Source organism: Amia ocellicauda, chromosome 12, assembly GCF_036373705.1.
Source record: "Amia ocellicauda isolate fAmiCal2 chromosome 12, fAmiCal2.hap1, whole genome shotgun sequence".
NCBI lineage: Eukaryota > Metazoa > Chordata > Actinopteri > Amiiformes > Amiidae > Amia > Amia ocellicauda.
This window is the reverse complement of record NC_089861.1, coordinates 40,770,118-40,842,206: the sequence shown is the minus strand read 5'-3', so window position 1 is coordinate 40,842,206 and position 72,089 is coordinate 40,770,118. Positions and strand designations below refer to the sequence as shown.

At 42.0% G+C, this 72,089-nt stretch overlaps 4 non-coding genes across 4 annotated transcripts; 2 read left to right on the top strand and 2 right to left on the bottom strand.

Moving 5' to 3' along the window:
* Positions 1-2,224: 2,224 nt before the first annotated feature.
* On the bottom strand, positions 2,225-2,315 carry trnar-ucu (transfer RNA arginine (anticodon UCU)). Its single transcript is given in 2 exon segments — positions 2,225-2,260; positions 2,279-2,315. It is a non-coding gene; the product is annotated as a tRNA-Arg (tRNA).
* Positions 2,316-25,466: 23,151 nt separating this feature from the next.
* On the top strand, positions 25,467-25,540 carry trnai-aau (transfer RNA isoleucine (anticodon AAU)). The gene has a single exon. It is a non-coding gene; the product is annotated as a tRNA-Ile (tRNA).
* A 14,390-nt stretch (positions 25,541-39,930) lies between these two features.
* trnar-ucu (transfer RNA arginine (anticodon UCU)) lies at positions 39,931-40,021 on the bottom strand. Its single transcript is given in 2 exon segments — positions 39,931-39,966; positions 39,985-40,021. It is a non-coding gene; the product is annotated as a tRNA-Arg (tRNA).
* A 23,185-nt stretch (positions 40,022-63,206) lies between these two features.
* Positions 63,207-63,280, top strand: trnai-aau (transfer RNA isoleucine (anticodon AAU)). The gene has a single exon. It is a non-coding gene; the product is annotated as a tRNA-Ile (tRNA).
* The last annotated feature ends 8,809 nt before the right edge of the window (positions 63,281-72,089 follow it).

The window sequence follows — 72,089 nt, the reverse complement described above, 5'->3', positions numbered from 1 at the left end:
ATATATATATATATATATATATGTATGTATTTAAAACTTCTATTTTCTTATTCTCTATATAAACTTATATATATATATATATATATATATATATATATATATATATATATATATATATTTAAAATGTTTCTTATTTTTTAATTTACCAAAACAGTTTCATAAAACAATATAACCTATATATATATATATAACTTTTCTTATTCTTTTTATTTACTTAAACAGTATCATAAAACATTATAACCTAAAATATATAAAACTTTTATTTTCTTATTTCTTAATTTTCCAACACAGTATCATGAAAACAATATAACCTTAAAAACACAGTTTACGCTATTAAACGTTACATCTCCACACCAGCAGGGTGAGGTGCACTTGGACACTCACCATGATGGATGTCACCCTAACAAAATGGCTACCATCTTACCAGATGACCTATGACCTTACAAATGGCCGATATCAGCCAAGATGGCTGACATCCAAAATAGCCGATATCATCCAAGATGGCTGACAAGGGAGGGTCAAATGGTAACCCAAGGGGGGTGCTGGGAAGGAGAGAGGAGTTCCCGTTCAAAGGTTCATAGGGAGGGCGGGACTTCCAGCTGTCAAAATAAGTGATGCCGCCATCTATACTACTTCTGTGGCTGTCTGTGGCTGGACCGGAGGGTTGGACCTGGGTTTCTCTTCATTACGAATACATCTTTCGCTGCCCAGGTGCCCACATGCCTGACCTGCTTTTCAGCTGGATCACAGCTCCGCCCCAGCAGGGTAGAGCATCCAAAAATGGTACAAACTCATCCACGTATTGCAGTGTTTCCGGGAGAGCTGGCATACTGAGCGAGAAAGTCAACACTGACAGTGTGGCGAGAGACATAATGTATGTGCTCTGTAATGTCATTGCTGTCAGGTGAGAGATTTCTATGATGTCATCGCTGATATAGCAGTGAAGTGAGAGGAAGAGGAAGGGATAGCACGTGTGTGGGCTCACTGGCTGCCTCAGCTAGAATGGGTGAATGAGAGAGTGCAGGAACGGAACGCAGGAAATATACAATTGTATGTGACAGGCCGCTGTCTGTCACGGCACGGCTGCTGCTGACGTCTGCTGATGAGGTGCTCATGTGCCACAGCTGTGTTGTCGCTCCCTCGCTAACAGGCTGTGGACTCACGGTTGCGGGCAATGAGCACCGAGGCGATTGTGATGTCAGTGGCAGCTGTGCCTTCTCTATTTAATCCCTCTCCTTCCCAGATGGAGGCAGCTAACCCGCTGAGAAGGAGGACTGACACTCCCAACCCTGACTGCCCGGAGCACCCTGTTTTGTGTGGATGTTTCGTTTTGGTTGTTTTTACCCCTTGTATTTTGTCCCGTTTACCCTGTGAACCACAATAAAGCCCGGACACCAACGGAACCAGAGATTCTCTCCATCCCTGTGTCTGGCTTTTACATTGTATTATGCATATTCTGAATCGATTTGTAATGTATATTCATGATTTATTGATTGAAAGAGTTCTGTTTCTTCTGGCTAAACTTGTTTGCACATTGAATATTGAATTGTAGTGTCTGTGTGTGTGTGTGTGTGTGTGTGTGTGTGTCACTAGAAGTCCAGCACACTATCCATTGTGGCACAGAACCACAAAACTGTATGACGAAGATACTCTTCTGCATGCCTGCAGATGACCGGGCGTCTCAGCGTGATTTGACAAGTAGCATTTACAGTTGTGTTTTTTAAATCCCTGTCTCGCTGATTTTGAGACGGATGGAAATGATGGGTTCTTCTATTTGGTAAAATGGCTTTGCTCACTCGAGAGGCAGCCAGGTTAAGCGGGCAATAATGCACAAGTAGCTCTGTCTTGCGAATCTTGGAACTGTCCATTGGACGTACACGGCGTCAGTCGTCAAGAAATGTCAAACAAGGAATGCCCACAACGATGGTGGGATAGAAAGCCACGGGTGCAAAATACAACGGCTTAGTAGTCCATGGCCTTAAGTACAAGGCCACCTGATCCAGCTGTTCCCGGAGATGCAACTGACACGGAGGGGGACTGGTACAGTGACAGTGGCTAGGAAAAGAAGCAGCGTATGAGGTCTTGATAGTCAAGCAAGGATTTGGGACAAAGTTGGCATTCCAGAAAAGTAAGAAGTGAAGGCATCAGCGAGGCACTTGACTGCAAGATACCTCTGGCTGTCACGAGGAAGCCCAGCAAGCTCTAAGTTTCATGAAGTGAGCACTGACTCTGGTGGGACTCGAACCCACAACCTTTGAATGACCACTGCCCTTTTCACTAGAAGTCCAACGCGCTATCCATTGCGCCACAGAGCCACTTGTCACCATACTGTTCTGCACGCCTACTGATGACGGGGCATCTCAGCGTGCTTGTAGAAGTAGCATTTTCAGATGTGTTTTTTAATCCCTGTCTCGCTGATATTGACACAAAAGGAAATGATGGGTTCTTCTTTTAGATAATGCGGCTCATGTTGACTTGACTGTGAGGGGAAGTATTTGTCAAGCACACTGTCTGTGTCTGTCTGGCTGTCTGTGTGTGTCTGTGCTTGTGTGTGTGTGTCTCTGTGTGTGATGTGGGACAGTGCCCTGTCTGAGTGCCAAATATATTATATTCCCACCATTGTTGCAGCAAGATTGTGTAACCCATATATGAATTTAAGCTTTGTGTATGGCTCCGGAGAGGACAGGTACAGTAGTTCTGTGCAGGTGATTTTTAGAAAAACATTTTCATCCAAGGACATAGAAAGAACATAATGTAAGACACAGGAGACGTGTGTGTTAAAGTTTGAGGTACCTCATTACCATCATCTAGTTGCCCAGAAACCAAAGGGAGTCCTCTTGTATATGATAGCAAGTTCTTTAGAAAAACTTTAGATGTGTCTTGCCCAGTGACCATCTCCGGAGCGCTTCGTTGTAGCTCAATAAACTTTTTTGGTATTATTTCAGTTAAATCAGGTCCTGATTATTCCTTGTCCGCCTGTTTATTGAGGGAGTAAAATTTGTCCCTATTAGTGCGTCTGTGTCTGTGTCTCTGTGTGTGTGTGTCTGTGGAGGGTTGACATTTTTGATATCCATAACATCAGAGCAGATGAGCTGAACATGTTTCTCATTATGCACACTGGGCACACTATATTGAATAGCGATAACACTACACACATATGAACACCAAATTATTGCTGAATCTATAGTTATGTTAACTCTGAAAATGATAAAATGATCATCTGAAACACACAACAATAAAGCAACGAACATCATTCCACAAAGCAAAGCGAGCACATACAAGGATACTGTAAATTGTAACTGTACGCATACACTAATGTACAAGCACAATGACCATGAACTCAGACCCAATTCTTGGTGGGGGGGGTTTAAGACTAGAAAAGTCACTGGTGCCATCACTGGTATACATTGATTACAGATCGGGCCCTGTGTTCAGTGTGGCCACTGCTACCTACCTACATACCAGAGGAGGCTGGTGCATAGAGGTGCGAGAGAGCAGTTCTGGATCAAACACACCTGCTGCTGCGCTCTGCTCTCCAATGCGCACTGCAGGTCAGTCTCAGGACCAGACAGTGCGCAGTAAGTTGACCATTGAAATACTCTTGCTGTGCTGGATTTTATTTCTGCTATGACACTGACAATTTGATGAATGGTGATAGCTAGTTTAGGGTTACCATACATCAGAGGAGGCTGGTCCACAGAGGCAGAGGAGGTTGCTCCTCCTCTATCTTTGAGTGTTTAGCTGTTACTGTTTCTTCAGTTATATTTGTACTATATTACCTTGTTATAGTGTTAAAATGTATTTTCATTTAATAGTGTGGTTTTTCAAAGTAAATACTTTTTATATACATTAATCATATTAACTAAAACAAATATGATTTTCTTTTTAGTAAAAATAATACTAATCGTTAATGTTATTTATTGTTTGTTATTGATTGTTAAAAAAATATGTTTTAGCTCACAAGTTTTTGTGTTCTTTTCTTGGTAAATCATTTTAGCACCTTTTTGCCATGTATTGAACAAATAAGTGCTGTTTTTTATTTGACCTATTTGTATATATTTGCACAGTATATAATGTTACATAAGGGTCCAGGGATTGAATGTTACACTCATAACTTATTGTTCAGACATTAATACATAGATTTTGTTTTGCATGTAAATACTTGTTTGACGTCATAACACTTTGTTGTAAAAGGTACTTCTTAACATACAGTGTTAAAGATGCATTCTAGTGATGTTGGGGGGAGTTGTGTACCCATTCTCTCCAGTCAGGCATTTTCTTTATTTTTGCATATTAAGGGGAACCTATTTTGTTCACTAATACCATTCCCTCTTGCACTGAACACATGCTCAAGGAATGTGTCCATATTGAAGCACTTTTGGGGGTGAGGCGGGTGGAAAAGTTGTCTGTATTGTCTTGTGTTCATGGCAAGAAGGCATCACCGTTGTCTATTGTGTTCATTTTAAAATACATTTGTCACTAGCAAATGGTAGCAAATATGGTGGTACATTAATGCTGGATTGTTATGAATAGCCCAGCTTATCCTTGTAATTTGCTTCAATCTTGACTTACAAACTGAGTTTTTAAAACCAATTTTAAAAGCATGCCCCCAGACCCCCCTAGCAGACCTCTCTGTAATAATCATGGCCTCCTTATGGCCCCCGCCCCATTTTCAAAATCCTAGAATCAGTGAAATGATTTTTGTCCTGTTTTTCATGTTGTACAGAATTGATTTCTTATTATCATGGTTGTACAGTAAACTGTCCAATTTATTAATTCGGGACCGTTTAGCCTGGAGCTTAGGCTCACTCATATCTTCCTCTTGAAAGTGGCGACTGCAGACGATAGTATGAGGGGTTATGCTGAACTGCTCACACCAAATATTTTGTATCCACTTTTTGAGAGTATCTTCCATGGTAGGGAAAGTATGAAAAGAAAGCTCAACACGCAGTTGAACTAGAGGAAGCCTCACGCAGCGGGACATCTGATACCCCACTCCCCCGCTGTTATTGTGAAAATGGTGCGGTCGAAACACTTGGCCAGTCAGATGTGCGGAACACACTGATGTGCATTTTGCAGCTCAGCAAAGCGGAAACTGACTAGCGAGTCAAAATGCCTCACCAAAGGCAAAAATCAGGGGACAGAGAGGAAAAGGAATCGAAAGAAGCAGAGAGGCAATGGCCACATTTCTTGCAAGGCATGAACACCAGGTATGATAGGCGAAGCTGAACATGGCAAAAGTGAGGAGCTGGTAGACTCGCAAATAAAACGTCAGCTAGAAAGCTTAACCTTTAAGTAACGTTAGCACATTCACTTCACTAGATAAGAAAAAAAAACACTGCTTCACTGGCCATGAGAAGGGCTGTGTACCAACCCGGTATTAAACGGGCCCCGGTGCTAAATGATTAAAGACTGTAGTATTGATGAGCTCCGACGTTACGGTTCTTTTGAACGTGTCGGTGTCATTGGAAATCACGCAGCTGCAGCCGCTGCTCTGCTCTGTCGGACTGACACACACACACACACACACACACACACACACACACACTATGGCAGGGATGGCGAACCCGTAATGCAACGTCTGAATTTCAGTGTGAATACATACACAATAAAATAGCACCCTTCCCAGTAGCTAGAAATACCACGCATTAGGCTGCTATGGGTTAGATCATGGGTTTTCAAACCGGTCCTGGAGTACCCCCTGCCCTGCTGGTTTTTGTTCCAATTTAGGTTGTAATTACTTAATTGAATGGTATATTGCTTTGTTAGGTCAATTAAGGATTCAATTAAGCAATTTAAGACCTCAGTTGCAGTGAACATTTTGTCAGGGTTCACATCGCAAAATGTGAGACAAATTCACCTCCATTTGCGATGTATTTTCTTCATCGATTCGCTGATTCTGCGATGCATTAAAATACGTTTTTCCGTCCCAAATCAAGCATCGAAAATGCGTATAAGCAATGCTGAGGTACCTCCCCTTTAAGATACGCGTATTTTTTTTATTTTATTGTGACGCCCGAGAGGCGGCCCGCACTCCGTGCCCTGTTACCCGAATCCCGTCCCTCATTGGCCAGCGGGTCTGTCACTCATACAGGGCAGGGCTGTAGCTTTCCAATTACACCAGACACGCCCATATCCGAGTACTTGGCTGCGCTGCGGGTTTGTGTGAGAACAAATAATCACCACTTTTGATAATTGGTAGACCAATTTAAGTTGCTAATCAAGCAACTCGTGTTGCTAAGCAAAATTATATTTGATTAGCATAACTACTATGCAAATTTGAGACAACAAAATGTACGCTGCAGTTGGAACAAAAACCAGCAGGGCAGGGGGTACTCCAGGACCGGTTTGAAAACCACTGGGTTAGACGATTGCACTGACTCCTTTTTTCACACGCAAAATTACATCGAGAGCAACAGACATGGACGGTCACTACTACTGAGTTCAGGCAATAATTATTATGCATGCTATTTAAAGTCGTTCACATTGTCTGGCAAACCCAGCGGATTGTACATCACGCATCACACTCCCCTCACACAGACGCACACAAAGAAAGATATAGAGAGACACAGAGATAGACAGATAGAGAGAGAGAGAGCGCTACAGTAATTAACGGAGCACAAGAGGTGGCCGCCGAGGCCACACAAAACACGACAAAGTCAGCACAGTTTCCAAATCGACCCTATTATTTAAAATATATTCAAACTCGGCATTTACGTTTTCAAAGGAGCACAATCTGCCGGTTGTCGTGGTTGGATCGATCCATAATAATGCTAACAATGTTCCAATTTACCAACTTACATAGCTAGCTAGCGTTAACTAATTTTACTCAGATCAGTGTAATGTGTGATGCGCTGCATCACTACACTGCATGCTAACGCCCGCAGTTTCACGCAGCAATGACGCAGTGACACAAATGGAACTGGCTGGCACTTATTCTGCTCGGTGATATTCTTGGTTGTTCCATGGTGGTGCTAAAGTGGGGCTGTAGCCTAACCAAGCCATACCCCGCCGCCACCCCTGACGCTGTGCAAGATTTCTATGAGGGCAATTATTGCTGTGAGTGACCTAGACAGATGTCATCATGGGCAGACTCTCTCTATATATATTTTTTTTCACAATAATTCATATTGTCTTGTGCATCATAATAATTGTAACCAGGTGGCTGATGTGTACACTCTACCCTTGGCTAAATTACTGACCATGCCACTCGTTTCGCCCAAATAGTTTTAGATATAATGCGCACAACTCAGGTTTCCCCCTACAAGATCTTTTTAATCAAATAAAAGTAAGCAGAGACCGGAATAAATTGTACAAAATGTTTAACAGTTTATTACAAGCAAAAATCCAAGAATAAAAGCAGGATATGCAATAAACGATTCAATAATTATTCATCTTAAATGCCACAGGCGAACTGGGGTTAGTGAAGTAAAATAAACAAATAAACCACACTACAAACCAAACTCTAAATGTGAAAACAAATCGTGATCATTGTAACAACTCAACTCCAAAAAAGAAACCATTCAAATAAGAAACCCCAACTACCCGTTCACCAAGTGGCAATTAGACAGATGACTTTTAAAACTATTGTACGTTACAAATCATAATATAACAATAGTTTAAAGATGGATAAAAACAAAGAAAAAAATACATAAAATCCATTGTCAGCATGATTAAACAAAAGTTACCTAAAATGCAGTTTAAATCCAGTTACCTCGGGGAGGACAGGTATGCAGAGCAGCTTCCTTCATCCAAATCCTGTCACAGAGTTAGATGAGTTGGGAGCTGTGAACACAGGTGGGACTTGATAGGGGTGGGACACTTTCCTGGTTTTCTTCTATTTTTACCCCTGTCAGAGATCCCAGTTTAATACTAATGTCTAATCAGATTAATCTGTGTCCCAGTCTCCCTCTTTCATATGATATGCAAGTATTACTGATGTAACAAATATCATTTTATTTTCTAGAAAGGGGTGAGGTGACACATTAGCTGACTAAAGTAGGTAGAAACTTTTTTTTTTTAATCTATGTACTATTTGTCAATAGTGAAGTCATGCTGGATTCCAAGACGTGTCTCAGGCTGCCCTCTGACAGAGAAGGAGCTTATTAAGGGCATGTGTTGTGTGCAGGGTATTGTTATTGTTGTATTGCTATGACCAGCAGTACATATTGTGATATTGTGGAGCAGTGTAGCACAGTCACTCAGAGATGGCTCACACTCTGGGCCCTCATTCACCACAGCCCAACACTATAATGGGGATCCCAGACTGATGGGTAGTGGCAAAATAAATCAGTTTTCTGTTGGTCTCAGTGTAGGATGTTGTTAATATACACTGCACTGCTGGGTTTACAGGTCACAGTGAGTGTCTCTCCTGGCTGAACAGATTTCACTGATGGAGTCTGAGTCACAGTATACTGTCCGCTGGATTCTGGAAACGAAGAATAAAAATAATGCTTACATATATATGTAATATACATGAAAACAATCTGATTTGGTCTATGAGTTTGATGTGTGCCTGTTTAGATATTACAAAGAAATACATACAAAATGGAAATAATAAAATCAAAATAATTCCCACCCTGAGTGCATAGTGTCCAGATGAACATGGTGATGAAAGTCATTGTTGATGTGTATTGTGTTGGCATGAAGGGCAGCTGTCGGTCATGAAGTGTTAAACTCACAGGCTGTAAACACTCCCAGAGCACTGAAGCATGTGCTGCCGGTGCCAAGTGTCTCGTTGTCGGACCTGCTGCATGGATTCCCCAGATCACCGCTACCTGTCACCCCTGTCTCAAGTTTTGTGGTTTCCCTTCTAATAATTTCATTCTTTTCTTTCTTCAAATGTACTTAAACCAAGGAGTACAGTTTTTGAACCATTCAAGACGATTTTATTAATTTTCCTTTTTAAAAAAAAAACTGGTGGTTCAGTTAATTTGCTACAGAAATTCGATACCCTCTCAGTAATGTTGTGTAGATTGCTAAATGGAGAGTCTTTGACAGCATAAACATATTAACTGTGTAGTGGTGCACCTCAACAGCTTAACAAGCTTTCCATTTCCATTTTCAATATAAGAAGCAGAATGTGCTCACAGGGCTCCCCAATTATTGACATTTGAGGCCAGAGGAGTAAATTGATGCACATTGAATGTCATATTTTTTTCTCCATAAAGGATCTGAACACGAATTACAAATTCTACAAGGATAAGGGCAGCAAAATGAGTATCCCGCGTATCAATTTCACTTTCTAACAATATATGCATTGGTTGCACAAGCAGAGCAAATTGAGCATTATTTAAGAAGCATCTTTCAATCACAAAGGCAACATGTTCCCTATGACCCACTGGGCTTTGGAAAGCTGTTCCTCTGCTCTATATCGGACCTCCGGATCATTTGTTTGTTGCTAATTGATTGGTATAAGCCCCAGGTGTGTACAATCCCCCAGGAAATTATATACTAGGCTGCAATTTAGTGCGTATCCTGCACTTGTGTTGCAATCTGACCCAAAGGGCAACACCTTTGAGTTACTAACTTAATCCTGTACCAATGTTTACATATTAGATAACTTTCACCATCTGCTGTCAGAGAAACAATGCACTATGTTTGGCAAAGCACTACGCTATGTACAGAACACACTTATTCCTGGGTAGCTGCTGCCATGCTGGAACAGGCTGGCACACAAAATCAGGCGCCTGCAAAACAGTTTATATGTTATTGCTCAACTGTCATAAATTGTAGAATACATGATCTCGATAAAAGCTCAGACATTTATCACACAGGGCAAGCCAGCTAAGCGATGAAAGGAACCATAACCATTTAATGTGCCTTTTCACAATTGCTGGCGCTCTGTGCCACGATCAGCCGTGTTCAGCCAGCATTAATGACACAGGCCGCTTGTCTAGAACGGCAACATGAATTGAGCACCATCAGAGTAAACAGACAGTCGCAGTGCGGGGGCTTCTGTAGACTTTCACAATTATCCGAATTTACTTTTCTCACTTGAATTCTGTGCTCTCTATATTATCGCTGGATCCAGGGGACTGGGGACAGTGCTGGCTCAGTACCGGTACACTGTGTGTGTGTGTGTGTGTGTGTGTGTATGTGTGTGTGTGGGGTGGCGGGGGGGGTGTGCTGGGCATCCCAGGTGCTGCTGTCTTAGACCGAGGTGGAGCCCGAGTGGTAGTCTGACGTCACCTTCTCTGTGGCACTCGTCACTTCCTTAGTTATTGTCATCATCGCCGCTGCTGGGGAAACTCTCCACTTTAAAAGTGTCATTGTCCTCACCATACCTGGAGAAATAAAATAAAACGGTTCAGAATGGTTACTGGAAATCAGGGTGTGTGCCCTGCGCTGAAACCAAACACAAGAAAGGACGAGAGTGAAAAGGAAGAAAGGGAAATAAGGAGAGAGAAACGCTCACCTGCACCACAGCTCTCCAGGGTCGACCCATAGTGAGCGCCCAACAAACCAAATGGCCCATCCCTAGCTCCATAATATCACTATCTATATCATATATGTTTGCTTATATATTGACTTAAATACGGTGTTGCTTATTTATGGTGTATGCAACTGTGTTAAAGGATTTATGTACAAGGTTTCTTCAGTTTAATCCAGTACCCCCCCCCCAATACCAAATGGCCCATCCCTAACTGCACAATATCACTCTATACGTTTACTTGTATTTTAACGTAGCTTATTTATGGTCTATGCAACTGTATTTAAGGATTGATACACACGTTTTCTTGTCTTTTGGCTTTGTTTTAGGATTATACTCACGTTTAATGATGCTCTGGTCACTCCACAGACTGCCTCTGTTGTCTGCTGCAAGTGGTACATTCGATTACATCTTGACGTGCGCTAGTAGCGATCGTTTCCAGTACATTTCTATATAAAATACTACCGGAGTTAGGCTGGAGGACACAAACCGAACGCAACCGCTGGCACATTGTCAGTTGCACGCATTCGTGAAACTAGCGCACCGAATAGCGCACCAAGGAAAAATCTGAGGATTTAAATCGTAACAGCTGTAAAACGTAAGATAATATGCACTAGCCACACGGACTAGTTCTAGAGAATCTGTACTGGTCCGCAGCGAGCTGCACTAGCCATTGGCAAGCGGGCTCGCGTTAAGATCGACCCCTGTAGTAGAACAGTGTGTCTCTATGGTTACCTATGTAGAAGCCCCAGTATAGACCAGTGTGTCTCTGGTCTATTAGATGGACTGTATTATAGAGTTAGACTTATAATTGTCACATTGTGCCAAATGTTGTGTCAAACGTAGTGAGAAGTCTGTTAATTATACAGTAGTCAAGCTGGCTTGCATTAGTCAGTCACTAGTCAGTGGGAACTGTTTCTCTTTGGGTCTAGTCCAGTATGGTCCTGCCTATGACTAGTCTATTGTTGAATGGATTGTTGTTTTAATGAGGGCTCAGATTCTAGTCCAGTTGATGTTCTACTCTCAGACTTTTGATTTTAAAATGTACTTTTCACGTTGTGCCTCAGAATGCTCAGGAGTATATGAATCAGATGTGAATTGATAATGAAACAATGATTGGTAAAAATCGATGAAGATCGATGGTTCCATGTTTATGAAATGTTTTGATTCTTGAAGGCAATGTCACTCAATGTGTGTGACTTCTTAATAATGAGTATTACAGTTCAGGCCAAATGGCAGCTGGAATTTGAATACTCTGTATTTCATGTGTTTTAAGTGGTATTGTTCAAATACAGCACATTTAGAAGCCTGAATGATGCAGCAAATTGACAAAACATTGAGTGACAGTGAGTGCAAATTAAATAAGAAATAACAAAGTTTGTTACAGTTTTAAATAATACAAATTGACAATATTTTCAACAATTTTCTTTTCCTGACACACTGGTCTATACTGGGTCTACTACATAGGTAACCATGGAGACACACTGGTCTATACTGGGGCTACTACATAGGTAAACATAGAGACACACTGGTCTATACTGGGGCTACTACATAGGTAACTATAGAGACACACTAGTCTATACTGGGGCTACTACATAGGTAACCATGGAGACACACTGGTCTATACTGGGGCCACTACATAGGTAACCATAGAGACACACTGGTCTATATGGGGCTACTACATAGGTAACCCAGGGCTCTACAGTGTGAGCGTTATGCTCGAATTTGTGAGTGAAAATAATGTTGTGCGAGTGTGAAATACAATTTGGGCGCACAGTGCATATACAATATTTGAACTCTATAAGTAAATACTACATTGACAGGATTTTGATAATAATTATATTTTACACTAATCATTATTACGTTAGAAAATGTGGGAAATGTAGTTCGGTTGTGGATTGTCGCAATTAACGGAGAAGGCAATGAAAACTACAAGAACCGTGAATGACGTTCATGACCCAGTGCTGCAGCGGTACATTTGGTACGACATCCAATCACCTACCATCTGGCGTTAGCCGCCTCGTCATTAAAACACACTTACAGATACAGTAGTACTCAGCGACAGCGGGGCTGCCAACGACTTAGCGATAAAGTTGATTAAAATCGAATAAAATCTTAAAATGTAATTAATCGTCGATTACTTGGGTCTACCTGGGGCGCAGCTACTAGAAAAAACCACCTTGAGAGAGGCAACAGCTTCACCCGTGGAAAGTAAAGGAGCACTTTACATTGAATTTACACTGGAGAGTTTGCTGCAACATGTGCACGGGTGAACTCACACGGTGCGGGCACAATGACACAGAAAACTGAAGAGACGCATTGGAGCCGATGGCAGGATGGAGACATTCAGCTGGTACATTTCTGGACCGAAAACTTGTCCATTAAGGATGGCACAGTGGACCCGTTTAAACCATACAAGTACTCAACCTTTCTGTTACTTGAGTTACACCTAGTTTCTTTCTTACGGTGGCCCTGAAGTGCAACTGCTGAAAAAATAAAACAGCAGCTGCGAGATTTGCAGTGGCTGTGAGATTTGGAAGTGCTGAAAAATTTATTTTGTAATAATTATCTGAATCTCAGCCAATGAGTTCCTCATCCACCTAACAGACACTCATACAAGACAGTGTCCTAGTCCTGCGCTCTTGTTGGGAAGGATATATCACAAGAACCATCTTAAATTACCCACTGTTCTAAAACTTACTATATAAGGACCTACCTCGCTCTCCTTGTTTGTTGGGTAGAAAGATTGTGGTGGTTTTGACTGTGTTAATATATATATATATATATTTTAAGGATTGCTTGCGTTTTTGATTTGGACTCTTACTGAGAACCCTAATTTTGTGATTGAACCTGGACTGGCTGAGGACCCACTGCCTACTGATTTGGACAAACACTTTCACAATGTCAGAGAAGCCTTTGTGTTTGATCACTTTGTAAACTTAAGTGATGGTAAACCTGGACCCCACCGGACCTCACTTTCGCAGCCCCCCAGCTCCCCCGGACCTCACTTCATCAGCATCAGGTCTATACTGGGGCTTCTACATAGGTAACCATATGTAACGAGGAGTTAATAAATGTCCTGCTGTTGTAGGGGTTCTAAGCTAGATATCTTGGATGGATGAGAAACTAAAGGATCTAAGTCCGCGCCCCCAACACAGTTTGTCCCTATACCCCCCAAATTTGAGGTATGTGCCCATCCTGCGTTATATATTTTTTTACATACCGAAGTATAGCTGTGACCTAATTTGGCAAAGTAGGGTTCAAGATTTAAATTCACAATGGCTACCTGAACTAACAGTAATGGGGCACACAAAAAGTAAACAGAGAGGATAACTAAACTATTCCTACCCTCCCGAATCTTACAGGACAGGCGAGACACCCCTACACCAAGATACTTATACAATAGAAAAACTATGGTCATGCTATGCTTCAAAGAAAGAAAATGCTATTGCTGCTTACTTGCGTTTTTCCCTTTTTACCTTCTCTGATCACAATGCTTTTTGACAAAAACACAGGTGCAGGTGCACCCTGCGCTATCCTTTGCCCGAGCTTTGTCCAGGAAATCTCACTGTAGTCATCTTAGTTCAACGCGGGCTCTCCTTAACTGCGTGTCACACGGGTCCCGTTCACTTTGCACCTAGAACAGTCTCTTCTAAAAAAAAACTTGAAAAGATACACAATTCCAGGCCAGTGTTCAAAAACAAAGTTCATTGTTTTCATATAAAAAACATGTTTATTTCCTCTGCACACTACACAGCTCCAATTTGCACACTCAACTAATCATGGCGACTACTCTTCCCGAACTACAGCCCACCCTTTTTCTCGAGAAAGCTACATTCCGATTGGACAGCAGGTTAGGCGATTCAGTAATTCAGTTGGTTTGCGAAGCCATCCATTACATTAGACCTCTCTGGTGTTCTTAATGTAACAATACCGTATTCTGAACAAAGTAGTATCCCTTACAGTATCCCCCCTGTTGAAAACCTGCTGAATTAATACAGGTTATATATCAAAACATTCAAGGCAATTTCAGGATACCTTTTAAGGGGTCTGTGATCTATAATGACAATACACTGCATATTTTTTGTAAATACCCTTCTATTAAGCTTACTGGAAGTGTACCCTTGTTATATCTCTAGGAGCGTCTCACAACAGGGGAATCCTCCCTCTCTAGCTCTAGATCATCCAAGGGTTCTGGTTCCTGCCCATCTAGAATTCCCTCTGTGTGTTTGTGACTCTACACACAGAGACGCACTGTTCTGTACTGGGGCTTCTATATAGCTAACCATAGAGACACACTGGTCTATACTGGGATTACGTAACCATAGAGACACACTGTTCTATACTGGGGCTTCTACATAGGTAACCATAGAGACACTGTTCTATACTGGGGCTTCTACATAGGTAACCATTAGTAATTTTACGTATTAGTCCTTTTATTCCCTGGAAGATAGCACTTCACAGCATTTGATCATGCTTCTTGTGTTACTAATACTTGTATTATTGATTGATTTCCCCCTTGCTCCCTTTCCCGTAACCCTTGACTGTGACCTTACATCTTGACAGCACTTAGCTTTTACGTTCCAGGATGTATGACCTAACTTACTGTACTTACCTGTGTAAATTGGAAGTTGTAAAATGTATTATATTTTGAATTGCTTTGTACAATGTAAATTTGTATTTGTAATATTTGATGCCTTAACTGTATTCTTGCAATTTGTATAGCACTGGATAAGGGCATCTGCCAAGAAATAATAATAATAATAATAATAATAATAATAATAATAATAATAATAACAATAATAATAATAGCCATAGAGACACACTGGTCTGTACTGGGACAAGGTAACCATAGAGACACTGGTCTATACTGAACTGATGCTGGTCATGAAATGTACCCTGTGATGAGGTGTGCGTGATGGTAAAGCAGTAGCTCTTTTGGAGTATCAGGGCTCATAGTGTTGCATTTTTGCGGAGTTCTTCAACACAGGTTTGTATTTCACTATCATGTTTACTTTAAATAGCTCAGAGAAATGTCCTTTATTTAGAGCTTCTCTGAGACCCCTGATTGGAATTCACTGCTTTGTGCAGTACATCAGAATGTCAGTCACAGCTTTAATCACAATTCCTCTCAAATAAGCCTTCCTGGAATCCCGATTTAACCGATTAAAAATGTTTCTGTGTGGCTTTGTCTGTAACCTTCGGATGGACAGTACCAATTGCTTGCTTCATGTTTTGAACGGCTCTGATTCAAATGCTTAAAATCTTTAAAACCATTTTTAGTGAATGTTTCTTCGGTGTGGGAATCAGAACAAATGCCTGCATATCTACAGATAATTGCATTTCTGGCTATGCTGTATTCCATCCAGCGATACTTCTCATACCACCGCTGTGATGAAAAACTTTGGGATTTAACACAAATTAAAGCAAATGCCTGCAATTTTGGCCGTGTAGGTGACTCATCTATTCCTTATAAATCCGAGGGACAGTAAAATGTTTCCTTACCGAATTCAACACTGGCCTGTGGATGCAAAGCAGTGCTTATATTGGTTTCTTCCGATGCAGTTGGTGATTTATCAGGTTGTGTAATGTGCTGTTCTGATAGTTCTCTTCTCGTCTTTTGAAATAATTCAACAAATAATTTTGTTTCACCATTTGTAGGAACTCCGTTCACAACTACATTTGTTCAGTTGTCATGGTGTGATGCACTATGTAAAAAACCATTTACCACAGCCAGTTATAACCTGCTTGTGCATAACTTAGCCAAAATGTAACCATTAGACTTGAAAAGAACCAGCCCCCATGCTTTGGAATAAAGCCTGTGATTTTCCGAAACACGTTATTGCTTCAGAATCTTGTATTTATAATGTTTTTTTAACACGCGGGAGAAATTTTACACTCTCTGATTGGGTGGACCTGAGAGGTAAGTAGGTGGGCCATGGCCCAACCAGGCCCACCCAGGCCCACCCATGGCTACGCTCCTGTTGTGGCCCAGGTGCTTATTTGACACCCAGACTTACGGCCCACTGATTAATTTAGGTTGCCTTTATTAAAGAGTCTAAAGACGGCTGTCCGGTTCTGAACTTGGACCTGAAGTATTGTGTAGTATAAGTATCGCGTGTCTTCAAAGCATGCAGGGAAAATGTACAATGACTCGAGATCGTCACCCTTGAACTCCCTCACTACTTTTGTTCTCAGAAAGTAGCTGATAGAAACTTGCACACAACTAGTTATTCAGAGATAACATTACCACTTTAAACGATTTTTCAATTGGGCTATAGTGGCTGTTATAATGGGGTTTTAGATTTCCTAACATTGACTGGGAAAGCCCAGTTGAGACTACAGAAGCAGTAGTAGAAATGTTTTAGAGGGCAAACGACTGCTTTCTACCTCAATTAGTCAGGGAACCAACCAGAGAGAGCACATGCTATTTGATATTTTCAAACGACCAATGGTGAACTGCAGTCACAATATGGTTAGCTTTGAGGCATACTTTCACAAAACAAGGACCTACACTCAGTTGAGCCTCTTACTAAAAATGAAGCCACATTTCTTCAAATCATAAATGTAACCGCTACACTGTAAAAATTATTTGTTGACGCAACGTGACTTAGTCAAGTCATCTTGTTGCTTTGACTCAGTTTAGCAAACATGAAGTGATAAGTTCACTCACTGTTGAAATAACATGCAGTAAATTGAGCCAACGTACTCTATCAATTAATAAGCATTTAGAATTTTTAGTTAAGTCAACTGAAAAACATATTAATTGAACTTAATTTTTCAAGTTTTCACAACTATAAACCAAGTCTAATTGACAAAATAGTAATTCTTCCTCAACTTTCATTACTTACAGTGAGGGAAAAAAGTATTTGATCCCCTGCTGATTTTGTACGTTTGCCCACTGACAAAGAAATGATCAGTCTATAATTTTAATGGTAGGTGTATTTTAACAGTGAGAGACAGAATAACAACAAAAAAATCCAGAAAAACTCATTTCAAAAAAGTTATAAATTGATTTGCATGTTAATTAGGGAAAGAAGTATTTGATCTCCTATCAATCAGCAAGATTTCTGGCTCCCAGGTGTCTTTTATACAGGTAATGAGCTGACATTAGGAGCGCTCCTAAATCTCAGCTCGTTACCTGTATAAAAGACACCTGTCCACAGAAGCAATCAATCAATCAGATTCCAAACTCTCCACCATGGCAAAGACCAAAGAGCTGTCCAAGGATGTCAGGGACAAGATTGTAGACCTACACAAGGCTGGAATGGGCTACAAGACCATCGCCAAGCAGCTTGGTGAAAAGGTGACAACAGTTGGTGCGATTATTCGCAAATGGAAGAAACACAAAATAACTGTCAGTCTTCCTCGGTCTGGGGCTCCATGCAAGATCTCACCTCGTGGAGTTTCAATGATCATGAGAACGGTGAGGAATCAGCCCAGAACTACACGGGAGGATCTTGTTAATGATCTCAAGGCAGCTGGGACCATAGTCACCAAGAAAACAATTGGTAACACACTACGCCATGAAGGACTGAAATCCTGCAGCGCCCGCAAGATCCCCCTTCTCAAGAAAGCACATGTACAGGCCCATCTAAAGTTTGCCAATGAACATCTGAATGATTCAGAGGAGAACTGGGTGAAAGTGTTGTGGTCAGATGAGACCAAAATCGAGCTCTTTGGCATCAACTCAACTCGCCGTGTTTGGAGGAGGAGCAATGCTGCCTATGACCTCAAGAACACCATCCCCACCATCAAACATGGAGGTGGAAACATTATGCTTTGGGGGTGTTTTTCTGCTAAGGGGACAGGACAACTGCACCGCATCAAAGGGATAATGGACGGGGCCATGTACCGTCAAATCTTGGGTGAGAACCTCCTTCCCTCAGCCAGGGCATTGAAAATGGGTCGTGGATGGGTATTCCAGCATGACAATGACCCAAAACACACAGGAGTGGCTCAAAAAGAAGCACATTAAGGTCAAGGAGTGGCCTAGCCAGTCTCCAGACCTTAATCCCATAGAAAATCTGTGGAGGGAGCTGAAGGTTCGAGTTGCCAAACGTCAGCCTCGAAACCTTAATGACTTGGAGAGGATCTGCAAAGACGAGTGGACAAAATCCCTCCTGAGATGTGTGCAAACCTGGTGGCCAACTACAAGAAACGTCTGACCTCTGTGATTGCCAACAAGAGTTTTGCCACCAAGTACTAAGTCGAAGGGGTCAAATACTTATTTCCCTCATTAACATGCAAATCAATTTATAACTTTTGAAATGCATTTTTCTGGATTTTTTTGTTGTTATTCTGTCTCTCACTGCTAAAATACACCTACCATTAAAACTATAGACTGATCATTTATTTGTCAGTGGGCAAACGTACAAAATCAGCAGGGGATCAAATACTTTTTTCCCCCACTGTAAGTAATGAAAGTTGAGGAAGAATGACTATTAATTTCATTATTTGCAATCCACAAAGCCCATCTATAATCATTCAAACGCGGGCTACTTCATCTTTTCTTGCATGATCAGCAACTTTATCCCATGCTAATTAATACAAAAAAAATTTCAACTCCGGTAAAGTAGTATGTCATCATGACGTGATGGTTTTGGCACATGCGCATTACACAAAACGTTCATAGAACATATGTTTTGTGGTTACCTGAGCACGTTATTTAAAGTTTTACAATTCTGTTCAAGTTGAGGTTGTTGTAACTCATCTTATTGTGTGGTGAGACACTGCAATTTCACAGAACATGATTTTACTTGTCCAATTTCCAAAACGAGCTCTCTTCAATCTCCGTTTCAAATCCATGTTGATTTGCGGGTAATCACTGTATCCACTCAATCTTACTACAGTTGTAAGAAAACACCTGTAATGCTGTACAAATGCATGTGTTTTTCAAGCACATGAAAGATTGTAGACAGGTAGAGATCGCCACTTGAGTGCCAGACTGACTCTATTGTAAAGGGAAGGCAGGATTATGTGTTATATTTGAGTTATTATGTATTTAAATGACCAGTCAAAATAACCCGATTTTGGCTATTCTAGGTAAATGTGTTTATAACTTATTTATTTTCATGTTTATGCAGCTAAAACGCTGTAGGCATGTTTAATACATATAGTTAGGAATAGTCACGAATGGGTATATGCGCAGTGTATTTTGGAACACAGTATAATTCAAATTTGAATAACCAAAACGGTCAAATTGACCGGCTCTGCGCTTGTAGTGTTAAATGTGGGTGTCATATCGTGGGCCGCACTTCCATGTGTGACGGGCCGCAGGTCGAGAACCACTGCCCTATTCAGAACAGGTTGGTCAGATAGGACCAGAACCAGTGCAGACCCAAAGAACAGAGGACGAGCGTTAGGCAGACAAACCCCAGGGCCCCAGGGCCACAGGTTAGTGCTTTCCTGGAGGTCTTTAGCTCCCCTGTATAATGGACCATTCCAGAGAGATTCCCCTTTGCAGTCAATATCATCAGCTCAGCAGTTTGCCAATACAGATCCCTGGGGAGGTGGGGGCTCAAATCCAGGACCAGGGTTAGCCACCCCTAGCATAAAGCAAAACATTACATGTGTTTAAATGGTTGAAGTCAATACAGTGATTAATGAATTGATGTATTTATTGAGGTGGCTGTGACAGAGTGGCTATAGAGACTATTGCGCTCCTTCACAGCAGCGTCTCTGTTGCTTATATTAAGTTATACTAAGGTATGCTGAGCTGACGATATTGAGGTTTTTACTAAAGAAAAAACAGATAACATGCCACAGGTTAACAACCAGTCCAGTCAAACCCTAAGAGAGATCAGGATAAATGAGGAGGAGGTAGTAAAGGGACTAGCAGAATTAATAACAAACAAATCACCTGGGCCAGATGGTATATTTCCAACAGTACGTAAAGAAATTATGGAAATGATTGTATTAATTATTTCTAAATAGCACTGGTTTCACTGTTTTTGAATGTTTTGATGTTTTTTTTATTTGTCAAATGCATTGACCGTTATTGTTCTCAGATTCATCAGGTTCATCAGATTGTTTTGATAGTTTTTTTTGTTTGTTTGTTTTTTGTTTGTTGTTTTTTACATTTCAGTTAATTTGACAATTTTTTCACCATTGCATAAATTAAATAATCTAAAATGTGCTTTTTATTATTTTGTCTTGCTTTTCAAAGACAAAATCAATTACAAAACTACAATTAAAAAATATGTATTTAAGACTGAACATTAAACACTGTGCCAACAAAGCACAATAAATAAAATAAAATAAAATAGATAAATTTATATCTGGCCATCTTTGAGCCCCCCTTCTTGAATAGCCTACTGTGAAAGCCGGACACAAATAACGGGGAGAGAGAGAGGGAGAGTCTCCGGTTTCGGTTGTGTCCGGGCTTTATTTTGTTCAGGTATGTCAAAAAAGGGCGGAGATACAAAACAAAAACAAAATCAAAAGCAAAAACAAAAAGTGTCCACAATCGGGGTGCTCCGGGCAGACAGGGGTAATAGACTCAGTCCACCTTCTTGTCGGTTAGCTGCTTCCGTCGGGGAGGGAGAGGGATTAAATAAACAGGGCACAGCCCACTTTATAGCGAGACACTCCTTTTCAATGGTGCTATATTTACGCTCCTGGGCGATAATTGTTTGCTTAGATAGAGGACGGGGTGTTCCTGACCCCCAACACTCTGGGACAGGACCGTGCCCACTCCAACTTCTCAGGCGTCGGTCTGTAGAATGAAAGGGAGAGAGAAGTCAAGGCATTTAAAAAAAGGGTGTTGGCAGAGGCGGTCCTTAATCGCCTGGAAAGCCACCTGGCACTGCTCCGTCCACTGGACCGTATCTGGAGCACCTTTTCGCATCAGTTCGGTCAGGGGGTAAGCCAGGGTGGCAAAGTCCGGCAGAAACTGGCGATAATACCCGGAAAACCCCAAAAACTGCCGAACTTCCTTTTTGGACTTAGGAGGCGGACAGGAGGCAATAGCGAACACCTTGTCAACGACTGGCCGTACCTGCCCCCCTCCTAAGAGGTACCCCAGATACTTGGTCTCCCTCCTCCCAACTGTTCACTTGCCCGGGTTTTCCGTGAGCAGCGCCCAGCCGATCCAGCAACTCATCCACACGGGGCATCGGATAGGCATCAAACCTAGACACTGCATTGAGCTCCCTATAATCAACGCAGAATCTAGTGCTGCCGTCAGGCTTTGGCACCAAGACTATAGGGCTACACCATTCCGATTGTGACTTTTCAATGACTCCCAGCTCCAACATCTTCTGCACCTCTTCATTGACAGCCTACTTTTTGTAATAGGGGGTGCGATAGGGTTTGACACGCACGCAGTGGTCCAGTGCTGTGTGGATGTGGTGTTCAATGAGAGGTGTGAGCACGGGTCGGTGAGAAAAGACATGCTGGAAGCAGCACAATAAAGAGCAAACGTGCTGTTTCTGGGCGTTTGTTAAATGGGCGTTTGTTAAATTGAGTTCAGTGCGAACCTCAGAAACAGCGGCTTCAGACTCTTTATTGTGGGGGGAACTAAAAGCACCCAATGCTTCCTGCTCTCGCCACTTCTTCAGCATGTTCAGATGATAGATCTGCTTTTACCTCCGACGATCTGGGCGACACACCTCATAATCAACATCCCCTAAGCGGCGTGTGACCAAAAAGGGTCCCTGCCACTTAGCCAGCAGTTTAGATGTTGAATTTGGGAATAACACCAGTACCTTGTCCTTGGGTGAACGATCGTAACCGGGCTCTCCTGTTGTACATGCGCTGTTGTCGCTCCTGGGCCTGTAAGAGATGCAACTGTGCAAGTTTCCCCAGTGCCGATAGCCGATCTCTCAGGTCCAGGATGTGCTGTACCATAGAGGTCTGGGAGGGGGCGGTCGCCTCCCAGTCCTCCTTTATTAAGTCGAGGATGCCCCTCAGCCGCCTCCCGTACAGCAGCTCGAAGGGAGAGAAGCCAGTGGACGTCTGGGGCACCTCGCGTACAGCGAACAGCAGGGGTGGCAATAACTTGTCCCAGTCCCAAGCGTCTGTGCTCACAAACTTACAGATCATGTTCTTTAGGGTTTTATTAAAGAGCTCCACTAGGGCGTCTGTCTGGGGATGATAGATTGAGGTCCTGATGGACTTTATCCCCAGCAGCCTACAGAGGTCTCGCATCACGCGTGACATGAATGGAGAGCCCTGATCTGTCAGGATTTCCTTTGGGATCCCCACCCGAGTGAAGACCTTAAACAGCTCCTCGGCGATCCTAGTCGCTGACATTGTCCGTAGACGAATTGCCTCCAGGTACCGAGTGGCATAGTCTACTATGACCAGCACAAATTGATACCCCGCGGAGCTTTTCTCCAACGGACCGATCAAATCCATCCCAATGCGCTCAAATGGTATCTCCATGAGAGGCAGCGGTACCAGCGGAGCCCACGGTACTGCACTGGCATTGGTCTTCTGGCACTCCGGACAGGCAGCACACCATCTTTCTACCTCCTTTTTGATGCCTGGCCAGAAGAATCGGTCCATTATCCGGCTTAAGGTCTTGTCACGACACAGGTGACCTGCCCCAGCCAAATCAGATGAGAGCCTATGATCCTTAATATTAGATAGATAGTTTTCACTAGCGAGCACCCGGCCGGGCGATGTCCAGGCTGCCCGCAACGTCACCGTGGTTTTTCCAGGGGACCACACACTGCCGGGGGAGAGAGAAAAAGAAGGAGCTAAGGAGGCAGATTTGTTTTTGGGACAGGCAAGGCGAGAAGGGGAAGTGGGTCGGGGAGAAACATGTTTAGGTGTGGTGTTTGGCAACATGCTGGTATCCAGGACAGTCGGGTCAGAGGGGGTCTTGGGAATGGAAGGGAGGGTGCCCGCCGTCGGGCATCAGAAGGTGGCATCGTCCCGGGCAATGATGGTTCTCTGCCAGCCTGGTGCCAGCCTTCAGGTTGGACGTGGGAGATGGCAGATGAACTGCTCCAAGGCCACCAGGTCGGCAACTTCCGTGGCTTGAGCCAGCGGTGGCAGGCACCGGGAGCCAGGTTCGAACCGGAGGCTTCTGAGCTTTCGGCGCTGGCCGTCCGACGTCAGACCGACCCGGTCCAGGACACTGTCCCTCAGACTTTTGTAGTCTAGGGCATCCTCGGGACGAAGCACTCGGGTGGCAGGGGAGCCAGGCGTACCGCCCACTCCGACTCCGGCCAGTCGCAACACCGGGCAGTGCGCTTGAAGATGGTAAGAAAAGCCTCCGGGTCATGAAGTGAGCACTGACTCCGGTGGTACTCGATCCCACAACCATTGAATGACCACTGCCCTTTTCACTAAAAGTCCAACGCGCTATCCATTGCGCCACAGAGCATGCCTACTGATGATGGGGCATCTCAGCGTGCTTGTACAAGTAGCATTTACAGATGTGTTTTTTTAATCGCTCTCTCTGATATAGAGATGAAAGGAAATGATGGGTTCTTCTTTTAGATAATACGACTCATGTTGACTTGACTGTGAGGGAAAGTTTTTGTCAGGCACACTGTCTGTGTGTTTGTCTGTCTATCTGTGGCTGTCTGTGTGTCTGTGGCAGTCTGTGCTTGTGGCTGTCTGTGTGTGTGTCTGTGGCTGGACCGATGGGGCTGATTGGAAACATCATCGACCTGGGTTTCTCTTCATCACAGATACATCTTTCGCTGCCCACATGCCCGAATTGCTTTTCAGCTGGATCACAGCCTCGCCCCAGGTGGGCAAAACCTCCAAAAGTGGTACAAACTCATCCACGTATTCCAGTGTTTCCGAGAAAGCTTGGCATAGTGAGTGAGAAAGTCAACCCTGACGGTGTGGCGACAGATGAGAAGCCACGGAATTGATGCACTCTGTGATGTCATAGAAGTCAGCTGTGAGAGAGTTCTGAGATGTCATCGCTGAACTGGCAGTGAAGGGAGAGGGAGAGGAAGGCAAAGCATGTACATGGCTTCTCTCGCTGACTGGGCAAGATTGGATTAATGAGAGAGTGCAAGGACGGAAATGCAGTTGTTTTCTCGAAGAGTGTAGAAGAGTTTTCTGGTCTCCTGATGGAGGCGTGGGTTCAAATACCACTTCTGACAGACTGATTTATAGCATGACCAATGCTAGGAATTGCAAAAGTGTTCTTTTATTTTCTGACACTAAGCTGTTGGTCACCTCGACTCGGTTGCATAAGTGTTGAAAGTCACGGATTCCCGCAATTCTGTGGCCGCATTCTCAAGGCTATCTTCTATAATACACCTCTCAAAAAAATAAGGGAACAAGTAATCATCACAGCATAATACCAAGTCAGTTACAGTTCAGGCATATTAATCTGTACAGTTAGGAAGCCTAAGCGGTTGTGAATCACTGTCTCTTGTTTTGGTGCAAATGAAAGTGACAGCAGGTGCACCGGAGATAGGCAACAGCAAGACAACCCCAAAAAGGGAATGGTTTTGCAGGTGGTGGCCACAGACGATTGCTCTCTCCTTATCCTTCCTGACTGATTCTTCTCTAGTTTTGCCTTTTGCTAGTGTCCTTGTCACTACTGGAATTATGAGGTGCTCCCTGCAGCCCATTCAGGTTGCACAGGTAGTCCAGCTCCTCCAGTATGGCACATCCATACGTGCCGTCTGAAGAAAGTTTTCTGTGTCTCCCAGTACAGTCTCAAAAGCATGGAGGTGGGAGAGTTACGAATTATGCAATGTATGGTGAAGATCTTGAGGTTTCCTAGATTTTGATCACGGAGATCCGATGTGTGATTTAAGTGTTCCCGCAGTTTTCTTGATCAGTATATAATCTCGCGGTGGATGTATACATCCTCTCAGAATGGCCGAGTGGTCTAATTTGCCAGACTTAAGGTGTTGTTCCCTTGAAGAGTGTAGAAGGGTTTTCTGGTCTCCTGATGGAGGCGTGGGTTCAAATCCCACTCCTGACAGATTGATTTATAGCATCACCAATGCTAGGAATTGCAAAAGTGTTCTTTTCACACTTGTGTGTAATGCATTTTGCACCCAAATTACATAAACATGAGGAAATGCCTGGCAGAGAGACTCCTTTTGATGGCCGGTTAGCTCAGTTGGTTAGAGCGTGGTGCTAATAACGCCAAGGTCTTGGGTTCGATCCCCACATCGGCCAAGACCGATCGTAGGTGCTCATCCGTCTAGTTCGAGTCCTGTTTTTTGAATGTTTGACATGAAACTCCCTGAAGGCAAGCGTAGTAGTGCACTTAAGCAGTGGTAGGATCCACAAGACTTCATCAAGCCGTGTCAAAGTCGGCCATCTACATGCACACAGGAAAATGTCCTTTCGCCGCTTTGCTTTTCTCAGAACACTTCATTTGCATTCTGTCCTCTGATAGTTTCAACTCGTGGGCTCCTGCCAATTCCTTATTACACAGACTTGGAGAGGGAAGCAATGCCAGTGGCTTCAAGAATCAACGCAAGTTTCATGAATGGCACATCTAAGCCATGGTGCCAACCAGACATTGAGCTGTTGGTCACCTCGACTCGGTTGCATAAGTGTTGAAAGTCACGGATTCCCGCAATTCTGTGGCCGCATTCTCAAGGCTATCTTCTATAATACACCTCTCAAAAAAATAAGGGAACAAGTAATCATCACAGCATAATACCAAGTCAGTTACAGTTCAGGCATATTAATCTGTACAGTTAGGAAGCCTAAGCGGTTGTGAATCACTGTCTCTTGTTTTGGTGCAAATGAAAGTGACAGCAGGTGCACCGGAGATAGGCAACAGCAAGACAACCCCAAAAAGGGAATGGTTTTGCAGGTGGTGGCCACAGACGATTGCTCTCTCCTTATCCTTCCTGACTGATTCTTCTCTAGTTTTGCCTTTTGCTAGTGTCCTTGTCACTACTGGAATTATGAGGTGCTCCCTGCAGCCCATTCAGGTTGCACAGGTAGTCCAGCTCCTTCAGGATGTCACATTCATCCGTGCTATCAGAAGAACCAGAAGGACCAGTATCTGCTTTTTTGTGCGAGGAGGAACAGGAGGAGCATTGCCTGAGCCCTCCAAAATGACCTCCAGCGGTCTACTGGTGTGCATGTTTCTGACTAAACTGTCAGAAACAGACTCTATGAGGGTGGCACGAGGGCCCGTCATCCTCTAGTGGGACCTGTGCTCACAGCCCAGCACCGTGCAGCTCGATTGGTATTCGTGAAAAAGTCTGGAGGCACCGTGGTGAACGTTATTCTGTCTGCAACATCATCCAGCATGATCGGTTTGACTGCTGGTTTGGAGAGAAACACAAAGTGTCCTCTGTGTATTCACTATGCAACCATCAACAACTCTGACCTGGTCATATATATGTCCCAGGGCATCATCCTGTGTCTGGTCCATAGCGAAATCGGATACCCGGTTGAAGGCGGGATCCAGTGTCGGGCCTTCCACTGGAAGAAGGAGAGAGGAGGTGAGTCCCAGAACTCGTTCCTTCCCATGGGTCCAACAGGGTACTGTTGGCTGCTACACGACTGGAGTCAGAGGGAAGGCTGTCCCTGCCCCTCTCATCACCTGCAGTCACTAATGGTGATCGGTCCCCAGAGACATGTCCCAATTGTGCCCCAGCCAAATCAGACAATGAGAGCCTAGGATCTTTAATATTGGACAGAAATTCAGAGCCTCTGGGTTGTCCTCCGGTCCCATCTTTGGAATCTGCAGACCTTCCCAAGCCGGGTTTGCTGCGGCCACAGCAGGGTTAGGTGCAGGAGCTGGTACTTGAAGTTGCTGGACAAGCGTCTCGAGAGTTTGTTGTTTTTGAGCCTGCAGCTTCACCACTGGGGCCAACAACTGTTCCACTGGAGACGCCTCCATAGCTGTCCTTCCGGGTACAGAGTTCAGGGTAAGTATGTCACAAAGCTTCCCCACATTGGCCACCAAATGTAAATGCCGGACACAATAAACGGAGAGAGTCTCGGGTTCCGGCGGTGTCCGAGCTTTATTGGGGTTCACAATAGTCCAACAGAAAAAAACACAAAAAGGGGAAAACAAGGCAAAACCAGCACACAAAACATCCACACAAACAGGGTGCTCCGGGCAGTCACAATAAAGTCTCCCTCGGGGATGGAGAGGGATTAAATAGATGAAGCACACCTGCCAATGACGTCACAGTCGCCTCAGTGATCATTGCCTGCAGCCGTGAGCTCACAAGCTGTCTGCGAAGCAGCGGACAACACGGCTGCAACACATGAGCACCTAATTAGTGTGCGTCAGCAGCAGCCATGCCGTGACAGACAGTGTCCTGCCAAAATCACAATAAGATGTATAAAAGTACAGAAAAACAAAATGTAATAAACTATAAATGATCTTTAATACATAGAACTAAAGAAAATAGGTTTAGTGTTTACAGATTCCTTTTTGGAAATACAATGACATGCATTACAAATGAGTATTTACATTTTATTTACAGCTGGTGCTCATGTGTCACTGTGCCCCTCAGGCTGTGGCAGGCGGTGACATATTGGGCAGCCAGGGAGGCTGTGTGTCCCTCCTCCAGGAGGACTGACCATTTTTATTTTTTCTCAGTTTTGTCAAAGGTAGGGTGGCATTCATTATTTTGTTAAGGAATGTGTCCCTTATTTTGGGCATATTTATTGCATTGCAGGAGGAAGTGCAACTCTCTCTCTCTGTCTCTTTCTCTCTCTGTGTGCGTCCGTCTGTCACTGGAGGCGTTTGTCGTCCCCGTCCAGTGACACCCTCTTAACTCCCCCGGCCCCCTGGAGCGTGACCTACAGCCGAAGGGAGCGCCTGAGGGCTGGTTGGAAGCATCTTGGACTCGGGTTCCTCTTCATCACCAGAAGGGGGAGCCGGAGTAGATTCCTGCAGAGATTGACACTTGTTTTTTTGTTTCAGCAGAAACAGTGCGGAGGCGACCCAAATCCTGCTGGGGGGAGGTGTTTAAAAAAAAAAAGTTTTATCTTCTTCATAATGACATTATCCTTCAAGAAAAGACAAAGGGCATCAGATGATCAATACGTTAATACATCTCTTATAATCTCTCTTTAAAATACCAACTATTACAATGTTAACCATACATAAACAAAACAACTTATGCTTTTGTTTTTAATGTTGCTAGATCTCACAGTGATAAAATAAGGAAGATATGGTTTAACCAAAAAAGTTGATAAAACATTTCTTGGCAGAGCGCAAACAGAGGACATGTAAATAGGCTGACATTAAATTAAAGATAAGATTCTAAATAAGCTATCTTTTCTCTTCAGTCATGATGAGGAAAAATTGATAACTTGAATAATTTCATTCAGAATGACAAAGTTGCTCAATGTAAGCGCATTTTTCAGAGTAACGTTAGCACAGCTTCCTACAAATTGTCTGATAGATAAGATTAAAAAAGAAATCAGCTATCGGCTATGTTACAAATGAGAATTATACTATTAATATTGTACATTTATGATCATTATGTTTGTAGTTTGGATATGTCGATAATATATTTGACAGTAAATGGGTTTTATACGGTGTGTCCAAAAAAACTAAACAAAAACCCATCCCAATTTGCGTTACGTGATCGGGACCACTCCGTGGACCACAGTGCCGAGGTCCGGACCACTCAGTCGCTGTGGTCCAGACCTTGGACCAAAAAATGTTACAACCCCTACTGCTCCGCTGTGTCAGTTGTTTCTGTAACTGAATCACAAAACTGGGTTTTGATGTGCTCCCCACGTGCGTGTTTACAACGTCACTGAAGAAAAAAAACATCGAATCTGGAACACTGACAAGAATTGGAAGAAGCCGTGGCTGTGGCTAACTGTGTCTGTGAGTAGTATAGATGGCAGCATCACTTATTTTGACAGCCGGAAGTCCCGCCCTCCCTATGTACCTTTGAACTGGAACTCCTCTCTCCTTCCCAGCACCCCCCTGGGTTACTCTTTGACCCTGCCTCCTTATGTACCATTGAACCGGAACTCCTCTCTCCTTCCCAGCACCCCCCTGGGTTACCATTTGACCCTCCCTTGTCAGCCATCTTGGATGATATCGGCCATTTTGACTGATATCGGCCATTTGTAAGGTCATAGGTCATCTGGTAAGATGGTAGCCATTTTGTTAGGGTGACATCCATCATGGTGAATGTCCAAGGGCACCTCACACTGCTGGTGTGGAGGTGTAATGTTTAATAGCATAAACTGTGTTTTTAAGGTTATATTGTTTTATGATACTGTTTAAGTAAATAAAAAGAGAATAAAAGTTTTAAATACAGATATATATATATATAATCAATAGGTTATATTGTTTTATGATACTGTTTTAGTAAATAAAAAGAGTATAAGAAAAGAAAAGTTTTATATTTTATTTTAGGTTATAATGTTTTATGATTTGTTTTAGTAAATTAAAAAATAAGAAAAATAAAAGTTGTATATACACATATATATTTTATTTTAGATTATGTTTGATTATACTGTTTTAGTAAATTAAAAAATAAGAAAAATAAACGTTTTATATATATTTAAGGTTACACTGTTTTATGATACTGTTTTAGTAAATTAAAAAGAAAAATTAATATTTACCCAGAGTGGGATTTGAACCCACATGTGTTTTTAGTTTATATGTTTTATGATTAGGGTTAGGATGATACTGTGTTTGCAAAATAAAAAGGTAAGAAAAAATCGATTAAGAAATGTATAGACTTACATATATTGCATGTCATTACATATATATTTAAGCAAACACAGATAAACACACATACCTATATCTCTTTAGTTTATATTTATCAATAGACAATAGAGAACAACAGTGAAATATATAGAATTATATCTGTTCATTTTGACCAGCACTGTACTTATTATATTTGTTACATTAGTGAATGCTCAAACGTAGCCTTAACATGTATCATATTTAAGAATATACTGCATTTCATTCCATTACACACACACACACAAACATATATATATCTTGTTAGGTTTTATTTATCAATAGACACTAAAGACATGCACACCACTTTTCTTAGAGAGACACAGTGAAGCACTATTTGTGAATACTCATATGTAATAAATAATATATGTATATATGATTTGTTTGTGCTCAAATGTATAGAATTAATAAAATACACACACACACACACAATGGTGACTTTTATTGTGGCAATCAAGCATTTTACAACATGGAACATAGTCAGAAGTAGAAAAAGATACTCCATGAAATGTTGTATAGATACTTGTAATCATTAATTTCTGGTTCACAACACCAACATTGGACAGAAAGAAACACTGACCTGTACAGAGTAATGTCATTTCCAGCATATTCCATATATATTCTATTCAGTCTTTCACTCTTGGCTTCTTTTTCAAAGTTATACCAGGTTCTGGCGACAAAGTACATCAGGTATCTATTGTAAATAAAGTGAGAAACACTTAAGTTTCTATTCCTTTGGAAATACCTTATTTTTCAAACCTACAAATACATGGTGACAACTGCAAGCATGACACACATACAAAACACAGAAATAGGGACCACACTGCAAGGATATAATAAGCACAAATGGTATTTTACTGCAAATTTTAAGTTTTGTAAAATTATTTATGTAACTTCTAGGAGTAATCTGCAAACTACATAGTGAAAATGCAGTCAGTCTTCAGGAAACACACACAGCAGACTGAAATAAGCACAACGTCATATTTATATGAACCAAAACTGCATTCTACTAAACCCTGAAACTCTGAAAAATCACTACAAACTCTATGTTTTGTAAAATGGCTTATTTCACAGACACAGAAACAAATAGGCTCACCCTCAACATATTCCAACACTTACAAAAATTATGATGTAAACTTAAAGGTTTACCAGTAGTACAGGGGTATTATTAATCTATTCATGCAACTTTTAGACACTTGTCTAATACAGAGCTAACAACTGCATTGATAGCGGGTAGCAGGGCTTTGACAATGCTGTGCGGTGGGGTTTAAAATGACTTTGTAGGCCAGGGCTTTAAAACCTTACCCCATTGTAACATTTTCAAATTAGCCTCCAACCCCTAAAATACTAAGACATGTTTTTTGTATCATATGTATCATGTTGTTATACTATGTACATTAATGTGGTTTATAATTTTGATTTAATTTGACATAATTTTATCATATTTTTAATTACAAATTCATATATATAAATAACAAATACTATATAATAATAGTAATAATAATGCAAAAACATATTAAGCAATCATATTTTTACTTACAGAATAATATATTTAAAATAACAATATAATAATTTAATAATAATAATAATAATAATAATAATAATAATAATTTAAAAACATATTAAACAAAACTCACCCTGACTTTGTCACAACCTCAGGATGGGGAACCTCTGCTGTAGACCCTCATCCACTCTGTCAACAGTTTGTAGGTGACATGTGCAGAAACATGAAAACTCAGTCTTGGTGGGGTGTTTCTGTCCAGTGGTCTGATCTGATACAACTTTCTACTACATTTCATATTCTATTAAAATATAACAAATTAGTAGTTCATAAAAAAGTGCTCTTGCTACTCTTATGAGTGTCTCTACAGCCCCTCATTGCTCCCTTGCATTACAGAGCATGACACGTGCTCTTCACATTAAAATTCACATTCATGTTGATGTAGGACTCGTCAACACAAAACTGTACAAAAATACATGAAATACATAAACAATACAAACATTAAGAACAGAAACCACTTTCAATCTGACATTTCACAGTATAGAAATTAAATAAGTTTGAATTACCTCATGGTTTTCCTCAGGCTCGGAGCCAGGCCCCATGTTGCCATCAGTGTCAGAAGCTGAGCGCTCTGTGTAAGATTCAGAATAACGTTCAGCTGTGTGCGGTGGAGAGGGGAAATGGAGATGCAGAGCAGGCAGAGTGTCTGTGAGACGGGTTTCTGTCCTGCTTGTCCTGCAGAGCCTCTCTTATCTGAAATGGCACTGGACACAACCAAAGCAGCAACGTCCCACAGGCAACAGGTCCTTAAGAGAGAACACTGTCAAATTTAACATTCAATAAAAGTCCACAGTTTTGACCATTTTCAGTTGAATTAATCCTCCGCATCAAATGCATTGAGACCATACACAGCTTTCAGATGCCTTGTACTTTAAGATATGTTGTATATTTAGGCTACCCTGTTATTGCTTGAATAAAATGTTATTTTATGAGAGCAGTAAGAAAAAGGGGGAACAAAGATATATAATTCAATTAATAATTTTAAGCACTCTTGCTATTAGAAATAACTAAGATGAAGGCCTAAACTGGCTATCTAGTAACTGTTTAAAAATAAATGGTTTTCCGTGAGTGTGCTAAAGAAATGAACTTCTCATTTCTGTCATTACAGTGAACTAACTGGAATACGTACAGCATACACCTAACAATTGCTAAGAATTAAATGCTTTTCTTTATGAAATGTAAGATTAGTGCTCAAAATAATTAGACATCTATATTTCTAACTGGGCTTGATTATGTTGACTGTTTATGGCTGTGCTTTGCCATTAATTCCAGTTTTCACCTTGTTCTCTATGGGTTGGTTTCAGAGCATGATTAGCACTAGTTTAAGTACATTACTCAGAATATGTCACTCACCATTGTTTGGTATACAAAATGATTTAGCCTGAAGGACAATAAAGCATTGGTATATAGTACTATACTAGGCTAGCAAAAGTAATTTACCCATGTACATAAACAACCTACAGTCTGAATTCAACCTTCTTGGCTCTGACTCACATGTACCAACTTTTAAAATCTCAATTTGACTTACTAGTAAAAGTTACAAAGTGAGAGGGATTTAACCATAGACAAAGAACGATAGGTTGCATATGCAACCCCGGTTATCTGAGAAAAGAAGGACTGCCCAAGGGGGAGGGGTTTTCAGCGTGCATCGCTGGAACGCATCGAAGACTTTTGTCTATCAAAGCTGCCATTGGCCCTTGTGCCCGTCACTCAAACAGGACCCTTCCACTTCCTGTTTGTATAAAAGGTGACGTCTGCACAAGGACTTCCTCTTTTTGCCGGGAGCTTGAACTCCCGCGCGAGCTTGCAACCCTTGGGCAGTGCTTGTTTTCTCAGATAACCGGGGTTTCATACGCAACCTATCGTTATCTTTCGAGTCAGAAGCACTGCCCAAGGGGGAGGTGTTACAGTATAACCAAACCGTCGCAAGGGAGGAGGCAGCGAGCTGGTAAGAGAGCCTGCCCCGAGGCGAACCTACTAGGAGCCGTACCAACTCTATGATAGAACCACAGGGGCCCCTTGGGCCACATCTGGGCTGCTCAGACGCGAAGACCACAGTCACGCTGAACTGGGAAGAAATAAGCAATGGTGTATCCACAGGCAACAAGACCTTGTGCCTACCATGAAGCCTAGTAATAGCAGTCTCCTGCTCTACTAGCAGGGCTAGGAGCAGGGCCAATACCCAGACCACACCATATAAGCACAGGTCGCAGTCCGTTGAGCCCGTGCTCAACATACAGCGGGCTACCCAGACTAGATAGCCACTGCTGGATTGTTCAATTACGAATAATGGAACTATATACACAGTGGACCAACAAGAACCAACTCAAGTGCCTTCCGCTGGACACCGCAGCAGTGGCCTCAGCACTAGCATAGCTAGGGCGGGGCCACAGACTGCTGGCAAAGGAACTATATACATAGCGAAGCACGAGTGCCCTCGCTAACAACAGGAGCAGTTGTCCATTCTAAACTTAATAAGGAGCGGACAAGCTCAACTGTATATTCTAAAGAACTATATACACTGCGGGGCGCAGGAGCCAGTTCATGCACCACACACATGACACAGGAGCAGGATACCCACTGCGGAAGCTAGCGGCAACAGATGCTCTAATGATGTCAATAAATGAACTATATACACAGCGGGGCACAAGAGCAAACTCAAAGCCTACTGCTGAATACAGCAGCAGCGGCCCTCAGCACAGCTAGTATAGCTAGGGAGGGGCCAAGGCCTGCTGACAAAGGAACTATGTACAATGGCGGGGTACACGTGTAAAAAACACATGCACTCCCACCTATAGAATGAACTGTATACAAGTCACAGTCCGGTAGGAAGGGATAACGGTTCTGCATTGCTTTTCCCAAGCATGCTCAACAGGGGCAGACAGGGATAGAAAAGCCAGGAGCCAGTGCCTAACAGGCTACTGCGACTCAGCTGAAGCCAACACCGGATTCCCAATAGAAGGAACTGGGCCCGTCACGTCCAGCCTGTACAACCGAACAAAGGTGTGCGGCAAGACCCAACTCGCAGCCGCACAGATGTCTGCCAGTGGGGCGCCTTGGAAAAAGGGCCCACGACGTGGCTACACCTTGAGTCGAGTAGGCCACCAGGTGTTCAGGCACTGGGGCTCCAGTTGACTCATAAGCCGTGGTAATGGTGTCCACAATCCAGTGCGAGAGGCGCTGCTTTGATAGCGCCCGGCCACAAACAATTGGTCCGAACATCGAATGTCCTTGGTGCGCTTCAAATAGCACCTGAGAGCCCGCAGCAGGTCAACAGGTGTAGCCTACTCTCCTCCTCCGAAGAGAAGGGTGGAGGATGGAAAGCCATCAACTCAATAGGCCTGTTGATATGGAAAGGAGACAGCACCTTCGGGAGGAATGCAGGATTAGGTCAAAGTGTAACCCTGGAACCATCTCCTGCAAAACGGACACACACAGGGTGAACAGACAGGGCATGTGACTCGCTGACGTGATTGCCAGCAAAAACGCCGTCTTCAGTGACGCAAACCTTAAGTCATATGACTGCAAGGGCTCAAATGGGGCCTTAGAAAGCGTGTCCAGCACTACATTAAGGCGCCATGCGGGCAAAGAAGGAGCGTGGGTAGGCCTCTGCCTACGTGCACCTTTCAGAAACTGCGCTGCTAAAAAATGAGGGTCCGGAGGCTCGCCATCAATCCTGACATGACATGAGGAGAGGGCGGCTAAATAAACCTTGAGCAGCCAGTAGGGCACAGATCTGGTCCATCTTGGTGCAGCATCTCGCCCCCTGTCTTTCAGGACGTGACTAGGACCCCGCGGGTCCGGTCCCTGACAGAGGGGGCAGATCACGTCACCACTCCAAGCCGGTAGCATGCGGTGGCCACACGTGGCACAGCAGCGGGGACGGGAGGAGGAGGAACGGGGTCTCTCCATACCGTCAATACCACGCTCGATATTGTTATTTTATATATATTATTTTGTAAGTAAAAATATGATTGCTTAATATGTTTTTGCATTATTATGACTATTATTATATAGTATTTATTATTTATATATATGAATTTGTAATTAAAAATATGATAAAATTATGTCAAATTAAATCAAAATTATAAACCACATTAATGTACATAGTAATACAACATGATACATATGATACAAAAAAACATGTCTTAGTATTTTAGGGGTTGGAGGCTAATTTGAAAATGTTAAAATGGGGTAAGGTTTTGAAGCCCTGGCCTACAAAGTCATTTTAAACCCCACCGCACAGCATTGTCAAAGCCCTGCTACCCGCTATCAATGCAGTTGTTAGCTCTGTATTAGACAAGTGTCTAAAAGTTGCATGAATAGATTAATAATACCCCTGTACTACTGGTAAACCTTTAAGTTTACATCATAACAAGTGTTGGAATATGTTGAGGGTGAGCCTATTTGTTTCTGTGTCTGTGAAATAAGCCATTTTACAAAACACAGAGTTTGTAGTGATTTTTCAGAGTTTCAGGGTTTAGTAGAATGCAGTTTTGGTTCATATAAATATGTCGTTGTGCTTATTTCAGTCTGCTGTGTGTGTTTCCTGAAGACTGATTGCATTTTCACTATGTAGTTTGCAGATTACTCCTAGAAGTTATATAAATAATTTTACAAAACTTAAAATTTGCAGTAAAATACCATTTGTGCTTATTATATCCTTGCAATGTGGTCCCTATTTCTGTGTTTTGTATGTGTGTCATGCTTGCAGTTGTCACCATGTATTTGTAGGTTTGAAAAATAAGGTATTTCCAAAGGAATAGAAACTTAAGTGTTTCTCACTTTATTTACAATAGATACCTGATGTACTTTGTCACCAGAACCTGGTATAACTTTGAAAAAGAAGCCAAGAGTGAAAGACTGAATAGAATATATATGGAATATGCTGGAAATGACATTTCCCTGTACAGGTCAGTGTTTCTTTCTGTCCAATGTTGGTGTTGTGAACAAGAAATTAATGATTACAAGTATCTATAAAACATTTCATGGAGTATCTTTTTCTACTTCTGACTATGTTCCATGTTGTAAAATGCTTGTTTGTCACAATAAAAGTCACCATTGTGTGTGTGTGTGTGTGTGTGTGTGTATTTTATTAATTCTATACATTAAAGCACAAACAAATCATATATACATATATTATTTATTACATATGAGTATTCACAAATAGTGCTTCACTGTGTCTCTCTAAGAAAAGTGGTGTGCATGTCTTTAGTGTCTATTGATAAATAAAACCTAACAAGATATATATATATGTTTGTGTGTGTGTGTGTGTGTGTAATGGAATGAAATGCAGTATATTCTTAAATATGATACATGTTAAGGCTACGTTTGAGCATTCACTAATGTAACAAATATAATAAGTACAGTGCTGGTCAAAATGTACAGATATAATTCTATACATTTCACTGTTGTTCTCTATTGTCTATTGATAAATATAAACTAAAGAGATATAGGTATCTGTGTTTGCTAAAATATATATGTAATGACATGCAATATATGTAAGTCTATACATTTCTTAATTGATTTTTTCTTACCTTTTTATTTTGCAAACACAGTATCATCCTAAGCCTAATCATAAAACATATAAACTAAAAACACATGTGGGTTCAAATCCCACTCTGAGTAAATATTCATATTTCTTTTTAATTTACTAAAACAGTATCATAAAACATTGTAACCTTAAATATATATAAAACGTTTATTTTTCTTATTTTTTAATTTACTAAAACAGTATAATCAAACATAATCTAAAATAAAATATATATGTGTATTTACAACTTTTTTTTTTCTTAAATGTATACAATATAATCTTGTATATATATAAAACTTTTATTTTTTAAATTTTTTAATTTACTAAAACAAATCATAAAACATTTTAACCTAAAATAAAATATAAAACTTTTATTATCTTATTCTCTATATAACCTTAAATATATATATATATATTTAAAACTTTTCTTATTTTTTAATTTTAAAACAGTTTCATAAAACAATATAACCTAATATATATATATATAACTTTTCTTATTCTTTTTATTTACTAAAACAGTATCATAAAACAATATAATCTTATATATATATATATATATATATATATATATATATGTATTTAAAACTTCTATTTTCTTATTCTCTATATAACCTTAAATATATATATATATATATATATATATATATATATATATATATATATATATATTTAAAATGTTTCTTATTTTTTAATTTACCAAAACAGTTTCATAAAACAATATAACCTATATATATATATATATAACTTTTCTTATTCTTTTTATTTACTTAAACAGTATCATAAAACATTATAACCTAAAATATATAAAACTTTTATTTTCTTATTTCTTAATTTTCCAACACAGTATCATGAAAACAATATAACCTTAAAAACACAGTTTACGCTATTAAACGTTACATCTCCACACCAGCAGGGTGAGGTGCACTTGGACACTCACCATGATGGATGTCACCCTAACAAAATGGCTACCATCTTACCAGATGACCTATGACCTTACAAATGGCCGATATCAGCCAAGATGGCTGACATCCAAAATAGCCGATATCATCCAAGATGGCTGACAAGGGAGGGTCAAATGGTAACCCAAGGGGGGTGCTGGGAAGGAGAGAGGAGTTCCCGTTCAAAGGTTCATAGGGAGGGCGGGACTTCCAGCTGTCAAAATAAGTGATGCCGCCATCTATACTACTTCTGTGGCTGTCTGTGGCTGGACCGGAGGGTTGGACCTGGGTTTCTCTTCATTACGAATACATCTTTCGCTGCCCAGGTGCCCACATGCCTGACCTGCTTTTCAGCTGGATCACAGCTCTGCCCCAGCAGGGTAGAGCATCCAAAAATGGTACAAACTCATCCACGTATTGCAGTGTTTCCGGGAGAGCTGGCATACTGAGCGAGAAAGTCAACACTGACAGTGTGGCGAGAGACATAATGTATGTGCTCTGTAATGTCATTGCTGTCAGGTGAGAGATTTCTATGATGTCATCGCTGATATAGCAGTGAAGTGAGAGGAAGAGGAAGGGATAGCACGTGTGTGGGCTCACTGGCTGCCTCAGCTAGAATGGGTGAATGAGAGAGTGCAGGAACGGAACGCAGGAAATATACAATTGTATGTGACAGGCCGCTGTCTGTCACGGCACGGCTGCTGCTGACGTCTGCTGATGAGGTGCTCATGTGCCACAGCTGTGTTGTCACTCCCTCGCTAACAGGCTGTGGACTCACGGTTGCGGGCAATGAGCACCGAGGCGATTGTGACGTCAGTGGCAGCTGTGCCTTCTCTATTTAATCCCTCTCCTTCCCAGATGGAGGCAGCTAACCCGCTGAGAAGGAGGACTGACACTCCCAACCCTGACTGCCCGGAGCACCCTGTTTTGTGTGGATGTTTCGTTTTGGTTGTTTTTACCCCTTGTATTTTGTCCCGTTTACCCTGTGAACCACAATAAAGCCCGGACACCAACGGAACCAGAGATTCTCTCCATCCCTGTGTCTGGCTTTTACATTGTATTATGCATATTCTGAATCGATTTGTAATGTATATTCATGATTTATTGATTGAAAGAGTTCTGTTTCTTCTGGCTAAACTTGTTTGCACATTGAATATTGAATTGTAGTGTCTGTGTGTGTGTGTGTGTGTGTGTGTGTGTGTCACTAGAAGTCCAGCACACTATCCATTGTGGCACAGAACCACAAAACTGTACGACGAAGATACTCTTCTGCATGCCTGCAGATGACCGGGCGTCTCAGCGTGATTTGAGAAGTAGCATTTACAGTTGTGTTTTTTAAATCCCTGTCTCGCTGATTTTGAGACGGATGGAAATGATGGGTTCTTCTATTTGGTAAAATGGCTTTGCTCACTCGAGAGGCAGCCAGGTTAAGCGGGCAATAATGCACAAGTAGCTCTGTCTTGCGAATCTTGGAACTGTCCATTGGACGTACACGGCGTCAGTCGTCAAGAAATGTCAAACAAGGAATGCCCACAACGATGGTGGGATAGAAAGCCACGGGTGCAAAACACAACGGCTTAGTAGTCCATGGCCTTAAGTACAAGGCCACCTGATCCAGCTGTTCCCGGAGATGCAACTGACACGGAGGGGGACTGGTACAGTGACAGTGGCTAGGAAAAGAAGCAGCGTATGAGGTCTTGATAGTCAAGCAAGGATTTGGGACAAAGTTGGCATTCCAGAAAAGTAAGAAGTGAAGGCATCAGCGAGGCACTTGACTGCAAGATACCTCTGGCTGTCACGAGGAAGCCCAGCAAGCTCTAAGTTTCATGAAGTGAGCACTGACTCTGGTGGGACTCGAACCCACAACCTTTGAATGACCACTGCCCTTTTCACTAGAAGTCCAACGCGCTATCCATTGCGCCACAGAGCCACGCAAGACATTTGTCACCATACTGTTCTGCACGCCTACTGATGACGGGGCATCTCAGCGTGCTTGTATAAGTAGCATTTTCAGATGTGTTTTTTAATCCCTGTCTCGCTGATATTGACACAAAAGGAAATGATGGGTTCTTCTTTTAGATAATGCGGCTCATGTTGACTTGACTGTGAGGGGAAGTATTTGTCAAGCACACTGTCTGTGTCTGTCTGGCTGTCTGTGTGTGTCTGTGCTTGTGTGTGTGTGTCTCTGTGTGTGATGTGGGACAGTGCCCTGTCTGAGTGCCAAATATATTTTATTCCCACCATTGTTGCAGCAAGATTGTGTAACCCATATATGAATTTAAGCTTTGTGTATGGCTCCGGAGAGGACAGGTACAGTAGTTCTGTGCAGGTGATTTTTAGAAAAACATTTTCATCCAAGGACATAGAAAGAACATAATGTAAGACACAGGAGACGTGTGTGTTAAAATTTGAGGTACCTCATTACCATCATCTAGTTGCCCAGAAACCAAAGGGAGTCCTCTTGTATATGATAGCAAGTTCTTTAGAAAAACTTTAGATGTGTCTTGCCCAGTGACCATCTCCGGAGCGCTTCGTTGTAGCTCAATAAACTTTTTTGGTATTATTTCAGTTAAATCAGGTCCTGATTATTCCTTGTCCGCCTGTTTATTGAGGGAGTAAAATTTGTCCCTATTAGTGCGTCTGTGTCTGTGTCTCTGTGTGTGTGTGTCTGTGGAGGGTTGACATTTTTGATATCCATAACATCAGAGCAGATGAGCTGAACATGTTTCTCATTATGCACACTGGGCACACTATATTGAATAGCGATAACACTACACACATATGAACACCAAATTATTGCTGAATCTATAGTTATGTTAACTCTGAAAATGATAAAATGATCATCTGAAACACACAACAATAAAGCAACGAACATCATTCCACAAAGCAAAGCGAGCACATACAAGGATACTGTAAATTGTAACTGTACGCATACACTAATGTACAAGCACAATGACCATGAACTCAGACCCAATTCTTGGTGGGGAGGGTTTAAGACTAGAAAAGTCACTGGTGCCATCACTGGTATACATTGATTACAGATCGGGCCCTGTGTTCAGTGTGGCCACTGCTACCTACCTACATACCAGAGGAGGCTGGTGCATAGAGGTGCGAGAGAGCAGTTCTGGATCAAACACACCTGCTGCTGCGCTCTGCTCTCCAATGCGCACTGCAGGTCAGTCTCAGGACCAGACAGTGCGCAGTAAGTTGACCATTGAAATACTCTTGCTGTGCTGGATTTTATTTCTGCTATGACACTGACAATTTGATGAATGGTGATAGCTAGTTTAGGGTTACCATACATCAGAGGAGGCTGGTCCACAGAGGCAGAGGAGGTTGCTCCTCCTCTATCTTTGAGTGTTTAGCTGTTACTGTTTCTTCAGTTATATTTGTACTATATTACCTTGTTATAGTGTTAAAATGTATTTTCATTTAATAGTGTGGTTTTTCAAAGTAAATACTTTTTATATACATTAATCATATTAACTAAAACAAATATGATTTTCTTTTTAGTAAAAATAATACTAATCGTTAATGTTATTTATTGTTTGTTATTGATTGTTAAAAAAATATGTTTTAGCTCACAAGTTTTTGTGTTCTTTTCTTGGTAAATCATTTTAGCACCTTTTTGCCATGTATTGAACAAATAAGTGCTGTTTTTTATTTGACCTATTTGTATATATTTGCACAGTATATAATGTTACATAAGGGTCCAGGGATTGAATGTTACACTCATAACTTATTGTTCAGACATTAATACATAGATTTTGTTTTGCATGTAAATACTTGTTTGACGTCATAACACTTTGTTGTAAAAGGTACTTCTTAACATACAGTGTTAAAGATGCATTCTAGTGATGTTGGGGGGAGTTGTGTACCCATTCTCTCCAGTCAGGCATTTTCTTTATTTTTGCATATTAAGGGGACCCTATTTTGTTCACTAATACCATTCCCTCTTGCACTGAACACATGCTCAAGGAATGTGTCCATATTGAAGCACTTTTGGGGGTGAGGCGGGTGGAAAAGTTGTCTGTATTGTCTTGTGTTCATGGCAAGAAGGCATCACCGTTGTCTATTGTGTTCATTTTAAAATACATTTGTCACTAGCAAATGGTAGCAAATATGGTGGTACATTAATGCTGGATTGTTATGAATAGCCCAGCTTATCCTTGTAATTTGCTTCAATCTTGACTTACAAACTGAGTTTTTAAAACCAATTTTAAAAGCATGCCCCCAGACCCCCCTAGCAGACCTCTCTGTAATAATCATGGCCTCCTTATGGCCCCCGCCCCATTTTCAAAATCCTAGAATCAGTGAAATGATTTTTGTCCTGTTTTTCATGTTGTACAGAATTGATTTCTTATTATCATGGTTGTACAGTAAACTGTCCAATTTATTAATTCGGGACCGTTTAGCCTGGAGCTTAGGCTCACTCAAATCTTCCTCTTGAAAGTGGCGACTGCAGACGATAGTATGAGGGGTTATGCTGAACTGCTCACACCAAATATTTTGTATCCACTTTTTGAGAGTATCTTCCATGGTAGGGAAAGTATGAAAAGAAAGCTCAACACGTAGTTGAACTAGAGGAAGCCTCACGCAGTGGGACATCTGATACCCCACTCCCCCGCTGTTATTGTGAAAATGGTGCGGTCGAAACACTTGGCCAGTCAGATGTGCGGAACACACTGATGTGCATTTTGCAGCTCAGCAAAGCGGAAACTGACTAGCGAGTCAAAATGCCTCACCAAAGGCAAAAATCAGGGGACAGAGAGGAAAAGGAATCGAAAGAAGCAGAGAGGCAATGGCCATATTTCTTGCAAAGCATGAACACCAGGTATGATAGGCGAAGCTGAACATGGCAAAAGTGAGGAGCTGGTAGACTCGCAAATAAAACGTCAGCTAGAAAGCTTAACCTTTAAGTAACGTTAGCACATTCACTTCACTAGATAAGAAAAAAAAACACTGCTTCACTGGCCATGAGAAGGGCTGTGTACCAACCCGGTATTAAACGGGCCCCGGTGCTAAATGATTAAAGACTGTAGTATTGATGAGCTCCGACGTTACGGTTCTTTTGAACGTGTCGGTGTCATTGGAAATCACGCAGCTGCAGCCGCTGCTCTGCTCTGTCGGACTGACACACACACAAACACACACACACACACACACACACACACACACTATGGCAGGGATGGCGAACCCGTAATGCAACGTCTGAATTTCAGTGTGAATACATACACAATAAAATAGCACCTTTCCCAGTAGCTAGAAATACCACGCAATAGGCTGCTATGGGTTAGATCATGGGTTTTCAAACCGGTCCTGGAGTACCCCCTGCCCTGCTGGTTTTTGTTCCAATTTAGGTTTTAATTACTTAATTGAATGGTATATTGCTTTGTTAGGTCAATTAAGGATTCAATTAAGCAATTTAAGACCTCAGTTGCAGTGAACATTTTGACAGGGTTCACATCGCAAAATGTGAGACAAATTCACCTCCATTTGCGATGTATTTTCTTCATCGATTCGCTGATTCTGCGATGCATTAAAATACGTTTTTCCGTCCCAAATCAAGCATCGAAAATGCGTATAAGCAATGCTGAGGTACCTCCCCTTTAAGATACGCGTATTTTTTTTATTTTATTGTGACGCCCGAGAGGCGGCCCGTACTCCGTGCCCTGTTACACGAATCCCGTCCCTCATTGGCCAGCGGGTCTGTCACTCATACAGGGCAGGGCTGTAGCTTTCCAATTACACCAGACACGCCCATATCCGAGTACTTGGCTGCGCTGTGGGTATGTGTGAGAACAAATAATCACCACTTTTGATAATTGGTAGACCAATTTAAGTTGCTAATCAAGCAACTCGTGTTGCTAAGCAAAATTATATTTGATTAGAATAACTACTATGCAAATTTGAGACAACAAAATGTACGCTGCAGTTGGAACAAAAACCAGCAGGGCAGGGGGTACTCCAGGACCGGTTTGAAAACCACTGGGTTAGACGATTGCACTGACTCCTTTTTTCACACGCAAAATTACATCGAGAGCAACAGACATGGACGGTCACTACTACTGAGTTCAGGCAATAATTACTATGCATGCTATTTAAAGTCGTTCACATTGTCTGGCAAACCCAGCGGATTGTACATCACGCATCACACTCCCCTCACACAGACGCACACAAAGAAAGATATAGAGAGACACAGAGAGAGACAGATAGGGAGAGAGAGAGCGCTACAGTAATTAACGGAGCACAAGAGGTGGCCGCCGAGGCCACACAAAACACGACAAAGTCAGCACAGTTTCCAAATCGACCCTATTATTTAAAATATATTCAAACTCGGCATTTACGTTTTCAAAGGAGCACAATCTGCCGGTTGTCGTGGTTGGATCGATCCATAATAATGCTAACAATGTTCCAATTTACCAACTTACATAGCTAGCTAGCGTTAACTAATTTTACTCAGATCAGTGTAATGTGTGATGCGCTGCATCACTACACTGCATGCTAACGCCCGCAGTTTCACGCAGCAATGACGCAGTGACACAAATGGAACTGGCTGGCACTTATTCTGCTCGGTGATATTCTTGGTTGTTCCATGGTGGTGCTAAAGTGGGGCTGTAGCCTAACCAAGCCATACCCCGCCGCCACCCCTGACGCTGTGCAAGATTTCTATGAGGGCAATTATTGCTGTGAGTGACCTAGACAGATGTCATCATGGGCAGACTCTCTCTATATATATTTTTTTCACAATAATTCATATTGTCTTGTGCATCATAATAATTGTAACCAGGTGGCTGATGTGTACACTCTACCCTTGGCTAAATTACTGACCATGCCACTCGTTTCGCCCAAATAGTTTTAGATATAATGCGCACAACTCAGGTTTCCCCCTACAAGATCTTTTTAATCAAATAAAAGTAAGCAGAGACCGGAATAAATTGTACAAAATGTTTAACAGTTTATTACAAGCAAAAATCCAAGAATAAAAGCAGGATATGCAATAAACGATTCAATAATTATTCATCTTAAATGCCACAGGCGAACTGGGGTTAGTGAAGTAAAATAAACAAATAAACCACACTACAAACCAAACTCTAAATGTGAAAACAAATCGTGATCATTGTAACAACTCAACTCCAAAAAAGAAACCATTCAAATAAGAAACCCCAACTACCCGTTCACCAAGTGGCAATTAGACAGATGACTTTTAAAACTATTGTACGTTACAAATCATAATATAACAATAGTTTAAAGATGGATAAAAACAAAGAAAAAAATACATAAAATCCATTGTCAGCATGATTAAACAAAAGTTACCTAAAATGCAGTTTAAATCCAGTTACCTCGGGGAGGACAGGTATGCAGAGCAGCTTCCTTCATCCAAATCCTGTCACAGAAAGTTAGATGAGTTGGGAGCTGTGAACACAGGTGGGACTTGATAGGGGTGGGACACTTTCCTGGTTTTCTTCTATTTTTACCCCTGTCAGAGATCCCAGTTTAATACTAATGTCTAATCAGATTAATCTGTGTCCCAGTCTCCCTCTTTCATATGATATGCAAGTATTACTGATGTAACAAATATCATTTTATTTTCTAGAAAGGGGTGAGGTGACACATTAGCTGACTAAAGTAGGTAGAAACTTTTTTTTTTTTTTCTATGTACTATTTGTCAATAGTGAAGTCATGCTGGATTCCAAGACATGTCTCAGGCTGCCCTCTGACAGAGAAGGAGCTTATTAAGGGCATGTGTTGTGTGCAGGGTATTGTTATTGTTGTATTGCTATGACCAGCAGTACATATTGTGATATTGTGGAGCAGTGTAGCACAGTCACTCAGAGATGGCTCACACTCTGGGCCCTCATTCACCACAGCCCAACACTATAATGGGGATCCCAGACTGACGGGTAGTGGCAAAATAAATCAGTTTTCTGTTGGTCTCAGTGTAGGATGTTGTTAAAATACACTGCACTGCTGGGTTTACAGGTCACAGTGAGTGTCTCTCCTGGCTGAACAGATTTCACTGATGGAGTCTGAGTCACAGTATACTGTCCGGTGGATTCTGGAAACGAAGAATAAAAATAATGCTTACATATATATGTAATATACATGAAAACAATCTGATTTGGTCTGTGAGTTTGATGTGTGCCTGTTTAGATATTACAAAGAAATACATACAAAATGGAAATAATAAAATCAAAATAATTCCCACCCTGAGTGCAGAGTGTCCAGATGAACATGGTGATGAAAGTCATTGTTGATGTGTATTGTGTTGGCATGAAGGGCAGCTGTCGGTCATGAAGTGTTAAACTCACAGGCTGTAAACACTCCCAGAGCACTGAAGCATGTGCTGCCGGTGCCAAGTGTCTCGTTGTCGGACCTGCTGCATGGATTCCCCAGATCACCGCTACCTGTCACCCCTGTCTCAAGTTTTGTGGTTTCCCTTCTAATAATTTCATTCTTTTCTTTCTTCAAATGTACTTAAACCAAGGAGTACAGTTTTTGAATCATTCAAGACGATTTTATTAATTTTCCTTTTTAAAAAAAAACTGGTGGTTCAGTTAATTTGCTACAGAAATTCGATACCCTCTCAGTAATGTTGTGTAGATTGCTAAATGGAGAGTCTTTGACAGCATAAACATATTAACTGTGTAGTGGTGCACCTCAACAGCTTAACAAGCTTTCCATTTCCATTTTCAAAATAAGAAGCAGAATGTGCTCACAGGGCTCCCCAATTATTGACATTTGAGGCCAGAGGAGTAAATTGATGCACATTGAATGTCATATTTTTTTCTCCATAAAGGATCTGAACACGAATTACAAATTCTACAAGGATAAGGGCAGCAAAATGAGTATCCCGCGTATCAATTTCACTTTCTAACAATATATGCATTGGTTGCACAAGCAGAGCAAATTGAGCATTATTTAAGAAGCATCTTTCAATCACAAAGGCAACATGTTCCCTATGACCCACTGGGCTTTGGAAAGCTGTTCCTCTGCTCTATATCGGACCTCCGGATCATTTGTTTGTTGCTAATTGATTGGTATAAGCCCCAGGTGTGTACAATCCCCCAGGAAATTATATACTAGGCTGCAATTTAGTGCGTATCCTGCACTTGTGTTGCAATCTGACCCAAAGGGCAACACCTTTGAGTTACTAACTTAATCCTGTACCAATGTTTACATATTAGATAACTTTCACCATCTGCTGTCAGAGAAACAATGCACTATGTTTGGCAAAGCACTACGCTATGTACAGAACACACTTATTCCTGGGTAGCTGCTGCCATGCTGGAACAGGCTGGCACACAAAATCAGGCGCCTGCAAAACAGTTTATATGTTATTGCTCAACTGTCATAAATTGTAGAATACATGATCTCGATAAAAGCTCAGACATTTATCACACAGGGCAAGCCAGCTAAGCGATGAAAGGAACCATAACCATTTAATGTGCCTTTTCACAATTGCTGGCGCTCAGCCGTGTTCAGCCAGCATTAATGACACAGGCCACTTGTCTAGAACGGCAACATGAATTGAGCACCATCAGAGTAAACAGACAGTCGCAGTGCGGGGGCTTCTGTAGACTTTCACAATTATCCGAATTTACTTTTCTCACTTGAATTCTGTGCTCTCTATATTATCGCTGGATCCAGGGGACTGGGGACAGTGCTGGCTCAGTACCGGTACACTGTGTGTGTGTGTGTGTGTGTGTGTATGTGTGTGTGTGGGGTGGCGGGGGGGGCGTGCTGGGAATCCCAGGTGCTGCTGTCTTAGACCGAGGTGGAGCCCGAGTGGTAGTCTGACGTCACCTTCTCTGTGGCACTCGTCACTTCCTTAGTTATTGTCATCATCGCCGCTGCTGGGGAAACTCTCCACTTTAAAAGTGTCATTGTCCTCACCATACCTGGAGAAATAAAATAAAACGGTTCAGAATGGTTACTGGAAATCAGGGTGTGTGCCCTGCGCTGAAACCAAACACAATAAAGGACGAGAGTGAAAAGGAAGAAAGGGAAATAAGGAGAGAGAAACGCTCACCTGCACCACAGCTCTCCAGGGTCGACCCATAGTGAGCGCCCAACAAACCAAATGGCCCATCCCTAGCTCCATAATATCACTATCTATATCATATATGTTTGCTTATATATTGACTTAAATACGGTGTTGCTTATTTATGGTGTATGCAACTGTGTTAAAGGATTTATGTACAAGGTTTCTTCAGTTTAATCCAGTACCCCCCCCCTATACCAAATGGCCCATCCCTAACTGCACAATATCACTCTATACGTTTACTTGTATTTTAACGTAGCTTATTTATGGTTTATACAACTGTATTTAAGGATTGATACACACATTTTCTTGTCTTTTGGCTTTGTTTTAGGATTATACTCACGTTTAATGATGCTCTGGTCACTCCACAGACTGCCTCTGTTGTCTGCTGCAAGTGGTACATTCGATTACATCTTGACGTGCGCTAGTAGCGATCGTTTCCAGTACATTTCTATATAAAATACTACCGGAGTTAGGCTGGAGGACACAAACCGAACGCAACCGCTGGCACATTGTCAGTTGCACGCATTCGTGAAACTAGCGCACCGAATAGCGCACCGAGGAAAAATCTGAGGATTTAAATCGTAACAGCTGTAAAACGTAAGATAATATGCACTAGCCACACGGACTAGTTCTAGAGAATCTGTACTGGCCCGCAGCGAGCTGCACTAGCCATTGGCAAGCGGGCTCGCGTTAAGATCGACCCCTGTAGTAGAACAGTGTGTCTCTATGGTTACCTATGTAGAAGCCCCAGTATAGACCAGTGTGTCTCTGGTCTATTAGATGGACTGTATTATAGAGTTAGACTTATAATTGTCACATTGTGCCAAATGTTGTGTCAAACGTAGTGAGAAGTCTGTTAATTATACAGTAGTCAAGCTGGCTTGCATTAGTCAGTCACTAGTCAGTGGGAACTGTTTCTCTTTGGGTCTAGTCCAGTATGGTCCTGCCTATGACTAGTCTATTGTTGAATGGATTGTTGTTTTAATGAGGGCTGAGATTCTAGTCCAGTTGATGTTCTACTCTCAGACTTTTGATTTTAAAATGTACTTTTCACGTTGTGCCTCAGAATGCTCAGGAGTATATGAATCAGATGTGAATTGATAATGAAACAATGATTGGTAAAAATCGATGAAGATCGATGGTTCCATGTTTATGAAATGTTTTGATTCTTGAAGGCAATGTCACTCAATGTGTGTGACTTCTTAATAATGAGTATTACAGTTCAGGCCAAATGGCAGCTGGAATTTGAATACTCTGTATTTCATGTGTTTTAAGTGGTATTGTTCAAATACAGCACATTTAGAAGCCTGAATGATGCAGCAAATTGACAAAACATTGAGTGACAGTGAGTGCAAATTAAATAAGAAATAACAAAGTTTGTTACAGTTTTAAATAATACAAATTGACAATATTTTCAACAATTTTCTTTTCCTGACACACTGGTCTATACTGGGTCTACTACATAGGTAACCATGGAGACACACTGGTCTATACTGGGGCTACTACATAGGTAAACATAGAGACACACTGGTCTATACTGGGGCTACTACATAGGTAACTATAGAGACACACTAGTCTATACTGGGGCTACTACATAGGTAACCATGGAGACACACTGGTCTATACTGGGGCCACTACATAGGTAACCATAGAGACACACTGGTCTATATGGGGCTACTACATAGGTAACCCAGGGCTCTACAGTGTGAGCGTTATGCTCGAATTTGTGAGTGAAAATAATGTTGTGCGAGTGTGAAATACAATTTGGGCGCACAGTGCATATACAATATTTGAACTCTATAAGTAAATACTACATTGACAGGATTTTGATAATAATTATATCTTACACTAATCATTATTACGTTAGAAAATGTGGGAAATGTAGTTCGGTTGTGGATTGTCGCAATTAACCGAGAAGGCAATGAAAACTACAAGAACCGTGAATGACGTTCATGACCCAGTGCTGCAGCGGTACATTTGGTACGACATCCAATCACCTACCATCTGGCGTTAGCCGCCTCGTCATTAAAACACACTTACAGATACAGTAGTACTCAGCGACAGCGGGGCTGCCAACGACTTAGCGATAAAGTTGATTAAAATCGAATAAAATCTTAAAATGTAATTAATCGTCGATTACTTGGGTCTACCTGGGGCGCAGCTACTAGAAAAAACCTTGAGAGAGGCAACAGCTTCACCCGTGGAAAGTAAAGGAGCACTTTACATTGAATTTACACTGGAGAGTTTGCTGCAACATGTGCACGGGTGAACTCACACGGTGCGGGCACAATGACACAGAAAACTGAAGAGACGCATTGGAGCCGATGGCAGGATGGAGACATTCAGCTGGTACATTTCTGGACCGAAAACTTGTCCATTAAGGATGGCACAGTGGACCCGTTTAAACCATACAAGTACTCAACCTTTCTGTTACTTGAGTTACACCTAGTTTCTTTCTTACGGTGGCCCTGAAGTGCAACTGCTGAAAAAATAAAACAGCAGCTGCGAGATTTGCAGTGGCTGTGAGATTTGGAAGTGCTGAAAAATTTATTTTGTAATAATTATCTGAATCTCAGCCAATGAGTTCCTCATCCACCTAACAGACACTCATACAAGACAGTGTCCTAGTCCTGCGCTCTTGTTGGGAAGGATATATCACAAGAACCATCTTAAATTACCCACTGTTCTAAAACTTACTATATAAGGACCTACCTCGCTCTCCTTGTTTGTTGGGTAGAAAGATTGTGGTGGTTTTGACTGTGTTAATATATATATATATATATTTTAAGGATTGCTTGCGTTTTTGATTTGGACTCTTACTGAGAACCCTAATTTTGTGATTGAACCTGGACTGGCTGAGGACCCACTGCCTACTGATTTGGACAAACACTTTCACAATGTCAGAGAAGCCTTTGTGTTTGATCACTTTGTAAACTTAAGTGATGGTAACAAAGAAGGAAACCTGGACCCCACCGGACCTCACTTTCGCAGCCCCCCAGCTCCCCCGGACCTCACTTCATCAGCATCAGGTCTATACTGGGGCTTCTGCATAGGTAACCATATGTAACGAGGAGTTAATAAATGTCCTGCTGTTGTAGGGGTTCTAAGCTAGATATCTTGGATGGATGAGAAACTAAAGGATCTAAGTCCGCGCCCCCAACACAGTTTGTCCCTATACCCCCCAAATTTGAGGTATGTGCCCATCCTGCGTTATATATTTTTTTACATACCGAAGTATAGCTGTGACCTAATTTGGCAAAGTAGGGTTCAAGATTTAAATTCACAATGGCTACCTGAACTAACAGTAATGGGGCACACAAAAAGTAAACAGAGAGGATAACTAAACTATTCCTACCCTCCCGAATCTTACAGGACAGGCGAGACACCCCTACACCAAGATACTTATACAATAGAAAAACTATGGTCATGCTATGCTTCAAAGAAAGAAAATGCTATTGCTGCTTACTTGCGTTTTTCCCTTTTTACCTTCTCTGATCACAATGCTTTTTGACAAAAACACAGGTGCAGGTGTACCCTGCGCTATCCTTTGCCCGAGCTTTGTCCAGGAAATCTCACTGTAGTCATCTTAGTTCAACGCGGGCTCTCCTTAACTGCGTGTCACACGGGTCCCGTTCACTTTGCACCTAGAACAGTCTCTTCTAAAAAAAAACTTGAAAAGATACACAATTCCAGGCCAGTGTTCAAAAACAAAGTTCATTGTTTTCATATAAAAAACATGTTTATTTCCTCTGCACACTACACAGCTCCAATTTGCACACTCAACTAATCATGGCGACTACTCTTCCCGAACTACAGCCCACCCTTTTTCTCGAGAAAGCTACATTCCGATTGGACAGCAGGTTAGGCGATTCAGTAATTCAGTTGGTTTGCGAAGCCATCCATTACATTAGACCTCTCTGGTGTTCTTAATGTAACAATACCGTATTCTGAACAAAGTAGTATCCCTTACAGTATCCCCCCTGTTGAAAACCTGCTGAATTAATACAGGTTATATATCAAAACATTCAAGGCAATTTCAGGATACCTTTTAAGGGGTCTGTGATCTATAATGACAATACACTGCATATTTTTTGTAAATACCCTTCTATTAAGCTTACTGGAAGTGTACCCTTGTTATATCTCTAGGAGCGTCTCACAACAGGGGAATCCTCCCTCTCTAGCTCTAGATCATCCAAGGGTTCTGGTTCCTGCCCATCTAGAATTCCCTCTGTGTGTTTGTGACTCTACACACAGAGACGCACTGTTCTGTACTGGGGCTTCTATATAGCTAACCATAGAGACACACTGGTCTATACTGGGATTACGTAACCATAGAGACACACTGTTCTATACTGGGGCTTCTACATAGGTAACCATAGAGACACTGTTCTATACTGGGGCTTCTACATAGGTAACCATAGAGACACTGTTCTATACTGGGGCTTCTACATAGGTAACCATTAGTAATTTTACGTATTAGTCCTTTTATTCCCTGGAAGATAGCACTTCACAGCATTTGATCATGCTTCTTGTGTTACTAATACTTGTATTATTGATTGATTTCCCCCTTGCTCCCTTTCCCGTAACCCTTGACTGTGACCTTACATCTTGACAGCACTTAGCTTTTACGTTCCAGGATGTATGACCTAACTTACTGTACTTACCTGTGTAAATTGGAAGTTGTAAAATGTATTATATTTTGAATTGCTTTGTACAATGTAAATTTGTATTTGTAATATTTGATGCCTTAACTGTATTCTTGCAATTTGTATAGCACTGGATAAGGGCATCTGCCAAGAAATAATAATAATAATAATAATAATAATAATAATAATAATAATAATAATAATAATAATAATAATAATAGCCATAGAGACACACTTGTCTGTACTGGGACAAGGTAACCATAGAGACACTGGTCTATACTGAACTGATGCTGGTCATGAAATGTACCCTGTGATGAGGTGTGCGTGATGGTAAAGCAGTAGCTCTTTTGGAGTATCAGGGCTCATAGTGTTGCATTTTTGCGGAGTTCTTCAACACAGGTTTGTATTTCACTATCATGTTTACTTTAAATAGCTCAGAGAAATGTCCTTTATTTAGAGCTTCTCTGAGACCCCTGATTGGAATTCACTGCTTTGTGCAGTACATCAGAATGTCAGTCACAGCTTTAATCACAATTCCTCTCAAATAAGCCTTCCTGGAATCCCGATTTAACCGATTAAAAATGTTTCTGTGTGGCTTTGTCTGTAACCTTCGGATGGACAGTACCAATTGCTTGCTTCATGTTTTGAACGGCTCTGATTCAAATGCTTAAAATCTTTAAAACCATTTTTAGTGAATGTTTCTTCGGTGTGGGAATCAGAACAAATGCCTGCATATCTACAGATAATTGCATTTCTGGCTATGCTGTATTCCATCCAGCGATACTTCTCATACCACCGCTGTGATGAAAAACTTTGGGATTTAACACAAATTAAAGCAAATGCCTGCAATTTTGGCCGTGTAGGTGACTCATCTATTCCTTATAAATCCGAGGGACAGTAAAATGTTTCCTTACCGAATTCAACACTGGCCTGTGGATGCAAAGCAGTGCTTATATTGGTTTCTTCCGATGCAGTTGGTGATTTATCAGGTTGTGTAATGTGCTGTTCTGATAGTTCTCTTCTCGTCTTTTGAAATAATTCAACAAATAATTTTGTTTCACCATTTGTAGGAACTCCGTTCACAACTACATTTGTTCAGTTGTCATGGTGTGATGCACTACGTAAAAAAACATTTACCACAGCCAGTTATAACCTGCTTGTGCATAACTTAGCCAAAATGTAACCATTAGACTTGAAAAGAACCAGCCCCCATGCTTTGGAATAAAGCCTGTGATTTTCCGAAACACGTTATTGCTTCAGAATCTTGTATTTATAATGTTTTTTTAACACGCGGGAGAAATTTTACACTCTCTGATTGGGTGGACCTGAGAGGTAAGTAGGTGGGCCATGGCCCAACCAGGCCCACCCAGGCCCACCCATGGCTACGCTCCTGTTGTGGCCCAGGTGCTTATTTGACACCCAGACTTACGGCCCACTGATTAATTTAGGTTGCCTTTATTAAAGAGTCTAAAGACGGCTGTCCGGTTCTGAACTTGGACCTGAAGTATTGTGTAGTATAAGTATCGCGTGTCTTCAAAGCATGCAGGGAAAATGTACAATGACTCGAGATCGTCACCCTTGAACTCCCTCACTACTTTTGTTCTCAGAAAGTAGCTGATAGAAACTTGCACACAACTAGTTATTCAGAGATAACATTACCACTTTAAACGATTTTTGAATTGGGCTATAGTGGCTGTTATAATGGGGTTTTAGATTTCCTAACATTGACTGGGAAAGCCCAGTTGAGACTACAGAAGCAGTAGTAGAAATGTTTTAGAGGGCAAACGACTGCTTTCTACCTCAATTAGTCAGGGAACCAACCAGAGAGAGCACATGCTATTTGATATTTTCAAACGACCAATGGTGAACTGCAGTCACAATATGGTTAGCTTTGAGGCATACTTTCACAAAACAAGGACCTACACTCAGTTGAGCCTCTTACTAAAAATGAAGCCACATTTCTTCAAATCATAAATGTAACCGCTACACTGTAAAAATTATTTGTTGACGCAACGTGACTTAGTCAAGTCATCTTGTTGCTTTGACTCAGTTTAGCAAACATGAAGTGTTAAGTTCACTCACTGTTGAAATAACATGCAGTAAATTGAGCCAACGTACTCTATCAATTAATAAGCATTTAGAATTTTTAGTTAAGTCAACTGAAAAACATATTAATTGAACTTAATTTTTCAAGTTTTCACAACTATAAACCAAGTCTAATTGACAAAATATTCATTCTTCCTCAACTTTCATTACTTACAGTGAGGGAAAAAAGTATTTGATCCCCTGCTGATTTTGTACGTTTGCCCACTGACAAAGAAATGATCAGTCTATAATTTTAATGGTAGGTGTATTTTAACAGTGAGAGACAGAATAACAACAAAAAAATCCAGAAAAACTCATTTCAAAAAAGTTATAAATTGATTTGCATGTTAATTAGGGAAAGAAGTATTTGATCTCCTATCAATCAGCAAGATTTCTGGCTCCCAGGTGTCTTTTATACAGGTAATGAGCTGACATTAGGAGCGCTCCTAAATCTCAGCTCGTTACCTGTATAAAAGACACCTGTCCACAGAAGCAATCAATCAATCAGATTCCAAACTCTCCACCATGGCAAAGACCAAAGAGCTGTCCAAGGATGTCAGGGACAAGATTGTAGACCTACACAAGGCTGGAATGGGCTACAAGACCATCGCCAAGCAGCTTGGTGAGAAGGTGACAACAGTTGGTGCGATTATTCGCAAATGGAAGAAACACAAAATAACTGTCAGTCTTCCTCGGTCTGGGGCTCCATGCAAGATCTCACCTCGTGGAGTTTCAATGATCATGAGAACGGTGAGGAATCAGCCCAGAACTACACGGGAGGATCTTGTTAATGATCTCAAGGCAGCTGGGACCATAGTCACCAAGAAAACAATTGGTAACACACTACGCCATGAAGGACTGAAATCCTGCAGCGCCCGCAAGATCCCCCTTCTCAAGAAAGCACATGTACAGGCCCATCTAAAGTTTGCCAATGAACATCTGAATGATTCAGAGGAGAACTGGGTGAAAGTGTTGTGGTCAGATGAGACCAAAATCGAGCTCTTTGGCATCAACTCAACTCGCCGTGTTTGGAGGAGGAGCAATGCTGCCTATGACCTCAAGAACACCATCCCCACCATCAAACATGGAGGTGGAAACATTATGCTTTGGGGGTGTTTTTCTGCTAAGGGGACAGGACAACTGCACCGCATCAAAGGGATAATGGACGGGGCCATGTACCGTCAAATCTTGGGTGAGAACCTCCTTCCCTCAGCCAGGGCATTGAAAATGGGTCGTGGATGGGTATTCCAGCATGACAATGACCCAAAACACACAGGAGTGGCTCAAAAAGAAGCACATTAAGGTCAAGGAGTGGCCTAGCCAGTCTCCAGACCTTAATCCCATAGAAAATCTGTGGAGGGAGCTGAAGGTTCGAGTTGCCAAACGTCAGCCTCGAAACCTTAATGACTTGGAGAGGATCTGCAAAGAGGAGTGGACAAAATCCCTCCTGAGATGTGTGCAAACCTGGTGGCCAACTACAAGAAACGTCTGACCTCTGTGATTGCCAACAAGGGTTTTGCCACCAAGTACTAAGTCGAAGGGGTCAAATACTTATTTCCCTCATTAACATGCAAATCAATTTATAACTTTTGAAATGCATTTTTCTGGATTTTTTTGTTGTTATTCTGTCTCTCACTGCTAAAATACACCTACCATTAAAACTATAGACTGATCATTTATTTGTCAGTGGGCAAACGTACAAAATCAGCAGGGGATCAAATACTTTTTTCCCCCACTGTAAGTAATGAAAGTTGAGGAAGAATGACTATTAATTTCATTATTTGCAATCCACAAAGTCCATCTATAATCATTCAAACGCGGGCTACTTCATCTTTTCTTGCATGATCAGCAACTTTATCCCATGCTAATTAATACAAAAAAAATTTCAACTCCGGTAAAGTAGTATGTCATCATGACGTGATGGTTTTGGCACATGCGCATTACACAAAACGTTCATAGAACATATGTTTTGTGGTTACCTGAGCACGTTATTTAAAGTTTTACAATTCTGTTCAAGTTGAGGTTGTTGTAACTCATCTTATTGTGTGGTGAGACACTGCAATTTCACAGAACATGATTTTACTTGTCCAATTTCCAAAATGAGCTCTCTTCAATCTCCGTTTCAAATCCATGTTGATTTGCGGGTAATCACTGTATCCACTCAATCTTACTACAGTTGTAAGAAAACACCTGTAATGCTGTACAAATGCATGTGTTTTTCAAGCACATGAAAGATTGTAGACAGGTAGAGATCACCACTTGAGTGCCAGACTGACTCTATTGTAAAGGGAAGGCAGGATTATGTGTTATATTTGAGTTATTATGTATTTAAATGACCAGTCAAAATAACCCGATTTTGGCTATTCTAGGTAAATGTGTTTATAACTTATTTATTTTCATGTTTATGCAGCTAAAACGCTGTAGGCATGTTTAATACATATAGTTAGGAATAGTCACGAATGGGTATATGCGCCGTGTATTTTGGAACACAGTATAATTCAAATTTGAATAACCAAAACGGTCAAATTGACCGGCTCTGCGCTTGTAGTGTTAAATGTGGGTGTCATATCGTGGGCCGCACTTCCATGTGTGACGGGCCGCAGGTCGAGAACCACTGCCCTATTCAGAACAGGTTGATCAGATAGGACCAGAACCAGTGCAGACCCAAAGAACAGAGGACGAGCGTTAGGCAGACAAACCCCAGGGCCCCAGGGCCACAGGTTAGTGCTTTCCTGGAGGTCTTTAGCTCCCCTGTATAATGGACCATTCCAGAGAGATTCCCCTTTGCAGTCAATATCATCAGCTCAGCAGTTTGCCAATACAGATCCCTGGGGAGGTGGGGGCTCAAATCCAGGACCAGGGTTAGCCACCCCTAGCATAAAGCAAAACATTACATGTGTTTAAATGGTTGAAGTCAATACAGTGATTAATGAATTGATGTATTTATTGAGGTGGCTGTGACAGAGTGGCTATAGAGACTATTGCGCTCCTTCACAGCAGCGTCTCTGTTGCTTATATTAAGTTATACTAAGGTATGCTGAGCTGACGATATTGAGGTTTTTACTAAAGAAAAAACAGATAACATGCCACAGGTTAACAACCAGTCCAGTCAAACCCTAAGAGAGATCAGGATAAATGAGGAGGAGGTAGTAAAGGGACTAGCAGAATTAAAAACAAACAAATCACCTGGGCCAGATGGTATATTTCCAACAGTACGTAAAGAAATTATGGAAATGATTGTATTAATTATTTCTAAATAGCACTGGTTTCACTGTTTTTGAATGTTTTGATGTTTTTTTTATTTTTCAAATGCATTGACCGTTATTGTTCTTTTAAATGCATCAGATTGTTTTGATAGTTTTTTTTGTTTGTTGTTTTTTACATTTCAGTTAATTTGACAATTTTTTCACCATTGCATAAATTAAATAATCTAAAATGTGCTTTTTATTATTTTGTCTTGCTTTTCAAAGACAAAATCAATTACAAAACTACAATTAAAAAATATGTATTTAAGACTGAACATTAAACACTGTGCCAACAAAGCACAATAAATAAAATAAAATAAAATAGATAAATTTATATCTGGCCATCTTTGAGCCCCCCTTCTTGAATAGCCTACTGTGAAAGCCGGACACAAATAACGGGGAGAGAGAGAGGGAGAGTCTCCGGTTTCGGTTGTGTCCGGGCTTTATTTTGTTCAGGTATGTCAAAAAAGGGCGGAGATACAAAACAAAAACAAAATCAAAAGCAAAAGCAAAAAGTGTCCACAATCGGGGTGCTCCGGGCAGACAGGGGTAATAGACTCAGTCCACCTTCTTGTCGGTTAGCTGCTTCCGTCGGGGAGGGAGAGGGAATAAATAAACAGGGCACAGCCCACTTTATAGCGAGACACTCCTTTTCAATGGTGCTATATTTACGCTCCTGGGCGATAATTGTTTGCTTAGATAGAGGACGGGGTGTTCCTGACCCCCAACACTCTGGGACAGGACCGTGCCCACTCCAACTTCTCAGGCGTCGGTCTGTAGAATGAAAGGGAGAGAGAAGTCAAGGCATTTAAAAAAAGGGTGTTGGCAGAGGCGGTCCTTAATTGCCTGGAAAGCCACCTGGCACTGCTCCGTCCACTGGACCGTATCTGGAGCACCTTTTCGCATCAGTTCGGTCAGGGGGTAAGCCAGGGTGGCAAAGTCCGGCAGAAACTGGCGATAATACCCGGAAAACCCCAAAAACTGCCGAACTTCCTTTTTGGACTTAGGAGGCGGACAGGAGGCAATAGCGGTCACCTTGTCAACGACTGGCCGTACCTGCCCCCCTCCTAAGAGGTACCCCAGATACTTGGTCTCCCTCCTCCCAACTGTTCACTTGCCCGGGTTTTCCGTGAGCAGCGCCCAGCCGATCCAGCAACTCATCCACACGGGGCATCGGATAGGCATCAAACCTAGACACTGCATTGAGCTCCCTATAATCAACGCAGAATCTAGTGCTGCCGTCAGGCTTTGGCACCAAGACTATAGGGCTACACCATTCCGATTGTGACTTTTCAATGACTCCCAGCTCCAACATCTTCTGCACCTCTTCATTGACAGCCTACTTTTTGTAATAGGGGGTGCGATAGGGTTTGACACGCACGCAGTGGTCCAGTGCTGTGTGGATGTGGTGTTCAATGAGAGGTGTGAGCACGGGTCGGTGAGAAAAGACATGCTGGAAGCGGCACAATAAAGAGCAAACGTGCTGTTTCTGGGCGTTTGTTAAATGGGCGTTTGTTAAATTGAGTTCAGTGCGAACCTCAGAAACAGCGGCTTCAGACTCTTTATTGTGGGGGGAACTAAAAGCACCCAATGCTTCCTGCTCTCGCCACTTCTTCAGCATGTTCAGATGATAGATCTGCTTTTACCTCCGACGATCTGGGCGACACACCTCATAATCAACATCCCCTAAGCGGCGTGTGACCAAAAAGGGTCCCTGCCACTTAGCCAGCAGTTTAGATGTTGAATTTGGGAATAACACCAGTACCTTGTCCTTGGGTGAACGATCGTAACCGGGCTCTCCTGTTGTACATGCGCTGTTGTCGCTCCTGGGCCTGTAAGAGATGCAACTGTGCAAGTTTCCCCAGTGCCGATAGCCGATCTCTCAGGTCCAGGATGTGCTGTACCATAGAGGTCTGGGAGGGGGCGGTCGCCTCCCAGTCCTCCTTTATTAAGTCGAGGATGCCCCTCAGCCGCCTCCCGTACAGCAGCTCGAAGGGAGAGAAGCCAGTGGACGTCTGGGGCACCTCGCGTACAGCGAACAGCAGGGGTGGCAATAACTTGTCCCAGTCCCAAGCGTCTGTGCTCACAAACTTACAGATCATGTTCTTTAGGGTTTTATTAAAGAGCTCCACTAGGGCGTCTGTCTGGGGATGATAGATTGAGGTCCTGATGGACTTTATCCCCAGCAGCCTACAGAGGTCTCGCATCACGCATGACATGAATGGAGAGCCCTGATCTGTCAGGATTTCCTTTGGGATCCCCACCCGAGTGAAGACCTTAAACAGCTCCTCGGCGATCCTAGTCGCTGACATTGTCCGTAGACGAATTGCCTCCAGGTACCGAGTGGCATAGTCTACTATGACCAGCACAAATTGATACCCCGCGGAGCTTTTCTCCAACGGACCGATCAAATCCATCCCAATGCGCTCAAATGGTATCTCCATGAGAGGCAGCGGTACCAGCGGAGCCCACGGTACTGCACTGGCATTGGTCTTCTGGCACTCCGGACAGGCAGCACACCATCTTTCTACCTCCTTTTTGATGCCTGGCCAGAAGAATCGGTCAATTATCCGGCTTAAGGTCTTGTCACGACACAGGTGACCTGCCCCAGCCAAATCAGATGAGAGCCTATGATCCTTAATATTAGATAGATAGTTTTCACTAGCGAGCACCCGGCCGGGCGATGTCCAGGCTGCCCGCAACGTCACCGTGGTTTTTCCAGGGGACCACACACTGCCGGGGGAGAGAGAAAAAGAAGGAGCTAAGGAGGCAGATTTGTTTTTGGGACAGGCAAGGCGAGAAGGGGAAGTGGGTAGGGGAGAAACATGTTTAGGTGTGGTGTTTGGCAACATGCTGGTATCCAGGACAGTCGGGTCAGAGGGGGTCTTGGGAATGGAAGGGAGGGTGCCCGCCGTCGGGCATCAGAAGGTGGCATCGTCCCGGGCAATGATGGTTCTCTGCCAGCCTGGTGCCAGCCTTCAGGTTGGACGTGGGAGATGGCAGATGAACTGCTCCAAGGCCACCAGGTCGGCAACTTCCGTGGCTTGAGCCAGCGGTGGCAGGCACCGGGAGCCAGGTTCGAACCGGAGGCTTCTGAGCTTTCGGCGCTGGCCGTCCGACGTCAGACCGACCCGGTCCAGGACACTGTCCCTCAGACTTTTGTAGTCTAGGGCATCCTCGGGACGAAGCACTCGGGTGGCAGGGGAGCCAGGCGTACCGCCCACTCCGACTCCGGCCAGTCGCAACACCGGGCAGTGCGCTTGAAGATGGTAAGAAAAGCCTCCGGGTCATGAAGTGAGCACTGACTCCGGTGGTACTCGATCCCACAACCATTGAATGACCACTGCCCTTTTCACTAAAAGTCCAACGCGCTATCCATTGCGCCACAGAGCATGCCTACTGATGATGGGGCATCTCAGCGTGCTTGTACAAGTAGCATTTACAGATGTGTTTTTTTAATCGCTCTCTCTGATATAGAGATGAAAGGAAATGATGGGTTCTTCTTTTAGATAATACGACTCATGTTGACTTGACTGTGAGGGAAAGTTTTTGTCAGGCACACTGTCTGTGTGTTTGTCTGTCTATCTGTGGCTGTCTGTGTGTCTGTGGCAGTCTGTGCTTGTGGCTGTCTGTGTGTGTGTCTGTGGCTGGACCGATGGGGCTGATTGGAAACATCATCGACCTGGGTTTCTCTTCATCACAGATACATCTTTCGCTGCCCACATGCCCGAATTGCTTTTCAGCTGGATCACAGCCTCGCCCCAGGTGGGCAAAACCTCCAAAAGTGGTACAAACTCATCCACGTATTCCAGTGTTTCCGAGAAAGCTTGGCATAGTGAGTGAGAAAGTCAACCCTGACGGTGTGGCGACAGATGAGAAGCCACGGAATTGATGCACTCTGTGATGTCATAGAAGTCAGCTGTGAGAGAGTTCTGAGATGTCATCGCTGAACTGGCAGTGAAGGGAGAGGGAGAGGAAGGCAAAGCATGTACATGGCTTCTCTCGCTGACTGGGCAAGATTGGATTAATGAGAGAGTGCAAGGACGGAAATGCAGTTGTTTTCTCGAAGAGTGTAGAAGAGTTTTCTGGTCTCCTGATGGAGGCGTGGGTTCAAATACCACTTCTGACAGACTGATTTATAGCATGACCAATGCTAGGAATTGCAAAAGTGTTCTTTTATTTTCTGACACTAAGCTGTTGGTCACCTCGACTCGGTTGCATAAGTGTTGAAAGTCACGGATTCCCGCAATTCTGTGGCCTCATTCTCAAGGCTATCTTCTATAATACACCTCTCAAAAAAATAAGGGAACAAGTAATCATCACAGCATAACACCAAGTCAATTACACTTCAGGCATATCAATCTGTACAGTTAAGAATCCAAAGCGGTGGTGAATCACTCTCTCCTTTTTTGGTGCAAATTAAAGTGACAGCAGGTGCACCGGAGAGAGGCAACTGCAAGACAACCCCAAAAAGGGAATGGTTTTGCAGGTGGTGGCCACAGACGATTGCTCTCTCCTTATCCTTCCTGACTGATTCTTCTCTAGTTTTGCCTTTTGCTAGTGTCCTTGTCACTACTGGTATTATGAGGCGCTCCCTGCAGCCCATTCAGGTTGCACAGGTAGTCCAGCTCCTCCAGTATGGCACATCCATACGTGCCGTCTGAAGAAAGTTTGCTGTGTCTCCCAGTACAGTCTCAAAAGCATGGAGGTGGGAGAGTTACGAATTATGCAATGTACGGTGAAGATCTTGAGGTTTCCTAGACTTCGATCACGGAGATCCGATGTGTGATTTAAGAGTTCCCGCAGTTTTCTTGATCAGTATATAATCTCCCGGTGGACGTATACATCCTCTCAGAATGGCCGAGTGGTCTAATTTGCCAGACTTAAGGTGTTGTTCCCTTGAAGAGTGTAGAAGGGTTTTCTGGTCTCCTGATGGAGGCGTGGGTTCAAATCCCACTACTGACAGATTGATTTATAGCATCACCAATGCTAGGAATTGCAAAAGTGTTCTTTTCACACTTGTGTGTAATGCATTTTGCAGCCAAATTACATAAACATGAGGAAATGCCTGGCAGAGAGACTCCTTTTGATGGCCGGTTAGCTCAGTTGGTTAGAGCGTGGTGCTAATAACGCCAAGGTCTTGGGTTCGATCCCCACATCGGCCAAGACCGATCGTAGGTGCTCATCCGTCTAGTTGGAGTCCTGTTTTTTGAATGTTTGACATGAAACTCCCTGAAGGCAAGCGTAGTAGTGCACTTAAGCAGTGGTAGGATCCACAAGACTTCATCAAGCCGTGTCAAAGTCGGCCATCTACATGCACACGGGAAAATGTCCTTTCGCCGCTTTGCTTTTCTCAGAACACTTCATTTGCATTCTGTCCTCTGATAGTTTCAACTCGTGGGCTCCTGCCAATTCCTTATTACACAGACTTGGAGAGGGAAGCAATGCCAGTGGCTTCAAGAATCAACGCAAGTTTCATGAATGGCACATCTAAGCCATGGTGCCAACCAGACATTGAGCTGTTGGTCACCTCGACTCGGTTGCATAAGTGTTGAAAGTCACGGATTCCCGCAATTCTGTGGCCGCATTCTCAAGGCTATCTTCTATAATACACCTCTCAAAAAAATAAGGGAACAAGTAATCATCACAGCATAATACCAAGTCAGTTACAGTTCAGGCATATTAATCTGTACAGTTAGGAAGCCTAAGCGGTTGTGAATCACTGTCTCTTGTTTTGGTGCAAATGAAAGTGACAGCAGGTGCACCGGAGATAGGCAACAGCAAGACAACCCCAAAAAGGGAATGGTTTTGCAGGTAGTGGCCACAGACGATTGCTCTCTCCTTATGCTTCCTGACTGATTCTTCTCTAGTTTTGCCTTTTGCTAGTGTCCTTGTCACTACTGGAATTATGAGGTGCTCCTTGCAGCCCATTCAGGTTGCACAGGTAGTCCAGCTCCTCCAGTATGGCACATTCATCCGTGCTATCAGAAGAACCAGAAGGACCAGTATCTGCTTTTTTGTGCGAGGAGGAACAGGAGGAGCATTGCCTGAGCCCTCCAAAATGACCTCCAGCAGTCTACTGGTGTGCATGTTTCTGACTAAACTGTCAGAAACAGACTCTATGAGGGTGGCACGAGGGCCCGTCATCCTCTAGTGGGACCTGTGCTCACAGCCCAGCACCGTGCAGCTCGATTGGTATTCGTGAAAGAGTGTGGAGGCACCGTGGTGAACGTTATTCTGTCTGCAACATCATCCAGCATGATCGGTTTGGCTGCTGGTTTGGAGAGAAACACAAAGTGCCCTCTGTGTATTCACTATGCAACCATCAACAACTCTGACCTGGTCATATATATGTCCCAGGGCATCATCCTGTGTGTGGTCCATAGCGAAATCGGAAACCCGGTTGAAGGCGGGATCCAGTGTCGGGCCTTCCACTGGAAGAAGGAGAGAGGAGGTGAGTCCCAGAACTCGTTCCTTCCCCTGGGTCCAACAGGGTACTGTTGGCTGCTACACGACTGGAGTCAGAGGGAAGGCTGTCCCTGCCCCTCTCATCACCTGCAGTCACTAATGGTGATCGGTCCCCAGAGACATGTCCCAATTGTGCCCCAGCCAAATCAGACAATGAGAGCCTAGGATCTTTAATATTGGACAGAAATTCAGAGCCTCTGGGTCGTCCTCCGGTCCCATCTTTGGAATCTGCAGACCTGCCCAAGCCGGGTTTGCTGCGGTAAACAGCAGGGTTAGGTGCAGGAGCTGGTACTTGAAGTTGCTGGACAAGCGTCTCGAGAGTTTGTTGTTTTTGAGCCTGCAGCTTCACCACTGGGGCCAACAACTGTTCCACTGGAGACGCCTCCATAGCTGTCCTTCCGGGTACAGAGTTCAGGGTAAGTATGTCACAAAGCTTCCCCACATTGGCCACCAAATGTAAATGCCGGACACAATAAACGGAGAGAGTCTCGGGTTCCGGCGGTGTCCGAGCTTTATTGGGGTTCACAATAGTCCAACAGAAAAAAACACAAAAAGGGGAAAACAAGGCAAAACCAGCACACAAAACATCCACACAAACAGGGTGCTCCGGGCAGTCACAATAAAGTCTCCCTCGGGGAAGGAGAGGGATTAAATAGATGAAGCACACCTGCCAATGACGTCACAGTCGCCTCAGTGATCATTGCCTGCAGCCGTGAGCTCACAAGCTGTCTGCGAAGCAGCGGACAACACGGCTGCAACACATGAGCACCTAATTAGTGTGCGTCAGCAGCAGCCATGCCGTGACAGACAGCGTCCTGCCAAAATCACAATAAGATGTATAAAAGTACAGAAAAACAAAATGTAATAAACTAAAAATGATCTTTAATACATAGAACTAAAGAAAATAGGTTTAGTGTTTACAGATTCCTTTTTGGAAATACAATGACATGCATTACAAATGAGTATTTACATTTTATTTACAGCTGGTGCTCATGTGTCACTGTGCCCCTCAGGCTGTGGCAGGCGGTGACATATTGGGCAGCCAGGGAGGCTGTTTGTCCCTCCTCCAGGAGGAATGACCATTTTTATTTTTTCTCAGTTTTGTCAAAGGTAGGGTGGCATTCATTATTTTGTTAAGGAATGTGTCCCTTATTTTGGGCATATTTATTGCATTGCAGGAGGAAGTGCAACTCTCTCTCTCTGTCTCTTTCTCTCTCTGTGTGCGTCCGTCTGTCACTGGAGGCGTTTGTCGTCCCCGTCCAGTGACACCCTCTTAACTCCCCCGGCCCCCTGGAGCGTGACCTACAGCCGAAGGGAGCGCCTGAGGGCTGGTTGGAAGCATCTTGGACTCGGGTTCCTCTTCATCACCAGAAGGGGGAGCCGGAGTAGATTCCTGCAGAGATTGACACTTGTTTTTTTGTTTCAGCAGAAACAGTGCGGAGGCGACCCAAATCCTGCTGGGGGGAGGTGTTTAAAAAAAAAAAGTTTTATCTTCTTCATAATGACATTATCCTTCAAGAAAAGACAAAGGGCATCAGATGATCAATACGTTAATACATCTCTTATAATCTCTCTTTAAAATACCAACTATTACAATGTTAACCATACATAAACAAAACAACCTATGCTTTTGTTTTTAATGTTGCTAGATCTCACAGTGATAAAATAAGGAAGATATGGTTTAACCAAAAAAGTTGATAAAACATTTCTTGGCAGAGCGCAAACAGAGGACATGTAAATAGGCTGACATTAAATTAAAGATAAGATTCTAAATAAGCTATCTTTTCTCTTCAGTCATGATGAGGAAAAATTGATAACTTGAATAATTTCATTCAGAATGACAAAGTTGCTCAATGTAAGCGCATTTTTCAGAGTAACGTTAGCACAGCTTCCTACAAATTGTCTGATAGATAAGATTAAAAAAGAAATCAGCTATCGGCTATGTTACAAATGAGAATTATACTATTAATATTGTACATTTATGATCATTATGTTTGTAGTTTGGATATGTCGATAATATATTTGACAGTAAATGGGTTTTATACGGTGTGTCCAAAAAAACTAAACAAAAACCCATCCCAATTTGCGTTACGTGATCGGGACCACTCCGTGGACCACAGTGCCGAGGTCCGGACCACTCAGTCGCTGTGGTCCAGACCTTGGACCAAAAAATGTTACAACCCCTACTGCTCCGCTGTGTCAGTTGTTTCTGTAACTGAATCACAAAACTGGGTTTTGATGTGCTCCCCACGTGCGTGTTTACAACGTCACTGAAGAAAAAAAACATCGAATCTGGAACACTGACGAGAATTGGAAGAAGCCGTGGCTGTGGCTAACTGTGTCTGTGAGTAGTATAGATGGCAGCATCACTTATTTTGACAGCCGGAAGTCCCGCCCTCCCTATGTACCTTTGAACTGGAACTCCTCTCTCCTTCCCAGCACCCCCCTGGGTTACTCTTTGACCCTCCCTCCTTATGTACCATTGAACCGGAACTCCTCTCTCCTTCCCAGCACCCCCCTGGGTTACCATTTGACCCTCCCTTGTCAGCCATCTTGGATGATATCGGCCATTTTGACTGATATCGGCCATTTGTAAGGTCATAGGTCATCTGGTAAGATGGTAGCCATTTTGTTAGGGTGACATCCATCATGGTGAATGTCCAAGGGCACCTCACACTGCTGGTGTGGAGGTGTAATGTTTAATAGCATAAACTGTGTTTTTAAGGTTATATTGTTTTATGATACTGTTTAAGTAAATAAAAAGAGAATAAGAAAAGTTTTAAATACATATATATATTTAAAGTTATATTGTTTTATGCTACTATTTTAGTAAATAAAAAGAGAATAAAAGTTTTAAATACAGATATATATATATAATCAATAGGTTATATTGTTTTATGATACTGTTTTAGTAAATAAAAAGAGTATAAGAAAAGAAAAGTTTTATATTTTATTTTAGGTTATAATGTTTTATGATTTGTTTTAGTAAATTAAAAAATAAGAAAAATAAAAGTTGTATATACACTCACCTAAAGGATTATTAGGAACACCATACTAATACTGTGTTTGACTCCCTTTCGCCTTCAGAACTGCCTTAATTCTATGTGGCATTGATTCAACAAGGTGCTGAAAGCATTCATTAGAAATGTTGGCCCATATTGATAGGATAGCATCTTGCAGTTGATGGAGATTTGTGGGATGCACATCCAGGGCACGAAGCTCCCGTTCCACCACATCCCAAAGATGCTCTATTGGGTTGAGATCTGGTGACTGTGGGGGCCAGTTTAGTACAGTGAACTCATTGTCATGTTCAAGAAACCAATTTGAAATGATTCGACCTTTGTGACATGGTGCATTATCCTGCTGGAAGTAGCCATCAGAGGATGGGTACATGGTGGTCATAAAGGGATGGACATGGTCAGAAACAATGCTCAGGTAGGCCGTGGCATTTAAACGATGCCCAATTGGCACTAAGGGGCCTAAAGTGTGCCAAGAAAACATCCCCCACACCATTACACCACCACCAGCAGCCTGCACAGTGGTAACAAGGCATGATGGATCCATGTTCTCATTCTGTTTACGCCAAATTCTGACTCTACCATCTGAATGTCTCAACAGAAATCGAGACTCATCAGACCAGGCAACATTTTTCCAGTCTTCAACTGTCCAATTTTGGTGAGCTTGTGCAAATTGTAGCCTCTTTTTCCTATTTGTAGTGGAGATGAGTGGTACCCGGTGGGGTCTTCTGCTGTTGTAGCCCATCCGCCTCAAGGTTGTACGTGTTGTGGCTTCACAAATGCTTTGCTGCATACCTCGGTTGTAACGAGTGGTTATTTCAGTCAAAGTTGCTCTTCTATCAGCTTGAATCAGTCGGCCCATTCTCCTCTGACCTCTAGCATCAACAAGGCATTTTCGCCCCCACAGGACTGCCGCATACTGGATGTTTTTCCCTTTTCACACCATTCTTTGTAAACCCTAGAAATGGTTGTGCGTGAAAATCCCAGTAACTGAGCAGATTGTGAAATACTCAGACCGGCCCGTCTGGCACCAACAACCATGCCACGCTCAAAATTCCTTAAATCACCTTTCTTTCCCATTCAGACATTCAGTTTGGAGTTCAGGAGATTGTCTTGACCAGGACCACACCCCTAAATGCATTGAAGCAACTGCCATGTGATTGGTTGGTTAGATAATTGCATTAATGAGAAATTGAACAGGTGTTCCTAATAATCCTTTAGGTGAGTGTATATATATATATATATATACAAGGTTATATTGTATACATTTGAGAAAAATAAAAGTTGTAAATACACATATATATTTTATTTTAGATTATGTTTGATTATACTGTTTTAGTAAATTAAAAAATAAGAAAAATAAACGTTTTATATACACTCACCTAAAGAATTATTAGGAACACCATACTAATACTGTGTTTGACCCCCTTTCGCCTTCAGAACTGCCTTAATTCTACGTGGCATTGATTCAACAAGGTGCTGAAAGCATTCTTTAGAAATGTTGGCCCATATTGATAGGATAGCATCTTGCAGTTGATGGAGATTTGTGGGATGCACATCCAGGGCACAAAGCTCCCGTTCCACCACATCCCAAAGATGCTCTATTGGGTTGAGATCTGGTGACTGTGGGGGCCAGTTTAGTACAGTGAACTCATTGTCATGTTCAAGAAACCAATTTGAAATGATTCGACCTTTGTGACATGGTGCATTATCCTGCTGGAAGTAGCCATCACAGGATGGGTACATGGTGGTCATAAAGGGATGGACATGGTCAGAAACAATGCTCAGGTAGGCCGTGGCATTTAAACGATGCCCAATTGGCACTAAGGGGCCTAAAGTGTGCCAAGAAAACATCCCCCACACCATTACACCACCACCACCAGCCTGCACAGTGGTAACAAGGCATGATGGATCCATGTTCTCATTTTGTTTACGCCAAATTCTGACTCTACCATCTGAATGTCTCAACAGAAATCGAGACTCATCAGACCAGGCAACATTTTTCCAGTCTTCAACTGTCCAATTTTGGTGAGCTTGTGCAAATTGTAGCCTCTTTTTCCTATTTGTAGTGGAGATGAGTGGTACCCGGTGGGGTCTTCTGCTGTTGTAGCCCATCAGCCTCAAGGTTGTACGTGTTGTGGCTTCACAAATGCTTTGCTGCATACCTCGGTTGTAACGAGTGGTTATTTCAGTCAAAGTTGCTGTTCTATCAGCTTGAATCAGTCGGCCCATTCTCCTCTGACCTCTAGCATCAACAAGGCATTTTCGCCCACAGGACTGCCGCATACTGGATGTTTTTCCCTTTTCACACCATTCTTTGTAAACCCTAGAAATGGTTGTGCGTGAAAATCCCAGTAACTGAGCAGATTGTGAAATACTCAGACCGGCCCATCTGGCACCAACAACCATGCCACGCTCAAAATTGCTTAAATCACCTTTCTTTCCCATTCAGACATTCAGTTTGGAGTTCAGGAGATTGTCTTGACCAGGACCACACCCCTAAATGCATTGAAGCAACTGCCATGTGATTGGTTGGTTAGATAATTGCATTAATGAGAAATTGAACAGGTGTTCCTAATAATCCTTTAGGTGAGTGTATATTTAAGGTTACACTGTTTTACTGTTTTATAGTAAATTAAAAAGAAAAATTTATATTTACCCAGAGTGGGATTTGAACCCACATGTGTTTTTAGTTTATATGTTTTATGATTAGGGTTAGGATGATACTGTGTTTGCAAAATAAAAAGGTAAGAAAAAATCGATTAAGAAATGTATAGACTTACATATATTGCATGTCATTACATATATATTTAAGCAAACACAGATAAACACACATACCTATATCTCTTTAGTTTATATTTATCAATAGACAATAGAGAACAACAGTGAAATATATAGAATTATATCTGTTCATTTTGACCAGCACTGTACTTATTATATTTGTTACATTAGTGAATGCTCAAACGTAGCCTTAACATGTATCATATTTAAGAATATACTGCATTTCATTCCATTACACACACACACACACACAAACATATATATATCTTGTTAGGTTTTATTTATCAATAGACACTAAAGACATGCACAGCACTTTTCTTAGAGAGACACAGTGAAGCACTATTTGTGAATACTCATATGTAATAAATAATATATGTATATATGATTTGTTTGTGCTCAAATGTATAGAATTAATAAAATACACACACACACACACACAATGGTGACTTTTATTGTGGCAAACAAGCATTTTACAACATGGAACATAGTCAGAAGTAGAAAAAGATACTCCATGAAATGTTGTATAGATACTTGTAATCATTAATTTCTGGTTCACAACACCAACATTGGACAGAAACAAACACTGACCTGTACGGAGTAATGTCATTTCCAGCATATTCCATATATATTCTATTCAGTCTTTCACTCTTGGCTTCTTTTTCAAAGTTATACCAGGTTCTGGTGACAAAGTACATCAGGTATCTATTGTAAATAAAGTGAGAAACACTTAAGTTTCTATTCCTTTGGAAATACCTTATTTTTCAAACCTACAAATACATGGTGACAACTGCAAGCATGACACACATACAAAACACAGAAATAGGGACCACACTGCAAGGATATAATAAGCACAAATGGTATTTTACTGCAAATTTTAAGTTTTGTAAAATTATTTATGTAACTTCTAGGAGTAATCTGCAAACTACATAGTGAAAATGCAGTCAGTCTTCAGGAAACACACACAGCAGACTGAAATAAGCACAACGTCATATTTATATGAACCAAAACTGCATTCTACTAAACCCTGAAACTCTGAAAAATCACTACAAACTCTATGTTTTGTAAAATGGCTTATTTCACAGACACAGAAACAAATAGGCTCACCCTCAACATATTCCAACACTTACAAAAATTATGATGTAAACTTAAAGGTTTACCAGTAGTACAGGGGTATTATTAATCTATTCATGCAACTTTTAGACACTTGTCTAATACAGAGCTAACAACTGCATTGATAGCGGGTAGCAGGGCTTTGACAATGCTGTGCGGTGGGGTTTAAAATGACTTTGTAGGCCAGGGCTTTAAAACCTTACCCCATTGTAACATTTTCAAATTAGCCTCCAACCCCTAAAATACTAAGACATGTTTTTTGTATCATATGTATCATGTTTTTATACTATGTACATTAATGTGGTTTATAATTTTGATTTAATTTGACATAATTTTATCATATTTTTAATTACAAATTCATATATATAAATAACAAATACTATATAATAATAGTAATAATAATGCAAAAACATATTAAGCAATCATATTTTTACTTACAGAATAATATATTTAAAATAACAATATAATAATTTAATAATAATAATAATAATAATAATAATAATTTAAAAACATATTAAACAAAACTCACCCTGACTTTGTCACAACCTCAGGATGGGGAACCTCTGCTGTAGACCCTCATCCACTCTGTCAACAGTTT